Below are 72,089 nucleotides of genomic sequence, written 5' to 3'. Positions count from 1 at the left end.
TACATGAGGCAGGAACTGATACAGCCAACTATATTTATATACCCACTTATCTCTAGACTGTGTAAATGTATCCACTTATTTTTAGACTTCATTTTTTAGGACTTAAAAAATGAAGAATCTTACATTAGTATTGAGTAATAAAACAACTGTCATCCCTTTAAGTTTCTGCTAAACATCATGCAAAATACTTCTTTTTGAAGACTTCACTTCTATTTGAATGAATGTTGAATCTCAGTGAACACATTTATGATGAGTCCATCCAATTCTATCTGGCTTCCACTATCACTATAACTTCTTTTAAGGTGTTTATGAAAAAAAGCACTTTTTTGATGATAAAGTATTTTTACTGGAGTAATTTTTCATTTTAGAAAATGTTACTTTGAATTTTTCAGGGTTCCCTCCCAAGTTGAGAATGTTTTCTGTTGAAGAGATGGAATCCCAGTTGGCCCTCGTTTCTTCACCATAATGGCCTACTGTATCGCTGCCCAGCTGCAGGCTCCCTCCAGATGAGCAGCTCCCTTCTTTCTGGAAATAGCCTGCAGCTGTATCACTCCTAGGGTTGAGAGTCTGCTTCTGGGAACCACACGTCTTTCTGGCCCTTTTGGGTCAGATCTCTTTGGAACTGATGCTACCAAATTGCATTTGAGATTCCAATTTCTCCTGAACCTTTGACTCAAATGGCTCCTCGTTCTTCCCCCCTGCCCTCCACAGAGCCCCCTCTCCTCCTCAGCCCATCCTCTTGCTGTCTCCAACTCAGTCTCCAGCTCACAGTTCCTGCGTTAGAGGAGTTTCAGCATTCTCTTCAGCTGGGGCTGTGCAAAATGCTAGAAGTACTGGCAATCTTCCAGAGTTAGAAAATGCTGTTTCCCATAAAATAAAAAATAAGATTCTGAGCGTCTGTGTTTGACTTTCAAGGCAGAGAGAAAGCTAAGGAAGGTTAGTTTACAGTGTGCTCTAAAATTTCCAAAGTGTATTCCATGATAAATCTCATCTTGAGAAATCCGTAGGTGAAAAACGAGCTTGGTTAAAGTTCAGGTGAAATTGGTTGAAAACATTTATAGAAATCTGGATACTGACTGACCTTGTTCATAGAAATTCACAATTCACAGCAGCATGTTAACACCCTGAGAAGTCCTGTATTAAGGTAACCTGCTTGACTTCGATTCATACAGCATTTTGCAAACTTTTTGACCTCTGCAACTTTTTTTTTTGGATAATACATATTATCATCCAGAAGCAGCTAGAATGCTGGGGACCACATGTTGAAATACACTAGAACCACCTGCATCTAACGACATTGACTCAGGCCTGGTTTCCTTTGCAGCTACTGTTGTCTTTGCCAGAGAAGCTCATTTTTCCTTCTGGACCTTTCTTCTTTCTTGGTCTCTGTTCCTTATTCAAGTGCTCCTCCTACCTCCTCATGGTGTCTTAAACCCGGGTGTTCTCCGAGGCCCAGGCTTCAGCTCAGTTCTTTCTTTTTCCCTTATGGGTCACATTCTCTATATTGGCTTCACTCATCATCACTCATATACATGGACTTAAAGAATGAATCCCTAACATCCCTCCAAGCTCTAGTGCTGCAACTCAAAATGTCCCAGAATGTTTTCTTGTATATTTTGCTGGCACTTCAAATTCAGCAGATTCGTATCTCACTTTCCACGAGATGTAGGCTTTTTTGACATCCCCCAAGGACCGGTCACTTTGGCTATGATTTTTGTGGACAATATATCTTTAGAAATATTAAATAAGGGCTTCATTTTAATAGAACCCTGCCATTTGGCATTATTTTTGCTAACACAGACATTGTGGGGAAAAGCTTCTCAAAATCTAGCACTTTCAGGCCTGCATTATGTACTATAGATACTAGATTGAGAGAAACTATGGTGGTAAGAAATCATACCGCTCTTAAAGTCCTTTTTTCAAAATCACAAAGGATAACCTCTATTTAGTCACCAAAGTCAACTATTTAACATTTTAAATGTAAGGCAAAATGTCAAAATGAATAGCCTTCATATATACAACCAATAACCAGTTACAGTACATAAAGTTAGAGAAAAATCCCATTTTAATAGCAATAAAGAAGATTAAAAACTCAGGAATAAACATAATACAAAATATGCAAAACCGAGATATGAACAATTTAAAACACTTCAGAAAGCCAGAAAAGTAGACTTGTGCAAATGGAAAGGCAATCTTTATTCTTGGGTAAGATGAGTCAACAATATAAACCTGTCAGTTATCCTTAAATCAATTTATAGATTTAATGCAATTCCAATAAAAATACCAAGCAGCTTTTTTATGGAGCTATATAAGTTGACACAAAGTTCATTTGGAAAAACAAACACACAGCGATAGTCAGGACAACCCTGAAAAGCAAAAACTACAAAAAAAAAAAAAATCAAAGAAGATAAAGTACTTCATGTTAAAAGAAGGGGATTTTAAGAAAATAAACATTTATCTGCTCACAGATAAATGCAGGAGGGATAAACCAGAATCAATGAGATTGGTTACCTACAGGGAGTGGACAGGCATGGGGTGGAAAGAATGTGTAGGAGGAATGAGGGAAAGTGCCACTTCTCTGTACAAATCTTTTGTTTCTGCTTTGTTTTGTTTTTGAAACAGAGTCTGGTTCTGTCACCCAGGCTGGAATGCAGTGGCATGATGATGGCTCACTGCAGCCTCGAACCCGGAGTCTCAAGTGATCTTCTCACTTCAGCCTTCTGGGTAGCTGGGACTACGTATGCACCACCACACCTGGCTATTTTTTTTTTTTTTTCTGAGATTCACTCTGTTGCCCAGGCTAGAGTGCAGTGGTACCATTTCGGCTCACTGCAACCTCTGCCTCCCAGGTTTAAGCAATTCTCTGATTCAGCCTCCTACGTAGCTGGGATTATAGGTGTGCACCACCATGCCCACTAATTTTTTTGTATTTTTAGCAGAGACGGGGTTTCACCATCTTGGCCAGGATGTTTTTGAACTCCTGACCTCAGGATCCACCTGCCTCAAACCACCATACCTGGCCTGTACATCTTTCTATATAGCTCTGATCTCTCAAAATTTGGGAATTATAAGCGTGAGCCACTGTGCCCAGCTGCATGGATAATTGGCTATTTTTTTTTTTTCCATTTCTTTTGTTTTTTTAGACACATGCAATCTTGCTCTTTCACCAGGCTGGAGTGCAATGGCAAGATCTTGGCTCACTGAAACCTCAGCTTCCCGGGTTCAAGCGAACCTCCTGCCTCAGCCTCCCGAGTAGCTGGGACTACAGGCATGTGCCACCATGCCTGGCTAATTTTTATATTTTTAGTAGAGATGGGGTTTCACAATCTTGGCCAGGGCTGTCTTCATCTCTTAACCTTGTGATCCGCCCGCCTTGGCCTCCCAAAGTACTGGGATTACTGGTGTGAGCCACCACACCTAGCCCGCCAGGCTAATTTACAAATTTTTTTGTAGTGGTGGGGGTCTTACTATGTTGTTCAGGCTAGTCTTGAATTCATGGGTTCAAGTGATCCTCCTGCCTAGGCCTCCCAAAGTGCTGGGATTACAGGTCCGAGCCACTATACCTGGCCTGTACATCTTTCTGTATAGCTCTGACTGCCATAAACATGGTAATGGCCCACATATCTACCTCCCCAAATAAATAATTAAAATCAGCCAGCATATGGGGGAACCCCATATGGAATATGAAGAGTGGTAGACGAAACTAAGTGTATTAAATGAATAGCAGAATCACACTGAAGTAAGTGGGGAAGGAAAGAACTAACTTGAGTAACCTTGGAAAATAGTATTTTGCATATAAACTGTAAGATGAAAGACTAAAAACCTGCACAGAAATGTACTCTAATTAGTAAATTTGTTTCTTGGGGAGATGAGTTTGCAATTCTTAAAGTACTTCATGTGTACACATTACTATGATTGAACAAATAAGAAAATACATTATGGATAAGGAGAGCCAGCTTTCTCACTGTCAGAGAAAAAAGTTACACATAAGGAAAGAGGGGAAGGCTAGAATGAACTTTGTGTTGGATTAACATGGAAGGTATCAGTATAAACTCATGCTTTTACATACACATACACATAGATATTTTTAGAAATAAATGCAGACATGTGAGAGTGAGTTAATACACATACATATTTCCTGTCTTTGTGGGCTGAGAGGACCTGGGAGCCATGACAACCCAGGAACACTGGGCATACCTAACAGACAGATTTTGGTTTCTTTGCCTTGCTTTGCTTTTTTTCTTTTCTTTTCTGAGACAGTCTCACTCTGTGGCTCAGGCTGGAGTACAGTAGCATGATCTTGGCTCACTGGTTCAAGTGATTCTCTTGCCTCAGCCTCTGGAGTAGCTCATATTACAGGTGCGCACCACCAAACCTAGCTATTTTTTTTTTTTTTTTTGTATTTTTAGTAGAGACAGGGTTTCACCATGTGGGCCAAAATGGTCTGGAACTCCTGACCTCATGTGATCTGCCCACCTTGGCCTCCCAAAGTGCTGGGATTACAGGTATGAGCTACCACGCCCAGTCCAGGACTTGGTTTCTAAATATCATTCTCTACTAAAAGAAACCAAGGTTCCTTGGAAAATGATTGCTTCTGTGTCTGTGGCAGGGAAAGTGGAAAATTAGTCTAGAATATCTTCTAGCATGAGAAAATAAGGAAATAAAGAATTGCTCAAAAGATAATACAGGTATTTTTGGAAGGACACAGAAATCAACTTGAAAGATCACCAATAGAGAAATCTGAGAAAAACTGAGCAAAAAAAAAATTAGTTTTTTATTATAATGAATAGAATAAAATGAATATCCATACATTTATACTGATATAAATAAAGGTGAAGAAGGCAGAGGTCTTCTTTATAAGTAGAATTTAAATTAATAAATGTAGAAGAAATGTTGAAAATATTATAGAAAGTCACCATTAGGCAAACACCAAAGCAATCATTGTTGCAGGCAAGAATCATCCACCAACACTAAAGTTACTGGACAAAAGTATGATTAGAAACAGGATTTTTCATAGTCTCAAAGTAGCTCCCACAATGTGCTTATTAATTACAAAGAAAAAAGTCACTTTATAATGGAGAAACTGGCAGATACTACCCTAACTAAATGATCACATTTAATATTACCAATAATAAGATATATTGATGTGTACACCGTAACATGACATATTGGCAAAGACACGATGTCACTTCAATGGTATGCTTGCCAAAAACACATAACCTCAATTTATCATGAGAAATATCAGGCAAACCCAAATTAAGAGACACTGTACAAAAGAACTGACCAGTATTTATCGAAAGTGTCAATGTCACGAAACACAAAGATAAAAGAAAAACTGAGGCACTGTCACTGATTGGAAACTAGAGACATGACAACTAAATGCAGTGTAGGATCCTGGACCAGAAGAAAGAAGTTAGTGGGAAAACTGGACAAATTAGAATAAACTTTGTAGATTGGTCAATAGTATTATAATTTCCTGGTTTCAATAATTTTGCTATGTTATATTTTATACTTAACAAATATATGTATATTTTACAAATAAAAATATACCACATTTGCAAATACTACTTTGTATTTACATAAAATAAAAAATTCTATTTAGATATTAATAGTAGAGAAAACTGAGTGAAGGGCATATGATAATTCTCTGTAAAATGTTTACCACTTTTCTATAAGTCTAAAATTATTCACAATAAAAGTTAAAGACAATTAGATAAATTAGGACATAAGTTTCAGCTATTAGGAATAAGTACTTTAATACTCAGGAACTGAAATTAAAAGAAACCTACTGAAAGGTTTTATTTAATTTAATTTTGGGCCTCTTATAGTATATTCTAATCCAATTTTCATTTTCTTTAAAGTATTTTCTATGTAGCAGAGTAGCACAGTGAAAGCATGCTGGACTCATAAAGTATTTTCTTATGACAACATAATCTGGCAGTGCTAGTAAGCTTAACATGTTTTCTGGTAAGCCAATTTTTTTTCTAAAATCCTGTGTCTTGCTGTTAACATACAGTTCAACATGATAATAGCATTAAGAAAAAGTTGAGAGATATAAGAAAAATGTATAGGTTACTTATAAGACCTTTAAATTGTTGTTAGAGACCAAAGTAAATTTATTATTTTTAAAAAGTTATTAAGTATTATCTTCATTTACCCTGACTTCATTTCATTTTAAGACACTGAAATTGTTTTCCATATTTACGTTTTTGTATGTGCACAACTATACTCCTAGATATATAAGCTAGTTTTTTTTTTTCTCAGCTATGTAGGGATCTAGTTACAAATCCCCTGGAGAAAACTGGATGAGGGAGTTGTGTGGAGAAATTGAATTCTCTGATCCTTTCCTAAGCTAGTGAAAGGCCTTCTTATCTGATATTTTAATACTTCAGCCTTAGATTGCAGTTTAGATGCAACTAATGTGCTTGGAGTGCTCCATACACAATATTCTTTTTTTCTGAACTTGAGGAGTAGCCTGACAGCACTACTGGCATTCTAAGTACAACTTTAAACAAAGCAGAGGCAGATTTTTAATACTTGGAATTAGGTTCTTTACTTGCAGTAAAATGCAGACAAAGCTAAAGAGAAGATCTAGAAAAAGTTCATGTGGATTCATGTGAATAACTGGGTTCAACATGGAAGAGAGGAATATTCAGTCAATTAAAAAAAATCCAGAGAAAAAATGGAAACGATTTCTGTGATTGGCAGGAGGAACTACTATCTGATATTAGTTGTTTTTATTCTGTTTGAGTTCCTGTGCTTTATTTCTGGGATACTGTTAAGAAAAAAAAAAGGAAGTTGGCAAGATACCAAATATTTCACATTAACCAACAGCTTAAAATGGCTACTTTCAATAATTTTGAAGAGTTATATGATGTGATGTTTTCATTTTATGTAGGAAGGAAGGAACTGCCATGAACAAAGCACATTGTGCCTCTGAGGAATTGCCAGCTTGAAGTATGTGCCAAAACAAGGTTGGTCATTATCCTTGTGAATGCCAAGATATTTGATGAGGTTTCAGATTACTGAAGTTGTATTACCTACTAGCCCAGTTAGTTATTTTTCAGATAGCCAAATTTCAGAAAGTCATATCCTGGCAAGGGCATATCACTTACACTGAAGAGTGTGGTAGCTGTGCAGCATGGCAACGTAAAACATTGATAACATTGTTTATGACTTTGAATGCATTTGGATACTCTTTCAGTAGCATGTATTACACACTGTGTTGAAATGGCCTTTTTGGTTGAACATCTCAATTGGATAGTAAACCTCTGGAGAGCACACTGACTTTTGTTCACCATGTATCTCTACACATTGAGGACTCAACACTCCAAAATGAGATTCAATAATTACCTGAAGAATGAATGAGTGAATGAATCTCATTCTCTACTATAGATTCTGATTTGAACAGACGGCAAAGGAAAATGGTGATGACCATGCTGTTTTGCATTACCTTCTAGATGCCAGCTTTACATTAGAGGGACCTATTTCTCCATCATGGAAGCCGTTTCCTCAAAGTAGTTCTAAGCATTCAGCAGTCCTTTCAAATTTCTGCTTCTTTAGAGTAAACTCTTACCAGTTATTTGCCAATGCTCTTGCTTCAGGGCTCCTTAAACATCATCACCATCCTTTCAACGTTGTTAAGGGGCTATAGGTAAAATGTAACAACTCAAATACAGTTTAAAATCAATGTCAAATTATCAAAAGTATCAGTAACTGGTCCCCAAAATTTGGCAATTTCTCCCTGCTTAACACATTATTTAGTATTCAACAATAGAAATCACACAGCCAGATGTGTCTTGCCCATCTGTATACAGTCTTAAATAAGAATAATCAAACAATAATGTATTTGGTTATTGTTCTATCTGCACGTTCTCTCATTACTACTATAAGAGTGAATCTCTGCCATGGAACATGGAGCTAGTTTGAAACAGCCTGTCAGCAGTATAATTAATAGGCTGTTGACTGTGCAAGACCTAGAGGCAAACAGGTTAGAACACTTGCTATATTAGTCACTTTCAAAGAAGTTCTACCCAGTGTGATAAAAAACAGCCTCAACTTGCCAGGCTCAAGCAGATCCTCCTACCACTACACCTGGTTAATTTTGGTAATTTTGGTAAAGATGGGGTTTCACTATGTTATCTGGAAGCTGCCTCAACCTTCCAAAGTGCAGGGATTATAGGCATGAGCCACTGTACCTGACCTCAAGCATATTTTCTCCCATTTCCCTTCTTGTCACAGGCCCCATTTCCCCCTGGCCTGGTAAATCATTCAGCCCATTCACTTGGACAAAGTACGTAATCCAGGGTAAGACCATGCAAACGAGGACAATTATACTTCTTCCTTGAAATGAATACAGTACAAGGAAGTTGGAATAGAGTAACTCTCTTTACTCTTGGGTTGCCAAGCCTGGAAGATGTTAAGTTGGTACTGCTGGCTGCTATTTTTTCCTGCCATCTGAGAGAATGTGTGTCTTCAGTTAAAAAGCATAAAGCTGAACAGAAATAAGAGATAGGCAAAGAGCTGAAGGACTAAACTATTGGTTCCTAGAACCGTCCATTCCATTCTGTGAATCATTTCTGTATCTTTTCTTCCACTATGAGGCAATAAAACTAAACTTGCTTAAGCTGACTTTAATCGCATGTACGTGTTTTTTTTTTTTTTAATAAAAGTTGCAACCAGGGAAGTCCTAACCATACAGTTCCTGTAACTGTAGATAAGACATTACTACCACCAGCAAAGAGCAGTCAATAGATACAGTAAAAAGATTCAGTTCCCTATAATAAGGTAAAGCTATAAAAGTGAGGCAACAAATAGGCTCAAGGTAGAAGAATAGTTTGGAAATTTAGCATTTTAATTTCTTTTGAAAAGCAGTTAATATTTGAAGAATGTAGGTCCACTACAATCGATATTGAAGATATTTTCCAAAGCATGGTCAAATATGCCATAGTTTATGTGACAGCGTGCTAGCCTAAAATACAGGGTAAGAACACAAAGTGAGAAAAAGGTAAGAATGTAACAGCACTGAGTTGATTATAATTTCTTAGGAATTACAAAGGGAAGAAAGGAGTTGAGAGATACAAGGATGAATGACTGTCACATTTATCTACCCTTTCAAAAAATCTTTGTAAACCTTATATATTAGATTGCTTATAGTTGTCTACAGTTTGTTTCTAAGGCAGTAAAGACTATTAACAGATGAAATTAAGGCCCTGAAGCATAACATTGTCACTGATATGGTTTGGATTTGTATCCCCACTCAAATCTCATGTCCAGTTGGAGGAGGGGCCTAGTGGGAGGTGATTGGATCATGGGGGCAGATTTCCCCCTTGCTGTTCTTGTGATAGTGAGTGAGTTTTCACGAGATCTGATACTTTAAAAGTGTGTGGCACTTCTCCCTTCTCTCTCTCTTCCTCCTGCTCCACCATGGTAAGACATGCTTGCTTCCCCTTTGCCTTCCACCATGATTGCAAGTTTCCTAAGGCCTCCCAGCCATGCTTCCTGTTCAGCCTGCAGAACCGTGAATGAATTAAACCTCTTTTCTTTATAATAATTACCCAGTCTCAGGTAGTTCTTTATAGCAGTGTGAGAATGAACTAATACAGTTACTTTAGTGTTTTTAACTGTATTAACACGCTTTTTGGGTTGGTTGATTTAACGATAGTTAATTCTTTTGATGGGGGATAAGGGACTAATTTGATAAAAAGATCTGAATTTATATATTGTTCTCAAGTAAATAGTAATTTTAAAGGAATCCTAGAAAAAAATGTTATCTTGCAGACACCTTTTCAAAAATAAAATATTTATTTAAAAATATTAACATTCTGTCAGAGAAAATTAAAATGTAGATAAAACATCTTAATATTTTAATCTTAATAAGCATATATTCATCATAATAACTGTTTGTTGTCTTACATTTAATACAGTAACATAAAAATCTAGATTAGGGACATTAAAATATTCTATAATAGTTTTGCAAGAAAGTGATTTTATTAGGACAAACAATAAGACTGATAATGTCATGCCTTGATATTTTTATTTTAAAAATTGTGTGATTATCCTTTCAGTAACATATAGATTCCTCAGCACTTTTGTTTTATAACCTCATTCTTAAAAATTCTGGTGGCTTGTTTTCTTGTATTTTCCTTAATTGTGGTGATCTTAAACAAATCTTCAGTTTTAAATCTGCCAGTCGTTTTAATACAGATGTGTACATATATTTTCTCCAGTTGGCTATTTATTACAAAGACAGTTTATCTGTGGGTACCATCAAGACATCTGCATTTTATTGGACTTAATTTTTGTTAGTAAAGACCTCCCACATTACAGATTCTTTCCAGCCTAAATGTGCCTGTGTGGGAAGCAAAAGAATCATCAGTCACGAGAAAAAGTGAATCCATATGGTGCTGATGATTCTGCTTCCCTGGCTAAAATGAAGAGAGTTGAATATAGACAATGCCCCCAACACTTCTCTGTTTTTTTCGAAAAAGCGTGCTGCTATGGTTTGAATATTTGCGTCCCTCAGCAACTCAAATGTTGAAACTTAATTGCCAATGTGATAGCATTAAGAAGAGGTGGGGAATTTAGGAGGTAATTAGGTCAAGAGGGCTCTGCCCTTGCCTATGGGATTAGTGCCTTTATAAAAGAGGCCCAAGGGAGTTTATTTGCTCCTTTTGCCTTTCTGCCATGTGAAGACATGTACAAAGTGCTATCTATGAAAATTGGGACCTCGCAAGACACTCAATCTGCTGGTGCCTTGATCATGGACTTTCCAGCCTCTGAAAGTGAGGGCAATACATTTCTGTTGTTTATAAATTATCCAGTTTAAGATATTTTGTTATAGCAGCCCTAATGAACGAAGGCACTTGCCATAATAAAGATTGGTGTCAGACCCAATCCAGTACCTTTGAGCCAGCTCAGTTTATGCATGTACCATGCATCAAGCCATGGGTGCTTAACTGAAATTGTAAGGGCACATTCTACTTTGCCTCTCATCTTGCTCTGTTTCTCTTACATCTGTGTCCATTCTCTGGCTCTTGCCAATCTCTTCCACTTTAGGGCTCACTTCTACCCTTTGGATATGCTTGATTTTGATTTCTCCAGTTGAATCGTCATTATTACTCTTTATGGACTTTGGCTCAAGTTCCCACACAGGCCCTATGATATGGAGGAATTTTAAACTTCAAATCTATCAAAAAGTAGTTAAAACACTGTGTCTTTAGCTTTATAAAGATGACAAACCAAAATTGATAATAGAACTTAAAGTGATGACATGTTTTCTTCATTATTACAGTTATACATAATTCTCCACCATGAGGAGAACAGATAGAGTCTGAAAGCTTTTCTTTTGATTGATAACAAAGTACCTGAAACAGCTCATTTCTCTTGGTCAATATCACCTATGGGATGTGGAGGAAATGGACCTCATGTACTCTTTACTATCAGTGCTACCTCTCTCTGCACAAATCAGAAAAACCTATTATCTTCCCTGTATTTCTGCTATTCACAGCTGCTTGTTAAGTCTGAATTTCAGCAACAGAGAAGACACTACTTCCTAAGACACTGCTGTGTTTACGTCAATGTAAATTATTGGGTAAATTTAAATGTAGTTTAACAAGCTTCCTTTTGCTGAGGGAGATGAAAATATGACTTACCCTTAAAAAACATTATGGGGCCAGGCACAGTGGCTCACACCTGTAGTTCCAGCCCTTTGGGAAGCCCGGCGGTGGGTGGGGGGGCAGATCACGAGGTCAGGAGTCAGAGACCAGCCTGGCCAACATGGTGAAACCCCATCTCTACTAAAAATACAAAAATTAGCTGGGTGTGGTGGCATGCACTTATAATCCCAGCTATTTGGGAGGCCAAGGTAGGAGAATCGCTTGAACCCGGGAGGCGGAGGTTGCAGCGGCCCAAGATTACGCCACTATACTCCAGGCTAGGTGATGCATCAATACTTCATCTCAAAAAAAAAAAAAGAAATCAAGTTAAGATGTGTCCTACTGGATTAGGGTGGGCCCTAACACAATGACTGGTGTTATTTCTCAAGAAGAGAGAAATTTGGACACATCGACATGCAGGGGGAATGCCATGTGATGATGGTGGCAGAGATTGGAGTGACATATCTACAAGCCAAGGTACATGGAGGATTGGTGGCAACCCCCTTCTCTGGAGCCTTGCAAGACAGGATGGCCCTGCTGACACCTTGATTTCAGACTTCTAGCCTCCAGAATTGTGAGAATAAATTTCTGTTGTTTAGCCACCCAGTTTGTGGTAATTTGGCAGCTCTAGGAAACCAACACACTAGTTAAGGAGGCAGAATGAACGGTAATAGAGATCTATGAATACAAAGAATGGAAATATAGCTTTCTAAATGTCATGGACAGTAATTCTTAGAACACAGCTTTCCTCTGCAAAAACTTAGTAAGCTGTCTGACTTTTTGATTTACTGTGTGATTTAAAGTGAGTCACCTCTCCTCTCTGAACCTGTTTCTCATCAGTGAAGGGGACTTTGACTTAACAGCTCTGAAGACTGTCCCACTTGTAATAATGGCAATCTGTAATGTATATGATTTTTCTTTAATTGTGTAATTTAAGAAACTATTAGCTTAAGAGAAAGTCACTCAGGAAATTTAGTGTCTTCTCTTCCTGCCCCTTTCACTCCCGAAGGTGAGACATGTGTGAAACTAAAGTATCTTATTTTCTAAGCTGAGCATCATTTCGGGTGTATGTAGTTGAAGGACAAATTATCTTCCGGCTTAGGCACTGCTCAAGCCTCCTTCTGCCAAGCATGTTTGAATTAAGAAAAAAAAAAAAAACACACTAATGTCTATCCACAGACTAATCAACCCAGCAATATAGTAGAATAGAGGGAATTCACACAGCCTTGAATCTGGGCCTCAGAGGAGTGCCTGGGCAGGCAGTTTAAATTCCTAAAGCCTATATTCTTATCCGTAAAATGGCGATAATATTATTACTTTAATGGGTTGTTGAGAGGATGACCAAAGTCAAATACTATATATATATATATATATATATATATATATATATGTATGTATATACATACGTATGTACATATATATATATACATATACATATATATGTGTGTGTGTGTGTGTGTGTGTGTCTGATATCCAATGGGCGACGTTTACAAATGTTACTTGCTTACAAAATTCTAGCTTACAGAAAGGACACTAAAAATCTTCCAGATCCCCCTGCAGGTCCCCTAGGTGGGAGGCGAGTTGGGTACCTGACTTCCACCTGCAGGGCCCCAACACTGAGCCTGGAATTGGCGGGACCCAGCTCGCTGCGGTGGCGCCTGGTAGGAGGGCGCTGGGGCGGGGCCGACGGAAGCACTCGAGCGCCGTTGTCAGCTGCGCCGGAAGTTCCTAGCCGGGCCTGGCGGTAACCTTGGGAGCCTCACTGGTTCCTCCGCGGCTGCTGGAGTGGGCTTTGCGAGTCTGAACCTCAGCTGCTCTAGGCTCGTTAGCTGCCGAGAGCCTCCGGGTTTGCGGTGGAGGACGCTGAGGCTCGCGGGGCGGGGCAGGCACCCGGGCTCAGGGCCGCCCAGCCGACATGTCTCTAGTGGCGGAAGCCTTCGTCTCCCAGATTGCAGGTATCGCGCGTGGCCGCAGACCCAGGAGGTGGCGGCGCGGTCTCCGGGAGCTGCGTGGGGTACAGGGCTGGGGTCTTCCTCTAGCCTTGCGGCATTATGCGCTGAACCCAGGCCGGAGGGTGGAGGCGGGCACGGACTACCAACCTTATCTCAAGGATGGAAAAACTGAGGAGGAGACGCTTGGCCAAGGTCACCCCGCAGGAGCAGGCGTTCCGTCTCCTTCCGTTGGGCGGTCCATTGTCCATCTCCCCATTCCGTTGGGAGGTGCTGGAGTATGAGGAGGAGACCTTGAATTGGGATTGAGGTGGGGGGCGTTACCACAGGGACAAGCATCTGAACACTTCCGTCTAAGAGTGGGGCAGCTTCTGGGTCTTGGTACCCAAAGTTTAAGGTGACTGTCATTACTCAATTGTTACTTGTTGTCATCGAAGGACCACCAGACTTCTTGCTCCCTCTCCAAGCGACGTAGTAGTGCCATTTATTAAGAGTCTTAAGACTCTAGGATTCATGGAAATTTTTTTTTTTTTTTTTTTTGAGATGGAGTTTCGCTCTTGTAGCTCAGGCTGGAGTGCAATGGCACGATCTCGGCTCACTGCAACCTCCATCTCCTGGGTTCAAGCGATTCTCCTGCCTCAGTCTCCCGAGTAGCTGGGATTACAGGCGCCCACCACCACGCCTGGCCGGATTCATTGAAATATTTTTAAATCTGCAGGTACTTTAAAGAAATATCTTTGAGTCGTTGGACTGAACATGACTAATGTATATAGATTTCTAATTTCTCTCTTATTGAGGTTCTTATTGTAATGAAAGAAACTAAATATTGTTGAGAAACTGAGGAGACTAAACATAGGTACTTTTAGATATAGGCTAATAGAATTAGTCATAACTCCCTAGCAGTGTTTTCAACATGAGTATTTGGTAATGCAGACAGTCACTACATAAATAGGTACATTTGAAGAAGTAAGATGGTATTTTGGAAATGGGAAATACAGAATGTGTCGTAAAATTTGCGGGAATGTTTTTCACTGCATTGCGTTTGTGTGAACATACATTTCTTTTTTTTCCTTTTTCACTTAAAATACGTTATTTTCTAGAAGAGAGAAGAAGCTCCTACTAGATTGCAAGCTTCCTGAAAGTAGGGATCAAATTTATTTTGTTCCTTGTTGTATCCATAGTCAGTTGGTACTCAATAAATATTTGTGACTCAAATCAATGATTAATCTTGAGATTTCAAGCAATGATTATTTATGTTTTTACCATTTATGTTGAAAACAAGATCAGACTTACATAGTTAGATCAGCGATTTAATTTAGGTTGCTACTATGTTAAAAAAACAAAGCAAAACACTTCACAGTGTTTGTTGAGAGTGGTACACTGTGTGCATGTGTCCTAATGTGTGATTTTTTTAAATGAGAAAATGTTGAATGTCTTTTAATAATCTTTTGATATTGATTTAAGTAATGACGTTTAAGAATTTCTAGTGACGTTAAGAATTTTGTTTGTCTGCTGTGTTGTAGTGATCTGCTACTCTAGGAGGAATCATTTAAAGATGGATAATTCAACAAATAGTGTTGGAATAACTCCTAAGTCATTACACCACATGAATAAATTACAGATGGATTAAAGATCTAAATGTAAAACCAAAAAATTATAATAAAATAATTAGGAGAAAACATAGGAGATTATTTTAATAATTCTTGATTAGCAGAAGGGGCCTAAGCAAAATTTAGGAATTTGTAATCCGTAAGATGAAAACTTGGCAGATTCGATTGCAGAAAAAATTTAAGAACTTTGATAAAAGACATCTTAAGTAAGTTAGTACAAATAAGAAGACAAACCAACAGAATCAAAGACAAAAGATTGGAACAGGCAGTTCACAAAAGGATGAAATATAGACAGACAGTGAACAGAAAGATGTTCTCTGTCACTAATAATGTATAGCATCCCCCTGCCCTCCCCATCAGGTGGACAAAAATGAATATAATTTATAGTACCAATAGGGCATGGGGAAAACAGTACTCTCAAATTATTGGTGGGTCTGTAAGTTAGTATTACTTTTTGGGAACTTAATGTAGCAATATTTATTTATTTATTTATTTAGAGACAGAGTCTCACCCTATCACCCAGGCTGGAGTGCAGTGGTGCAATCTTGGCTCACTGCAACCTCCGCCTCCAAGGTTCAAGCAATTCTCCTGCCCCAGCCTCCTGAGTAGCTGGGACTACAGGCACACACCAACATGCCCGATTAATTTTTGTATTTTTAGTAGACACGGGTTTCACCATATTGGCCAGGCTGGTCTCGAACTCCTGACCTTGTGATCCACCCTCCTCAGCCTCCCAAAGTGCTGGGATTACAGGCGTGAGCCACCTCGCTCTTTAATGTAGCAATATTTATTAAAATGACATTCTCTGGCCTGAAAATTCTACTTATGAGGGTTTATCCAATAGAAATGTAAGGACCAGTACTTAAAGAAATATGTAATGATATTAATAGCAGCATAATAGTGAAAAACTAGAAATGTTTTAAATATATATCAAATTATTATATACCAATCCAGCAATTCCACTTTTGGGCGTGTATCCAAAGGAATTGAAATTGTCTAAGAGGTGTGTACACTTCCATGTTCATTGCAGTAGTATTCACAATAGACAAGATATGGAAGCAACCCAGGTGTTTATCAGTGGATGAATGGATAAAGAAAATGTGATATATAACGTACAGTGGAATACTATTCAGCCTTAAAAATAAGAAGAAAAAAACCCTATCATTTGTGATAAAATGGATAGACCTAGAGGACATTATCCTAAGTGAAATAAGCTAGATATAGACAAATAGTGATCTAAAATCTAATCTTTTTAGTGAAATCTAAGAGAGTTGATCTCATAGAAACAGAATAGATAGTGGTTACTAGAGGCTGAGGGGACAAAGGTGAGGGATTGGAGAAGAGGAATGGAGAAGAGGAAGTGCTGATCAAAGGGAACCAAGTTTGTTAGACTGGAAGAAAAAGTTTTAGTGAACTATTGCACTGCATAGTGACCACAGTTAATAATGTATTATATATTTCAAAACTGCCAAAGGCATAGATTTATAACATTCTCACCACAAAAATTTAAGTTGGTGTGGTGATGGATATATTAATTAGCTTGAGTTATTCTTTCTACAGTTTACACGTAGATCAAAATATCACATTGTACCTCCTAAATATACATAGTTACTATTTGTCAAAAACATTTATACAAAAATTATGATATGCTCACATTTTTTACAGATCCAAAATGAAGAGATGCACCTGTTAAATACGTTGTCTTGAAAGTAAAAAGTTATAGAATAATACATATCTTTTATGAACTCACAAAATCTATATAAACATACATATGTGTATATGTGTTAAGAGAAAGTTACAGAAGAATGTTCAACTAATTTTAACTAGTGATTAAGATAATATAGGAATGTTGGTGGAAGGTGAAGGAACTATATTTTTGAACTGAATTACTATAGTGAGCGTATTTTACTTTTGCAATTTAAATGATTATAATTTTTAAAATTTGTAAGATTATATTTTGTCAAGAAGTGAAAACAGGAGGCTGTCTTAATCCGTTTTGTGTTGCTGAAACAGAATACCACAGACTAGGTAATTTATAAAGAAAAAAAATTAAGTCTCACATTTTTGGAGGCAAGGAACTTCAGTTTCAAGGTATCAGTATCTGATGAGAGCCTTTGTAGCTGCATTATCCTACGGCAGAATGTGGAAAAGTCAGGGAGGGCAAGAGCCAGGGACTGAGAGGGCTGAACTTGCTTTTGTAACAACCGACTCTTGGGATAAGGAGATTAACCCATTCATAAGGGTGGAGCCCTCATGACCTAATCACTTCTTAACAGTCCCACCTCTTTATACTGTCAGAATGGCAATTACATTTCAGCATGAGCTGTGGAGGGGATATTCAGACTATAGCAGTGGTTAAAGTAGTAATTTATCTGAAACCCTGAGTTTGACTTTTAAATGACTTATAAGTGTGACTCCAATCCAACAACTGTTCACAATATTCTGTTTCTGGTAGTAACATGGTTTTCTTATAAGAGGTCCACCTAGACAGGTTAGAGATATGTATCTACATAGACCTATTATAATTTAGTAAGTAATTATGAATGTGTTTTTCTAATTGAGAGCTCTAATTTTTAGTGTATTTAACACTTTGCTTATTATCCTTCCTTCCTGTGGACATGAGCTAACGCTGATTATTTCTTTTGGAAACATTTAAAGATATCTGGCATCTCTCTGTGGTATTCTTGAAGTGAGTTCTTTGAGATCCTTATTCATATGGATATCTTTTTAGAAATCTATGAACTCCCCAGTTTAAGTGAACTGCTTCTGTCTCCTTGCTGCCAGTATTTCCCTCATCAACTTTTCTCAGTTCTTATTACTTAATAGGACTTATTCTGTACATTTCTACTGTTGTTACCTTAGTTCAAAGCTTTGTCATTTCTTGCTTAGATTACCATAGTAGTCTCTGAATTGATTTCTCTGCTTCCAGTTCGACTTCCTTCCAGTAGAGTCTGTACACTGCAAGCCTCAGTGGGTTTTTTGTTTGTTTTGTTTTATTTTAATTTTCCTTAAAAAAAAAAAACAAACCCTCCTCTTGTTTTAACATTTTGTTGGTTTCCTGTTGTCGGTAGAACAGACTTATGTCTTGTCACTTCCTTCCTTGCCCCTTGCCTGAAATGTCCACTTTGCTTAAATAACTCCTGTTCATCCTTTAAGACTCTGGGCACCATTTTAACCATTTAATGTAAGTCTACGTGACATTTTTTTTCCTGTCAAGTGAGAAAGGTTTGTTGCGGGTTTGTTTTTCCTGATAATAATGATATGTTGCCATTATGGAAAAATGAAAGCAATTCAGAAATAAAGCAAAAATTACCTGAAATCATATCACCCAGATTAAGACTTTAAAATTCCATCCCCGTCACTAAAACTTTGATGAACAAAGCTATTTCATTCTTTCCTTGAATTAAGAAAATTGACATAATATAAATATGCATAATTTTTTGTAACCTGTTTTGTCATATATTGGGATCTTTTTTCATGTCTATGAATGGAATTACACATCATCATTTAAAAATAGTTATATAGTATTTCATTGTAATGAAGAAGCTAAAACTTACTTATGTAGTATTACTCTGATGGATATTTAAGGAGTCGTCAGTTCAACCAGAGAAGCAGAAGCCCCAGGATATCTGTCTGTCTCTCTAGCCATGCACACATATGCAGGTATGTGCATACACAAACACATGCAAACAACTGGCTCTTATTGTGGGGGCTTGCAAAGCAAGTGCACAGCGTGTGAGGCAGTCATTCAGGAGGGGGAGATCCAGGACTAAGAGAGCGATCAGGTACTGCTTGGAATGTCTGATCCCAGGGAGGACTGAGGCCTTTTTTTTAAAGGGCTTTCAGCTGATTAAATTAGGCCACTTAGGATAATTCTCCCTTTTGGTTAATGTAAAGCTAACTAAGTAGGACTTTAATTATGTCAGCGGAATCCCTTTATGGCAGCACCTAGATTAGGGTTAGAAAAGCTAGGAGAAAGTGTGTGTCTGCTACAAAATGGCTCTTGCCGCTCTTACGTTCTCAACATTTGCCAGAGAATATCCCTTGTAGCCCACTTTAACTAGAGACATAGTAGAAAGGGAATTTTGGCAAGTATAGTTCCGTGTAGGTAAGTTGATGTGTCCCAAAGCCATCACAGGTGTGTGTGATTTTTGTCTGTTGTACACAGTGCATACATATACATATTTGTGCATCTGTCCAGTAGTTTTTTTTGAATATATATTTTAAAGTGGAAGATAATTTTGAATTGTTCTTTTGGCTTAATATGGAAAAAAATGGTAAGTTATGCTTTTGAATTAATATTTGTTTCTCTAGATGATGATATGCTGGATTTAGACTTTTTTTTTTTTTTTTTTTTTTGAGATGGCATTTCAGTCTTGTCACTCAGGCTGGAGGGCAATGGTGCAATTTTGACTCACTGCAACCTCTGCCTCCCGGGTTCAAGTGGTTCTCTTGCCTTAGCCTCCGGAGTAGCTGGGATTACAGGTGTCTGCCACCACGCCTGGCTAATTTTTGTATTTTTAGTAGAGATGGGTTTTACCATGTTGGCCAGGCTGGTGTCAAAACTACTGGCCTCAAGTGATCCACCTGCCTCAGCCTCCCAAAGTGCTGGGATCACAGGTGTGAGCCACCATACCAGGCCTAGAATTTTAAAAGGAGAATAAAAATAAACCTGAATATTATTAGTAAATAATTTTTAAAATATTTTATAACAACCTGTATATTTAAGTTTTCGCTTGTTTTATGGCTAGATTTTTCAATATGTTGCTCACATTTTTAAAAAAATTTTATTTTTACAGTCAGTTGGGTATGAATATATTGTAGGGGAAGATTGTATAATCCCATTTGGGCTACATGACCACATTTGGAGCAACCAGAAGGGTAGAGTACTGTGGTGGACAGGCCTAACTCACTTGCCCATCCCTGTGCCAGGAGTAGCTCCAGGTATTAGAGCTCCACAGTGCTACCAGATACACAAAAGAAGGGAGAGAGGTGTTGAGCGCTAAACGGCAGAAATCTGCTGCAGTGTTGATTGCTTCCTTCACCTTGCTTTTCCACTTTAGAGGATTTTGAAGTGAAAAGTCTAACCTGGGTTCTTATTTAGCCACTTCCTAGCTGTGTGAACTTAGACAAGGTAACTGACTTTTTAAGCCTGAGATTTCTCATTTGTAAAATGGTGAAAATAATAATATATGTTACTTTAAAGATACAATTTTGGTAAAGCTTTAAAAGGTTATTTATAAATAACAGAATTTAATTCAATATGAAACATCTATATACAGTTATTACAGTTATTAAGATTACTTGTTAATGTATCCTAGAGTAATTTGTTATTCCAGGATATTTATTTCAAGATATATATTTGATATCATCTTCATTTTATAATCTTCATTATAAAATTGAATCTTGGTATAGGTCATATTGGGGTTTTGTTGATTAGACATTGCCATAGCTGGTTACTGATAATAAGAGTTAGCTTTTGTTTTGAGCTACTTTGTTAAATGATTTATATATGTAATTGCTAATAATAACAATTTTATCTTGCCAGGTAGGTATTTTGTGGATAAGAATACTGAAACTCAGTATGAAGGTTAGGAACAAAGTCATTGGCATAAGAGCTGAGTTCTAAGCTCAACCCTGCTTCTTGTTCTGTGATCTCAGACAGGCCTTTCTAGTCCTCAGTTTCCTCATTTGTAAAAGAGGGATAATATATTTTACAATGTATACTAAGTATCTAGTATAGAGTGATAGATAATAAATATTCAGTACATGTTACTTTCTTTTGTTACTTTTATTGCCCAAGAGCCTTTCACCTTATATTAAGAAGTCCTTTGAGGATATTAATTCTGAACATCTACTATTCCATTACCATTTTAGACATCAGAAAATGCCCAAAGTATTCTTGTTTTTCTTTACTCATATACCATCTTTTCTGATTTATTACTCTACTGGTGCCTTGCCATATTTTAAGCACATCAGTTAATTTTATCATGCTGTAATTTATTAATCTTTTGAAATAAGGATAATATCTGTTCTGTTCTTTATTTAGAAACTCAGTAAACTATATAAAGGATGAAAAAAGAATGGTTGGAATATTCCATTTATCTCATTGTGGGCATTTGGGTGCTTAATTATTTAAATTTATTAATAACTTCATTTTAACAGTAGATTAATTTATAGTATGAGCTAGGAAAGTAGTTTTGCAGGGTTCCATGGAACCTATATGTAAGCATCTTGAAAGTAAGTGTGATCGAAATGGGCATGTTTTAAAAAATTTGTTTTTATATTGGTAATAAAGTGTTTTCATTCCATCTCTTCTCACATGAGTACCAGGGAGTCTGGACTTTAAAAGTATTCAGAAGGGTTCCAGAGGCTAAAGGAAATAGAAAATATAGGTTTAAAGGCTTTTGTAATATAGAAGTGATACTCTTGCTCATAATGAAGGAAATGATGGTATAGGTTTGTATGTTTGTGTATCAGAATATTTAATGATGACAATTGCAACAGAAAATTGAAGAAATACAATGCATTAAATTCTTTTGCTATTGAAAATAAAGATATTTTGTTATTTTTACCTAGTATTCTAAGGATTTTCCAGCATTGAGGAAGGCACTGAGGAATTATTCAAGTTATTGAGCTGACCATCACATTTCAGAGAATTAAAAAAGATCATATTAGTCATATGAATAATCTTACACAGTTGTGCTTATGACGTTGGAGATGTGAAGCTGATGTTGAATGGGGCATATGGTAAAGCAAAACAGTGACAGAATAGGTGAGTCAAGGTATAGTTTATTGACAGCAATGGATCCTATATTTTACCATACTGTATTCCTGAATAGGTTGAAAGAATTTGGTTTTGTTGCCCAGGCCCTGTTGCCCAGGCTGGAGTGCAGTGGGGTGATCTCAACTCACTGCACTTCTGTCTCCCAAGTTCAAGTGATTCTCCTGCCTAAGCCTCCCAAGTAGCTGGGATAACAGGTGCCCACCACCATGCCTGGCCAACTTTTTTATTTGTAGTAGAGATGGGATTTCGCCATGTTGGCCAGGCTGGTCTTGAACTGTTGACCTTATGTGATCCACCTGCATCAGCCTCCCAAAGTGCTGGGATTACAGGCGTGAGCTGCTGTACCCGGCCAAAACTACATTTTTAAGGTCAATGTTATGTTCACTTTTGAAAACTTTGGTAATAAGATACTTTCAAAGACTTGTTTTCTGTTAATGAAATAGTTCATAGGCTGTAACGTGAGTTTTAATTTTCTTACATGGTTTATTAACATTTTATACTCTGAAATTACATGATTTTTAGTTTTTAACTTAAAAGATTTGGTGATGGGTACCTCATAAAATTTGTCAGTCTTATTTCTTTGAAGACTTTTGAGTTATTAACGTTAGCTCAGGCTTTCCATATTTTCGTGAAAATTGAAAGAAAATTCCACGAAACTTCTTAACCTTTTTTAAACTTTTAAAATTTCTTGATAAGCAGTTATCAGATATACTGAAGATATCAAATAAAGATGAGATATTGAAAATTAAGCCTTCTCATTTTTTGTTCAAAGACAGAAGTTATAATATTCAGAATATCCAGCTATAGACATTTATATGTGGAAGAGAAGTATTTGCCTTGCCAGTAAGAGAAATGCATACTTTAATTTTTTATTGCTTTGTAAATGATCCTATCCTCTATTCTTGAACACTTTTCTTATTTTTGTATGGTCTATAAATGAATCATGGTTTTTGAACTTTTTTACATAAGTAATAAAAATGAAATTTGATTGGAGTGGAATAAAAAAGATTTTTTTCATAAAAACAGTCATTTTGCCATGACAATTCTCATTAACTGTAACTGTGTTGGCAAAATAGAAACCATAAAATGCATTTCACTGTTCTTATACACTTAGCTATATTTTTTTGCTGATTATATATTTTGTCTCTGAGTACTTGTATAAGCCAAAGAATTTCTTCATAATTTAATCTGTCTTTAGTTGAAAAAAACAGACTTTTGGCGAGTATATTTATTCCAGTGGATACAGTATCTTTGAGTATTACAATGATATTTTCCCCCATGTGTCATATTTCATTACCTGGTCAATTTAGAGCACTAATTCAAACTTTATATGAATAAATTGTGTCATTTGTATAACATGAAGAGGCCTTCATTATTTCACTATTTACTTATTAGCAGCTGACTCTTTAATGATCTAGCCTTCTCTTGACCTCCGTATCTTTTAATTGTTAGCTTTAATGTTACAGAAAAATGTTTTGGCATCATGAATTATAAGTAATGTTTCTAACTTTCTCATTTTATAAATTTTAAAAAGATTGTATGTCAGTATTAGAAATAACATAAAAGTAAAAGTTGCTATCTATTTTTTTATTAGATGTTATTGTTATTTTTACTATTACTGTTCATTAATTTAAGATTGTGAGTTGGCTAGTACAGGAGAACTAGTTACATAATGTTAACAATTTAGGTGGTAATTGACATTTGTTCTTCAGTTGAAATTGTGAGTTGATGTATTTTCTATTCCGTTTTCTTGAGGTATAATTTACATACCCTTTTAAATTTATAATTCAGTGATTTTTAGTATATTTACATAATTTTGTGACTATTACCACAATCTTTTTTTTTTTTTTTTTAAATTTTCTACTCACCTCTCCAATTAACATGATCTAATAGTAGATTTCCATCACCTCCAAAAGAAACTCCTTACCCTTTTACAGTCACTCCTCATTCCCACCACCAGCCTGAGTCAACCACTGCTCTACTCTGTTTCTGTAGATTTGCCTCTTCCGGACATGTCATATAAATGGAATCATGTGTTTTCCTTTGTGTCTGGCTTTTTTTTTTCATTGGGCATAATGATTTTGAGGGTCATCCATGTATTAATGTTGTAGCATGTATCAGTAACTTGGTTCTTTCTTATTGCCAAATAGTATTCCATTGTATGGATATACTGCATTTTGTCTATATATTCACCAGTTAATGAACATTTGGTTGCTTTCCTTTTTGACTATTGTGAATAATGCTGCTATGAACGTTTGTATTTAAGTCTTTATGTGGATATTTATTTTTATTTTCCCTGGGTGAATACATAGGAGTATAATTGTTGGGTTATATGGTAAAATTCTGTGTTTAACATTTTGATAAATTGCCAAACTTTTCATAGTCCCACCAGCAATGTGTGAGAATTTTTAATTTCTCCACATTGGCTAAATGTTTGTTATTGTCTGTCTTGTTGATTATGGCCTTATTGAGTGTGAAGTTGTATCTCATGGTGATTTTGATTTGCATTTCCCTAATGACTAATAATGTTGAGTATCTTTTCATGTGCTTTTTGGCCATTTGTGTATCTCCTTTGGAAAAATGACTATTCACATTCCTTGCTCAATTAAAAAAATTGGATTATATTGTCTTTTTATTACTGGGTTGTAAGAGTTTCTTATATATTTTGGATGTAAGCTGTATGAGCTTTGCGGAATCTTAATTGCTATTGTTATCATAATCATCATCTGCCTAAATAGAAGTCTAGATGATATTTGACTGGGAGTTAGATTCTAGTTATGCTCTAGTTTTATTTGGGCTCTAACTTTGGTTGTGAGAGGGAAGTTCTGCCTTCTACTGGTTTTCCTGAATTTTTAATCTGTGTTGCTTTCTGTCTTGTGCTTCTAGAATGCAGGGTATTAAGACCCATCTTCCTTAGATAGTCTACTGTACTTATTTATTCATTATTAATCTGTGTAGGTTTTTTTTTTTTTTTTTTTTTTTTTTTGAGACAGAGTTTTGTTGTGGTTGCCCAGGCTGGAGTACAGTGGCACAATCTTGGGTCATTGCAACCTCTGTCTCCCGAGTTCAAATGATTCTCCTGCCTCAGCCTCCCAAGTAGCTGGGATTACAGGCGTGTGCCACCGTGCCTGGCTAATTTTGTATTTTGTACTTTTAGTAGAGATGAGGTCTCACCATGTTGGCCAGGCTGGTCTAGAACTCCGTACCTCAGGTGATCTACCCACCTCAACCTCCCCAAGTGCTGGGATTACAGGTATGAACCACCATGCCCAGCCCACTCTGGGTCATTTTAATCTTCTGCTTACTACCTTGTTCCTCCAAATGAATGGATTGCTGGAGATATTGAGTTATTTATGGAATATTATTTGAGTTATTTGCCATAGTTCAATAAATTGGAATTCATTTGGTATTTTTGGAAATTGTACACTGTTGTGTATACTTTTTAATTAGTTTTTATGTAATGTGTAGCACAAACAAAATTAAACCTTGTTATGTGTATACCAAATAATATTGTCATAATGAGGTAGACTCTAGTATTTTTTAGTGTTTTTAAATTAAAGCATTGTAAAAGTACATATAAGGAGAATAGGCCACATAGTACCTCTAAAATAGAACTGCCTTATGGGCAGTTACTTGATTTTCTTAGTAATTGTGCCTTTAGCTCTTAGAATGGCGCCTGACACTTTATATGCATTCAGTATTTTTATTGAATGAATGATAAAACTGATTTGTAGCTTTGGCTAAATTTACTTTCTGAAATAAGATGTATGTATGATTTACTATACATATTTATATGGGTTGAGTATCCCCAATTTGGAAGTCTGAAATCTGAAAATGCTCCAAAATCCAAAATTTTTTGAGTGCCAATGTGATGCTCAAAGGAAATGCTCATTGAAGTGGGTTTTGGATTTTTGGATTAGGGTTGCTTAACTGGTAAGTATATAATGCAAATATTCCCAAATATGATAAAAATCCAAAAATTAAAACACTTCTAGTGTCAGGAATTTTGGATAAGGGATACTCAACCTGTATGCAACAAGCTATCCATAGATATACAGTAGATTCTTAAGTCAGTCAACAGGTTTCTTTTTCCTGAAAACTTATGATGATATGTAGCCAAAGGAATAGTTCTGGTCTGTGTCTTCTTCCAGAAGAATCTTCTAGAATCTAGGACTACTTTTGTATTTGTGTTTAATACTTCTCTAGTTTGTCCTAGAATGTTTGCTTTCTGCTTCAGGATTTCTATTTTAATTGAAGGTAGTCTATATCTTTGTATCTATACTTGCTTGTAAGTATGTTCTTTAGCCTTAACCACTATGCTACACAATACTGCCTTCCTTTTTTTTTTTTTTTTTTTTTTTTTTTACATTTATGGAAATGACAGTGTGATGTTGCACTTCTTTATCCTCCATCACAAGCCACTTTCTGATGTGAACACTGATCTCTGACAGTTAAGGTGATGGGAAAATGGTTTTAAACACCTTTTGTGGGAAGAGTCACTTCTGATTACACATTCTGTATCATATCATTAAACATCCCCTATGAAACATTAGCTCAGGGGCATTACTATCTAATCATTTCATGATCATCATTGTCTGAGATACAGTGTTGTTTTGGACTTGCACTATAGTTTGCAGGTTGAATTGCTGTTGAATCTAATATATATAGCTCTTAAAATTCCAGTTTTGATAAAGTCCCATATCATCATATTTTAAGTCTAAACATCTTAAAAATCTATTTTAAATGAAACCTTTATATATTGCCTAAAACTTGATGGGTTTTGAACGTGGTGTCTATGTTGATATCACTGATATCATTAGTATAATATTTATGTCAAACTAACAAATTTCCTTCTTTTCTTTCTATATCTTGCAGTAACTTGCCCATATTTAAGAGCTGCTGAATGCTCTTTGAACGTTTTGTTATATTAGCAGTATTTGCATTTACAACTTTGGCAGGAAGCTATCCAAATTTGGAGATAGGCTACACATGTTTCTTGCTCCTTTTATATAACACTGTCTAAATAGTCTTGCTGTGCTGAAGAGATGACATCTATGAGCTTTTGGAATCTAGTTGCCTAAGGATAAACTGAGTTTGACTTCATTAGTGCACAATTGATAGGTTTGTGCAGAGTTATTATAGCATTAATCAATTTGATGGATTGGAAATATGACAGAACTGAAGCAGCATGTAATATTAGTGCCTATTATTCTACAAATTATGTCTTCACGTACATTCATATGCCAGAGGAGTCATGTTGTACACCAAGGATGCAGAACTTAAAAAAAAGAGACAAACAACAGAGGGCATCTCTTTTCATGGCTCTTCTCTTATACTCTTATATTAGATCATTGAGAGATGGACTTCAGAATTACACTATTTTTTTAGGTCATAGCACTTTCATACTTTGAAATACCTTCATTTGAATGGAATACATAGACATATCATCTTTTACCAGAATGAATTACCACCTAACCTAATACTTAAGAGAATACCACAAGAAATATGTAAAGTCTTGAAGAGACTTACGGGTATACGTATGTGAATTTATTGGTTAGTAGTCATTTCATTAAAAATTATAATGGATTAGTAAAGAATATTGATATTTTTGTTGTATTTATTGAAAAGCTTACAAATAAGTAACTTAATGATAATTAAAATGAATGAGAAGCAAATACTTATTTTTGGGGGGTTATGGGTATTGCTTTATCATGTGTGCATTTCTAACATTTATTTATGCGTTATTTTATGGCTTTCAAAAGTCTAAGAACATGTGTCACTTCTTTTTGATTTTACTTTGTTCTCCAGCATAAATATGAGTTTTTTAAAGAATATTCCTTTGCATTAAAAGAACTCTCCCACTAAAGCCTGAAACCTTAAGCAGCCTCTCTTTTGCTCCTGGTAAAGAAGACACTAAATGTAGAATAATCAGGGCCTGAGCAAAATTGGAAAGTAGGTAGAGAACTAACTGGACTTTAATAACTAATTGGATATGCACTTAGTTATGAGGTGCTCTGATATTTGCTTTATTTCTTGGTATTCTTTATATCTGCAATATAGGGATATATTTCTTCTTTATAAAAGTGATAAAAATTTAATGCATCTTTTGTTAGAGAATACTGTTAGAATAGTAATTTTAATTTTAGAAAGTGAATTAATGTAGGTCACTAGAGTACCTTAGAGTAAGTTACTGATTTGGAATGAAAGTGCTATAGTAATTTCTTTATCATGAAATAATTAATTCCTAAAAGGTGGGTAGTTTAATTTGGAACGCTTATAATAAAGATATTAGGTTACCCTATAATCCCAGCACTTTGGGAGGTTGAGGCAGGCGGATCACCTGAGGTCAGGAGCTTGAGACCAGCCTGACCAACATGTTGAAACCCTGTTTCTACTAAAAATGCAAAGATTAGCCAGGCATGGTGGTGTGTGCCTGTAATCCCAGCTACTCAAGAGGCTGAGGCAGGAGAATCGCTTGAACTCGGGAGGTGGAGGTTACAGTGAGCCGAGATCATACCCTGTACTCCAGCCTGGGCAACAGAGCAAGACTCTGACTCAAAAAAAAAAAAAAAAAAAAAAAAAGAAGATACCTATATAAAATTTAATCTTGGTTAATTCAAATTTCATATTTTGTCATGTATTATTGTAAATGTCATTTTCAGTTTGGAGCAGTTGAAAAGCCAAGATTTTAATAAATAATCTCAGGACCACAATAATTTTTCACATTCTAGGAATTTACCTCCTAGAAAGAGAGATAAGATATTGACGTAATAATATGATAGAGTAGAAAATGGTACATAAGAAAAATACAGACTGCTATGGACAGTATAGATAAAGGAGAAATTAGATTTGCTTAGTCCTAAAAGCCTTTTTGATGGATGTCACATTTAAACTTGGTTGAAAAAGGTATAGGTTTTGGGTATACGGCAGTGAAGGAGTATTCAGAACTTGGGAACAGTTTGAGTAAAGTCACAAAGATGAGAACATTTGAAGTTTCTGGGGGAAATTTGAAGTGCTCTGGTTGATACAAGGGTCTTGTTAGGTAGGTAGGGAGGTAGTAGGCAGGGATCCCCATTCTCCTTACTAATTCATGTGTGTTCCCTCCACAAGCTTTCTCCTTGATCAAAAAGGGTGATTTTACCACAAGAGAGAAAGACTCTTCCTTGCTCCAGAGTACATGAATGACTGGGTTTCCTACAAAAACTTCAAATAAGTAGTTATGTAATTAGAACGGTGTTCTCCAATGTAGAGTAGGATGTAGGCAGGAGCAAGGGGTGATTACTGACTTTGTCTGCCTTGGGAAAGAGAAGAGAAGAAGGTGTCCTTTTGAATTTTGTCTTTTACATGATAAGTATTCCCAAACCAAGAAATCAGCTTTTTATAAGATGTGGATAATAATATTCGTAATTCATAGATTTACATATGAAGACAGTTACAGAGCTCATTTCCTAGAATGATACCTACATGGTTGATTTGTAGATTCATCAACCAGTTTAGGATTTTCACCTTTGGCATTCCTAGGGTATAACTAGAGATTTTTTTTTTTTCCTCTCTCATGTCATGCTTTACATGTAATATGTGTGCAAGACAATCCTTCGAAATATAGAAAGAAAAAATATATAGATTAACTATATATTTCTTACCTTTGCACTAACCCTAAAACTGGACATCTCTTTCTATATAATGTTTTATATTAAATATGTAGTGTACCTCAGATGTTATTGCTGTACCTGATAAGCCATTTCACTGTTCCCCCTTTCCGTGTCCTGTGACTCTAACCCAAGAATCATCATTTATAAAAACCTCATGTCCTTATCAATAAAAATTTGAACATGTGGGCCTGAATTTAGAAATCAGAAGGTTGTTAATTGCTGAGCTAATGTATCATGCACATTATGAAACATACACTAAAAAAGAAAGTAGAAAGAGTTAAAAAAGATAAAATTCAAATTCCAAGTATTTTTAGGCAGCTATTTAATTTTTTTTTTGAGTTGTGTTGTTAGTTGTAGTGTTGAAGTTGCTTGGGTAAAGTTTATTTTATTTTTTGTGTTTTGCCATGAAATTTTCTTATCTTCCCTGCTACATTCTTAGCCTGAATAGTACAGAGTAATAACAACAATGATGATAGTGCTAATAATAAAAACAAATGTTTATTCAGCCAACATTTACTGATTACCTGCTATGTGCTAGGTTCTAGGGAAGATAGTAAGCAAAAATCAGACATGAATGCTGGATTCATGGTGCTTATTTTCTTGAGGAGGAGATTAAACAATCAAATAGTTACTTAAATGTAAAAATACAGATGGGGAAGTGCATGCTATAAGAGCTTGTAAAAGGAGTGGTTGAAGTATTCAAGGAGGTCAGTGAAGACTTCCCTGAAGATAAGACTAGCTACATAATTTGTGGGGCACAGTGCAAAATGAAAATATTAAAAAATTATTGGCTTTAAAGACTGAGACAGCAGAACATTAAACCAAGCATGGGACCCTTCCAAGTGCAGGTCCTATGCAGCTGCACAGGTTACACGCTCATGAACCTGGCTGTACCTGAGGAAGTGATTTTTGAGCTGAGATGTGACAATACCATAGGAGGGTAAAATTGGTAAAATTGTTCTATGCAGAAGAAACAGCACGTGCATTCAGAAACTGGATGAAGGCCAGTGTGGCTGGAGTGCAGAGACGCAAGGTAGGGGATGTGTGTGATGAGGTAGGCTGGCAGAGAGGGTAACTTGAAAGGCCAAGTAGAGTCCTGTAGGCCATGTTGAAGATTCTGGTCTTTATTCCAAGAACCACACATAACTATTGATGTGTCTTAAGCATAAGTTTACTTTTGGTGTGCTGAGAATACCAATAACTTGCACTCTGTCAGCATTGGACAACTTTCTTCCTCAGCTTCCATTTCTTACCAACCCCTTTTTTAGAAACTTTCAGTCTCACCTTGTATGTATATTCTAAAGCTGGCCCTTCCTTTAGGTATGTTTAAATGGCACTTCACATCAGGGAGTGTGTTTGGTAATAGAAACTGAAAGTAGAGTAGGCGAGTCATGATATTTTATTTACTATTGCAGTAGTTTGTGGTCTAAAACATTTCAGGTCAACTGAAGAAAAAGTGGTAAAAGATAAAAATGTTTTATTATTGTTTTAAAATGATTTTCCTCTTTAAATGCTACAGATTTTTAGGATGTGTATTGTCAGCGCCATTATTTTAAATCCTTAATCTTCTCTTTTATACATGCTCAGGAGCAAGGGGGGTGATTACTGACTTCAACCTTGGGAAAGAGAAGCATAGGGAAGAAGTTGCCTTTTTGGACTTTGCGTTTTACATGATAGGTATTCCCAAACCAATAAATAGCTTTCTTTCAGTTAGGTGTGAATAATAATTTTCATGATTCATAGATTTACATATGAAGACAGTTACAGAGCTCATTTCCTAGAATGATACCTGCATGGTTTATTTGTAGATCTATTGCCCAGTTTAGGTTTTTCACTTTTGGCACTCCTATCGAATAACAAACAGGAGATTTTTTTTCTTTCATCATGCTTTATATGTAATTATATGAGCTCTATCACTAATATAGTTTGGATGTTTGTCCCCTGCAAATCTGCTGTTGAAATTTAATCCCCATTGTCAGAGGTGGGTCTTGGTGGAGGTGTTTGGGTTATGGGGGTGGATCCGTCATGAATGTCTCAGTGCTATGCTTGATAGTGAGTTCTCTCTCTGAGTTCACATGAGATCTTGTTGTTTTTTAAAAGAGAGTGGCACTTCCTCTCTTTTGCTCCTGCTCCCGCTCTTGCTGTGTGTGTGACACCTGCTCCCCCTTTGCCTTCTGCCATGATTATAAGCTTCCTGAAGCTCTCACCAGAAGCAGATGCTGGCACTGTATTCTTGTACAGTCTGCAGGCCCATGAGCCAAAATAAATATTTTCTTTATAAATTACCCGACCTCAGGTAATTCTTTACAACTCCAACATCCTAGCAGAATCATGTAGATGATGCACTTAAGTCAGTGATATTTAGATTCTTTGAGCTACTCATGGGAGACATAGGCAGCTGGTCGTTCTTTGTATACTCTACCGTTTCCTGACTACTGCATTATAAACTGCAATTCCTAGCTGCGAGGATAACATGGTTATATAGGTTTGTATCAGCCTAATTTCCTTCCCTTTTACATCGTGAGTTCTATTTGTGATGGAAACACTGGATGTTTTGGTAGAGTTACTTTCTGAGAATTTATTTTCAATAATGATTTCTGGGTTGAAACAGAGTTTATGTCTTGGATTGAGTAAAATATTCAGCCTTTTCATCTATTTCCAGCTTTAGATTCTTAATAACAGAGCTTTTAGTATTTGTAGGCAGCTTTTTTAGTCTTATTTGCAGTCAAGTCATATGTTGCAAACTTTTATTACTTTCATATTTGTCTTTTGGATGAGATCTAGAGAATCCATGGTGGTGATGATGAATTAACTTTTTTTTTTTTTTGTGATGGAGTCTTGCTCTGTTACCCAGGCTGGAGTGCAGTGGTGTGATCTCGGCCCACTGCAACCTCCACCTCCTGGGTTCAAGTGATTCTGTGCCTCAGCCTCCCAGGTAGCTGGGATTACAGGCACCTGCCACCACACCCAGCTAATTTTTGTATTTTTAGTGGAGATGAGGTTTCACCATCTTGGCGAGGCTGGTCTTGAACTCCTGACCTTGTGATCTACCCTCTTCGGCCTCCCAAAGTGCTGGGATTACAGGTGTGAGCCACTGCACCCAGCTGATGATTAACTTTTAACTGAAATTATTGACCGCATAAATTTCTGTTCATATAAGAACTCTGTTATGTTACAGGGTAGTGAAGTAGCTTCTGATTTATCAGGTAACACTTAAATTATGTTCAGCATATGATTAATGCTAGTGTATATAAAGGTTGGCGCAAAAATAATTGCGGTTTTGGTATGTTATTTGTTGGATTCTTTGTAAAAGCCGTAGAACATCAGAGTCATCAATTTTAATATAGTAATACAGGTGTAACACAGTTTTTGGGCAAAAACTGCAATTAGTTTTGCGCCAACCTAATTCTTCATTGTTTTAAAAATTTATAATGCATGTCTCGTATGTGCACAAAATAGCTAACCAAGAGTTAAAATTACCACAATTTTAAATTAGAATGTCCTATTACCGTAACATAGATGATAATATTAAGTTGAGTAAAACTTTAGCCAGCATGTTTAGGGAATTAGATGGTAGGTTTAATCAAATATCTTCTTTCTACAGACAGTTAACACCAACTGTATGCAAAGCATAGTACAGGATGGGATACACAGATGCACATGACACATCTGTGCTTCCAAGGAACTTATTTTCAATATTCTTAGAAATTTTTGTATATTTTATTCTGATGCTTTATTGCTAGTTAATGTAATGCATATAATTGAATCTTTGATCAATTAGAATTTTATAACAGACAAGTTTCATTGTATTGTTTTTAGTATAGATGTAAGCAATATAAATGTGCTGACCATAAAATTTATCCTAAAAGGTTATTTTTTGAGTAATTTGCTGATGTCAGCTTGTTTTTGTTTCTTTGTCTTTTATTTTAAAAACTGTTATACAAGTTAATTGGGTTCTTACTGAAATTTACTTTGTTAAAAAGTTGACAGCAAAATACTTTGTTTTATTGCTGTTTTGGTATACATGTTGAAATTCAGTAGCCCTTACAAATATTGTGGGTAACAGCATACAAAACTATGTATAGCTCATTATTTACTTGATGTTTTCATGGCATTATCTCTAAATATTAGTTTAATTTTTGTAGCCAAAACCAAACTAAACCTTAAAGTTAACATTTGTTATTTATAGTACTACTACTGTTTTTCTTTTTATTCTAAAGCATACGTAAAAACAAGGAGTTGATTTTTCCCATTCCAGGGACTGCTTTAGGACATTTTAAATGATCATTCTTAGCTTCTGGGCTGGGGTACTTTCAGGCTGCTTGGTGCCAGGGGGCTGCCTATGATCATTCTTAAGAAAAAAATTCTTCACATATATAAATTTATTTTAAAAAATCAGCCAGAATTATATATTAAAGTTATTTGTTGCTATGTCACAGATACTAAATTTGCATAAAGACAATTAGAAAAATGTCAATTATTATCAAATCTCATATATTTAATTGCTGAGAGCAAATGTAGTTACTGTATTAAAATGGGTGATTCTGATGTTTTATGGCTTTTACAAAGAAGAATCCAACAAGTTGATATCGTGATATCCTGTGTATTCTGTTAGTGGAGCCATTGCTTCTTAATTGCAGTTGATGAGATAAAATTCAAATCTAGTGCTTTTCCCAAACACTGGTAGGTTGGTAATATTCTCTTTGTAGCTGCAGTCTTCTCTGGATGAGAGATTAAGGGTCAAGGTCAAGTTTCATTTCAGGCCTAAAATTAGCTTTACTGGCTTTATTACACTTTGTAGATACTTAATGCTTCATCATGCAACTTGGTTCTAATTGTTTTTGTGGGGCAGTGTTGGTAGGGTCAAGGCAATGAAATCTTCTGGAATACAACAGGATTCCTCTGTATTTTTAAATACTGCCAGATTGTGGGGAAAGACGGAAGCTTGTTACAGATATATTTGATTCTTTCATTCAATGTATGCTTGAAATTTTACTTTGCTAAAAAGTTTACTATAAAATATTTAAAATATTATTTCACTATTTTTGTAATGAATTAAACATGAGTATTATATGTATAAGTAATATTTAGGATATGTCTTTGTTTGAAAGAAGCTAAAGGAATTGTAGCACATGGGCTATTTTATTTTTTTAATTCTCATTTTTGATTGGCACGCTATCTTCCCCTCCTCCCTATAAAAAAAATCACCAAACAATAAACCAAACATGCTTTGAAAACAAGGTATCTAACCTGCTTATACAGGTTACTGTAGAATCTAAGATAGTGTGATTAGTTGTCATGTATAAGGCAACCTTAGCAATTGACTTTAAATGCTCTAGGTAAATGTACATGCTTATTAATTTGATTTGTTATTGATAGGTTTTTGCTCTGTGTGCCTAATTATCACCGCCTTGTTTCCACAGCTGCAGAACCCTGGCCTGAAAATGCTACATTGTATCAGCAATTGAAAGGTAAGTTTTTGTTTACAATTAAAAATGACTTTGTATCAAAGTATATTTATTACGAAAAAATCCTCAGTAATATAATTTACTGCAAGGAGAATATAAAATGTAAAGAAGGGATTTCCTTGTATAATTTGTCTAGGAGGTTTTACCTAAACTTGTATCTGCCAGTGTAAACCACCTATTCATGGTCTATAAGGTCCTTAGTTTATTATTGACTCATTATATTGGCTGCTGTAGGCGGTGTAAAATGATGTGGTTGCAGGAGCAGTTGGCAGATTTACTGCACCAATAGCTGAGACAGCAGATTTTTGAAGTCTTGTGGTAAAGTGGGCTCTCAGTAAAAAGGAACTGTTAAAATGTATAGGCTAGGATGGTTCAGGCTGCCTTTAGCAGCTCTTCATATATCATCAGATCACATTATGGACCCCATTTGGGGCTTAGCAGCCTGCTACAGTTGTCAGAAGACTGCAAAGTAATGAAGACTAATAGGCAGTAGCCCTGGTCTTCTAAGCATGGAATTTTTATTGCAGCAAACTTGTCATCTTTCTTTTGTGTGGCAGACCTAGACACACTGTGCAATATTAACTGCAAGCTGGTTTTATATTATTGTGAATGCTTTTACTTTTAACTGGAAAGTGTTCAGCAGATTTTACTTAATTTTAATGAAAAGAAGAGGAACATTTCTTGAAAACTTGAAAAATGAATTTGACTTTAAGTGAACAATTTTAATTACATTGCTGATAAAATGAGATGAATGATCAAATAGTTTTAGAGGAAACTGTCATAGTTTATTATTTGTCATAATTTAATCAAAATTATAACTGATATAAAACTTTAGAATTGCTTTAGTGGTAGGCAATACCTTTGAAAAAATAGAAATACTTTTTAAAAATAAAAATATTATATTCTAATTGGTTAACAGTTATGCTTCATTGTATTTCCACAGGGGAGCAAATTTTACTTTCTGACAATGCAGCTTCTCTTGCTGTGCAGGTAAATATGTAAATTATGTAATATCTTTTTCACCCCCAGGTGATTTACATCATTTTGAGTTGCAATTATATTTTTCCCCTTCTAGAAAGTCTGATACTATATGTTTAGATTTTTTTTATGATTTACCATTATATATGATTACATAATTTTATTATGTAATATTATTCAGTTAATTGTCAGTATATAACAAACATAAAAAAAATATATTTTTTTTAGAAATCACTTTTTTATGCTAGGCACATTCTGTGTCTTAGCAGTTGTTTTGCTTTTGGCTGGATATTATGGTATTGATTATTTGGGGTGATATGTTCATTTGTGGACTCAAAATTATTTTCTGATTGATTTGTAAAGGTTTATTTATCACATATTTTTAAGCATCATTTTGCTCATTGCACTCATTCTAGCTTTAATCTGTTTGGTAATCTTGTAGCAGTGTTCTGGTTCTCTAGCCACTCCTCATATATTTATTGATTCCATAAGTGTTTATTATCCCCAAAACCATTTATGAAATGTAATAGCTCTTCAAGTTGTATATAACATTTGTATAATCCAAAAAAAGCTTAGTGGCCCTGTAAACTTTAAGCTGCATTATAGGAAGAATAGGATACCTGGGAATAGTTTGTTTAAAAAACGTTTATGTAGGTTATGGAATTATAATATAGTTATCCAAACATTTTACATATTTAGCTGCTTTTTACTTAGCTTATGTAGTTTAACACAGGACTGAACATGTACTCTTTGTTATATGAATGGTTTATAAGTGTGGTGAAAGCAATCATGCCTTGATAACCAATGTGAAAATAAAGGATTTGCTGTGTATAAAATAATATTTTCAATCTTTATATTCTTGGAAAGACAGCTTCAAGGCACTGTGAATATTTTAGTTGAAGCACTGATTCTTAACCCTTTTAAAATTGCTGTTTTGGGGACAACCCTTTCAGGATCTGGCAAAAGCTATTGAAGATTTTTTTCCAGAAAATATAACCAGGCTATTCTGCATGTAGTTTCAGTAGGTTTACTGATTTTTCTGCTGAAGCTATCTGGATCCCCTAGGAAAATCACCTAAAACTACATAATAGTAGGTTAGGAAGTGCTGAAGTAATTTTCATCAAAGAAAGATATTTTGGGTAGGGAATAGACAGCGGTTTTCTACTGGGCAGCTCTTTAGTACTCCCCCAACTGCCATTCTATGACATTGGACAATGTTTAAGTGTTTTTGCTTGTCAAAACGGTTGAAGGGTAGAGTGCTATTGTCATCTATTGGGTAATGCCAGAGATGCTGCTAAAAATCCCGCAATGTACAGAATAGTCCTTGCACAACTAAGAATTATCTAGCCCCAAATGCAAACAGATTGGTCAAGGTTGACAAACCCTAGAATAGATGGATTAGCCAGTTTCCAATATAAACCAAAATACCAGTATATTACCATTTTAAAAAAATTAACTTTTTATAATCAGAAGAAGGGGGAAAATAAATCTTAGTATGTATTTTATTTAATTCTATTTTTATGATTTCTATTAATTTGCTTTCTCATGGTTTCTCAAATCATAGTTGCAATTAAAAATAAAACCAGAAAAAAGGACGTTTTACAGGGTAGAATTTCCGTAACCATTTCAATGTTTTTAATCCTACAGTATGTCACTTTGATGATAAATTAAACAGCATATATTAAAATTTCTTGGTTTTCTTCAATAATCTTTGGCTTGACAGCTGATAGTAGCCATGGCTATAAATGTGACTTTTCCAGATATCTGATGTAAACTTTATGGAGTAATTTTCTTCTATGTAGTGGACTAGCATTTGTTTAGAAGAATCAGTTAAAGGCCTACCTTTGATGTACAAAATTGCTTAAAACAATGTGACAGGTATCCACAAACTGGGTTATTTTCTAGAAGATACCAGATATCAAACATCAGGTATTTTAATAGTCCGCCACTTAGGCCATTAGGAAATTTAAATTTTACTTAACACATAAACTTGGTATTTATTATACTCCTGAAACTAAGTGGTTAGATCTTTTTGGACTCCAGGAACTTTTATGATTTCAGTTTAAAATTTTTTTTTTTTTCCTGTAGCTATTTCCCCTAAGATTTGCTTTTCTTCATTCTCGTATGTTGAGTATAGTGAAGTATTAGTATAGCGTGTTTCTCTGGTCCCTTGAGCTGAATGTGCGTATATGCAGTATTATACACACATACACACACAAGAGGGACAGAGAGAGAAAGATATCTTCCATTCTGTACTTGTCTTTGAAGGACTTAACGCTTATACTGATTGGAAAAAAGAACTTTGATGATAATTCTCTGTTACTATTCTTTCTTACCCCTGAGTTTCCAGCCGTCTAATAAATACACAAGTATTGACCACATTTGTTATTTGAAATTTTCTAGAAGCCTCATTTTAAAAAAGTAAAAAGAAATAGGTAAAATGTACTTTAATAACATACATTATTTTATCCAGTATATCCAAATATTATTTTAATACATAATCAATACAGAATTTATTAGTAGGACTTTTTTCATATGAAGTTCAAAATATGATGTGTATTTTACACTTACAGTACATCTCAATTTTTGCTAGCCACATTTCAAATGCCCGGTAGTCTTGTGTAGCTAGTGGCTTTTGCATTGGACACTGTAGTTTTAGAACACAATATGAGCAAATATGTATATACTCCCCAAAGTTTTGGCAAAAATTGTTTTATTTAGTAAGTTTATGTCTATTGATTGAGTATATGCTGTCTTTTATAGAAGATTCCAATTGGTATCTGTTTCAAATACAGCAAATTCTAAATAGAACTCTTTCAAGTTTGCTCAAATGTAAAATAGAGATGTAATAGAAGCTATCGTAGGATAGGATTGAATATGTTAACATATTGAATATGAGGATTGAATATGTCAACATATGTAAAGCACTTGGAAGAGTACCTGGCATATTGTAAATATGCAATGAATGCTGGCTATTACTTCTTTCTCTCCTAATTCTTTGAAAGAAATGTACATATTCAATGTCAGTAAGAGGAATGGAAGTTTGCAGGCTTGATAATACGTAATTAAAAATAAATGTTGTGTGTAGGAATCTTTTCTGGACATATTTATATTTGTGTGTACATTGATAATTTTTGTAATTATTACCCAAAAAATTAATATCGAATGCTTTCATGCAAACAAAATTTTATTAATAATGATATGTTTTAAAAAATATTTATTGAACATTTTTACTGTATAAGGCACTGTACTGAGAGCTTTTATGTGGAGCATTGCATTCAATCCTTCCCATGACCCTAGTGCACAGTACTATTATAATCCTGATTTTAAAGATGTGGAAACTGAAGCTTAAGGATGCTTCACCCACATTCATAGAACCCACAGATTGTGGCGATAAACTGAAAACAACAGCAAGATTGGTTGAGTGCCACCTGTGCTTGTCACTGTGCTGAGCTCTTAATTCATATTAACACATTTAATCCTTATAACAACAGTATGAGGTAAGTGCTGTATAATGTAGGTGTCATAAATAATCCTTTCACACAGCTACCCTATGAGTTAGATACTGTTGTTATTCCTATTTTCCTACAGATTAGGAAGGTAAGGCAGAGAGGTTAAACAGTGGACCCAAAGTTACATAAATAGTACTTGGCAGAGCTGGAATGCAGATCCAGAAAGTCTGGATTGGCAGTCTACACTCATAATACTTTGCTGCATATTGGTCTAGTACAGTGATACAGATCTTTGAAGTTTTACCCAACAATAAGTGAACATTTAGTCACAAATTATTTCTGACATTTCTTAGTAAATTATATCTTATGACTACTCATTTACATTAAGGAGTAAAAGAACATGTCTTAGCTTTTGTATCTTTGAAAAGGGATAAATATAGTGTTATCTCTATAATACTGTGAAGCTCAAGTTAGGTAATAAATGGGAAATTCTTTTGAAAAAGTAAAAGGAAGAGGAATGCAAGATGTCAAATGCAGAATTAGTGCCTATTTCGACTTCAAAGATTTATGTACATATTTTGTGAATATCTTTTTGAGAAGTCCAGTGCACTATCCATTACGCGACAGACTTTCTAGTAAGTTTTAGAAAGAATTTTGCTTAATATATGTGAAGGCAATTAAAAAAACTGGTATTTCTTTTTTGTATGGCTCAATCTAGATATTATAAAAATTTGAATTTGTTTTTTAGAGTGTTTCAAACTGATGATCATTATTAGAATACTTCATGAACAGGTAATCTTACTTTGTCCTACTTTTTACTTCAAGTAAGAGTAGCGTTTAAGCTCAGGTGAAGGAGAATGTCCTTGTTCCATTTAATGTTTTTATTTTTCTTTACTCTTTGTTAATAAATACTTTATCTCTCAAAATAAAGGGGAAGATGACAGAAAAAAAATCTATTTTCTTTCTGTTGAATATAGTATATAATTTAAAAGTCAGCATTTTGCGTTATTTTGTTTCTTTGTTTTTTGAGATGGAGCCTAGCTCTGTCACCCGCAGGCTGGAGTGCAGTGGTGTGATCTTGGCTCAGTGCTGGCATGATCTCTGCTCACTGCAACTTCTACTTCCCAGGTTCAAGTGATTCTCCCACCTTAGCCTCCTGAGTAGCTGGGATTACAGGCGTGTACCACCACACCCAGCTGAATTTTTTGTATTTTCAGTAGAGACGGAGTTTCACCATGTTGGCCAGGCTGGGCTTGAAGTCCTGACCTCAAATGATCCACCTGCCTTAGCCTCCCAAAAGTGCTGGGATTACAGGTGTTAGCCACCACGCCCAACCAAAAGTGAGCATTTTTCTAGACTCCATTAATGCTGGACCGTGAACACTACCATTTCAGATCTGCTGATACTTAGCTGACCCTTGCATTTTCCTTTTAGCAGATGATACTTTCTAGATAGATGTATTACTTAGTGATTAAATAATAATATTCAAATGTAGTGTTTGGGAAAAGGCAAGAGAGAGGAATATCTGTCTGTCTTTTGAGGCTGCATGTTGATTATTGCCTTGGAGAAAAAATTTTGAGTGTGAAAATATAGCTGCTATAAATTTGTCATGTCATTCAAATGGCCATAGTAGACAGCTACCTGCAGAATTTTAGAGGAAAGGATTTTGAATTTTCAGTTTGGCTGGATACATTTTGTTTTAAACAAATTGTTCAGGGTTTTATGCTGTTTTAAAGCATCAGTTTAAACCTGATGCAAATAGAAGTAGATGATATGAGTGGATATATTTTAACAGATACTTAATAGAATATTTTTTGAAAAAACATTTAAAAAATTGACAAAACTTTATTAAAGTCTCATAAAGTATAAAATTTTAGGTTTTAAAGATTTGTACATTCCTCTCAATTTGATTGTCCTCTGTAAGATGAGGCTTCTGAAGTCACTTTCAGGGTTAGGTGAAGGAAAGAAAACCTAAGGGATAAATAGAATTTAGTGATCATTTATGAGATATGGAGACTTGTAAAATCCTTTTCAGTATTCCAAACAAGCAAAATGGAGGCTGCAGATGTTTCTTTGATATCACTGAGTTTAAATTCTTCAGATTGATTGTCTTATATTACATTATTATAGTTTGTATGCCAGAAATGTTAAAGCATTTTAGTGATTTATGCTTATAAGACCTGGGATTATTTCAGTGTATAAAATATCATCTTTATCACAATAATTGTGAACTTAAATTGCAAATAGAATTTAGCAGGTTAAAAAACAAATCTCAGTATTAGTTTCTCAACACTTAAATGGTATGGTGTTATAAAACATTAAAATTAGTCAATGTAGAATTCGTAGAAATGAATTATATTCAAAATAGAATTAGGTGGCTATTAGAGTTGTTATTTTTAGTAATTAGTGAAATACTGTAAAATGGTTGTAAAGGGTAATGGTTTACTAATATAAATATTCATATAAATATTTAACTTAGCAAAAATTCACACTCTTGCATTTCTCAGAGATTGCAACTAGAATATCAACTGTGTACTTTTTTGTTTAAAAAGTAAATAGTAAGCAGGATTTTAAAATTTGTTGCTGTTAAACAGAACAATAAAGGTATAGTAATAAGACAGAAAAACAACAGCCTATTTTTTTAAGCAAAAAAGCTAGAATTCTTCATTATTAGATATACAATATCAACATAATTGATCTAGCAGCATTTTATTTGAGCTGAAAATACACTTAAATTTGAGGCCGTACACTACCGTGTGTGAGTGAAACATCTTTCATATAGTTCTAAGATGAAATTACCCTTGAATGAATAGCATCTTCATTTATCTTCAGACCCCTTCTGTGCTTTTAGTGAATCTATTCTTTCAACATTCTACAACAAGAATTACATTATACCATTATATCAGAGTATTTCTGTGGTGTGAAATAGATTGGTTTGGAAAATGAACCTGGCTTTGCTATAAATTACATTCACAGGTGTAAAGGAATTTGTTGTTTTGTTTAAAATAGTCACAAATATAATTAAGGTCTTAATTTATGTTAAACTACAAATATGGCTATTATGGTAACTGGATTAGGAACTTAATCTGTCACTTCAAGAATGATACCTAACACTTTTCATTTGTAACCTTATGTACATTATTTCAATTACAGGGTCTGCAGCTGTTTGATATAAAAATGAATTATTTTGTAGATAGATTTGTTCTTGGTTTTTAATTTTAAAACATGCCTCTTCAGTAAGGTAGAAAATAATTCTCCAGTTGTCACAAATTTTCCTTCGTGTCTGGTTGAAAAAGGATATTAATTAAAATTCACAATCATTTTTATTTTGTGTCCTCAAAATGGCATTGCATGCTTGAGAATAGTCCTTAGTGAATTCTTACATAAAATAATTCAAATTTAATTATGAAATGAATAGAAGCTTTATCCTAAAGAAGAAAAACCTGAGGTCTGCTGTCTAAGGATAGCTTTACCTGGTTGGACTGGAAATGGATTGCTACCTAGCTAGAATCTGAATATCTTAGTTAATATGGCTTACATACATTTAGAAGCTGGGTTTATAACCCCTTGAATTCCATGGTATTAATCTGTGTAAAGCATCCACTTCTTTAAAAACTTATTAAAGGCAATTCTTTAAAAATTTGAATTACTTTTATATTTTTATTGGCAAGCAATGCTGATTTTATTGCTTAGTTGCAGCTAAAGAGAGTGTGCTATATATTTAACTTGGAAGACAAATGTTCATTTTGTTTTGGAATAAAGAAGAGGAAAGAAGACAGTTGGTGTTGCTCATTGGCAAGTGTTTCAATATTGAGTTACTATTAGTTAATTAAAAAGAAATTAATATATTTTATGTTCCTGCCATCTGCTAATTCATCCTAAGAATTTTAATTTTTTTATTATTTTTCTCAGTTGGGAATTTTTTTTGTCTGTGAGTTACAAAATTTTAAAGCATTCATTATAGGAGCTCAGTAAAAGAGTAATTTTTTTTCCTTTTCTCCCCAGTTGTTCATTGAGTGCTAACTACGTAACTGGTGTTGTGTTAGGTTCTTGGGTTATAAGAATTGTTCTTTCTGTATCTTTGACTATTTTATAACTCTTGCTTAATTTTGACCCTGCAACTTTTTATGAAAGTAATAAAACAAGATAGATATGGTCTATATATATTAACAGAGCTTATATTCGTGGGAGGAGGGACTTCTTATCAGTTCATTTATCAGTTTTATCAGCGTGTTATTTATATGTAATTCTCACAGGGAAAGCTTATATCTTTTTATATTCTAGTTGTCTTTTTTGTTGCTTTCAGAAAGAACCTGATTTTTTTCTATAGCTGTCAGATGTTGATGTATCTAAAATTGACTCAGATATTCCAGGAGTAGTTTCTAGGTGAGCGTTTTATTAAGGAATATCACAGTCTATGAAGTGATGTCTTCATATATGCTGTCAAATATTTCATATTTTTAGATAACAAATTCACTCTCTTTAAAGCTTTTTATGCTTATTGAATTGTGGTTTCTGATTTCTGCATAGGTCATTATTGTTTTTAAGTTGAATTCCTGTTACTGTTTTCTAAAGCAATATCAACTTATTGATATTTGTAGCTATTGATTTTTTAAAATATTTCTGAACTTAACAGGAGTTATATCTAACTTTTTAAAACAGTGAGCTCTGAACCCATAAAATAACCAAATGCTAATTTTTGCTATAGTTTACTAGCTTTCCGTGAATTTAAATATGTTTACATTCATTTTTAGGAATATCTGTGGCTTGTTCATTAAGCATATGTTTATTGAGACTTTATTGTATGCTGAGAACTAAAGTAGTAAACAAGATAGACATCGTCTATGTGTACTAATGAACCTTATATGCTTTGGGGAGGGGGTCCTTCTACCAGTTCATTTATCAGTTTTATCAGTGTGTTTGACTCTAAAAATTAGTCATAAAGTCAGCATATCAACATTAAGATATCTTTACTTGTTTTTGTTTTTTTAGAAAAGACTATATGATATAATTATATGTATTGAAAACATAAATCATATATTCACTATTCCTTTGAAAAGTGCTTTTGGGCCAGGCACAGTGACTCACTCATACCTGTAATCCCAGCACTTTGGAATGCTGAGACGGGTGGATCACCTGGGGTCAGGCGTTTGAGACCAGCCTGGCCAACATGGCGAAACCCTATCTTTACTAAATACAAAAAATAAGGTGATGCAAGTCTGTAATCCCAGCTCCTCAAGAGGGTGAGGGAAGAGAATTGCTTGAGCCTGGGAGGCAGAGGTTATGGTGAGCTGAGGTCGTGCCACTGTACTCCAGCCTAGGCGACAGAGTGAGACTCTGTCTAAAAAAAAAAAAAAAAAAAAAGAAAGAAAGAAAGAAAAGAAACCAATATATTTACTTTTTTCTATAAAAGAATTGGGTTACTTTTTGGCTTTACATTTAGTTTCACTGATTTCCTCCAACATTTCTTTCTGGAATATTACTAGTTTATTTGGGATTGAAGACTTGAAATTATATATGTATAATATTTGAGATGTTTTGTTTTATTGATTTTCTTATTTATGTTATTCTGTTTACTTGCTTTTATTAATTATAAGATCTACATGCTTGCTTTTAATGTCCCGAAGATTGGGCCATAGTTGCTGAGATTTTAAAAGATTCAAGCTAACAGTGGTTCCTTCATGTGTTACTTCTCAGTAAATTTTCAGGAGACTATACTGCTATTATGGGACAGCTTCTTATCTTCTTAATGTTTCTTATTTAACCAAAAAGTTAAATTGACTTCTCAATTTTTAAACTTGGTGGTGGGCTATAGATGCAGGAAGCCGAAAAGACCAAAGATGAAGACGGTCCTTGATTATTTTTTTATTCTGCATAACATCTGTAGTTCTTTTCATTTCATAACACCTTGATAAGTATCTTACCTGCAGGAAGTGCTAACAGTAGTATGTTGATTTGTAGACACACCTGTTTATGTGGTTTTCAAAGCACATGGCTGTACTCTTAGCAATTTTAGGCTTTTGAAAAAAAGGGTAGAGTTGTCTGCTATTCATTTCTTGTCAGAAGCCTGTCCAAAAAGTAATAGAGATGACCATCTAAAGACTTCTAAGTCCCCTTCCTTCCACCAAAACCTGCTCATCCCACAGTTTTTCCTAGCTTGGTAAATACCAGTTCCATCTTTCTAGTTGTTTATGCTAGACATTTTGAGTCATTTTTGGAATTCTTTTTCCTATGTCCACATTGAGTTATCAGCAGAGCTTCTTCAGCCTCCCTTAAAAATAGAGTCAGAATCTGACCTATCACTTTTATCACTCCCACCCTGGTCCAGGCCACCATCATATCTTGCCTGGATCATTACAAAAGCCTCCTAACTAGTTTTCCTGCTTCAATGGTTCTGCTCTCAACAGTCTAATTTCTGTATAGTTGTTTGTGTCCTTTGAAATGTTTGGTAATATTCCAGCAATCCCCAGCTGAACACCTTCTAATGATTTCTTGTCTCACTCAGTAGAAGCCAAAGACCTCACAATTACCTTCAAGGTCCTAATTGATATTTTTGGTTGCCTCTCTGATCCCATCTCTTAGTACTCACTTCTTACTGCCACATAGTCATATTGGTCTTGTTACTGTTGCTGAAACATAGTTAAAGCACAAACCTGCTTCAGGCCTTTAAACGTGGGCTGTTCTTCCCTTAGGTATCTGCATGGCTTGCTCCCTAACTTTATTAGGTTTATGGTCAAATGTTACCTTATTAGTGAGCCCTTATCTGACTACCCTATATATAATGGCCATACCTTTACACTACTTTGTATTTCTAAGTTGCAGTAATTACCGTGCATATTTTATGGTTTATTTGCTTGTTACCTGTCTTCATTGTGATATAAACTCTACGAGGAGTGAGACTTTATGTTGCCTGCTTTTCTCAGTAGCTAGGGCAGTTCTCGATACATAGTGGGTGCTCAGTATATATGTGTTGAATTTATTTTTGTAGGTACCGAAGTTATTTCTTTCTGGCAAGTTAGCTCACCAGGAAGTTTCATAGTGGACCAAATAGCCTTTGTAGGCCTTTTTGAACTATATTTTAATGTTCTGCTCTAGGTCATTAGAAGAAACAGCCTCCCGAAAAGCAATTTTGCATTTGGTGTATGTCATCTTATGTAATTCAGTAACCCTTATTGAAGATTCCAGATGACAAATGTCTTTTGGAATTTAGTATAAGAAATCCAGTTGAGGAACAACCTTACTCTTTACTTTTTGTTTTTGTTTGACTTTTGTTTTGACAGGGTCTTAATGCCCATCACCCAGGCTGGAGTGCAGTGGTGTGATTATGGCTTACTACAGCCTCAACCTCTTATGCTCTGGTGATTCTCCCACCTGAGCCTCCCAAGTAAGCAGGGACTACAGGCGCACACCATCATGCTTGTCCAATATTTTGTATTTTTAGTTGAGATGGGCTTTTGCCGTTTTGTCCAAGCTGGTCTTGAACTCCTGGGCTCAAGTGATCCACCTGCTTTGGCTCTTTGATATTACTGGTGTGAGCCACCTTGCCCAGCCAACCTTATTCTTTTCTGAAGGCTACAAATATTCCATTGATGGATGCATCACAATTTGTTTTAAGTGGTCTTTTATTGATGGGTGTCAAGCTATTGTTATAATTATTATTTTGCTGTTATAAATAGGGCTTAAGTGTGATAGCCTTACACATAACTGGTATAATTTTATACATATATTTTCATATTATATATTTATAGCAATACCATTTCTAGTCAAAGGGTATGTACATGTAGAATTTTGATAGGCCTTACCAAAGTGCCCTCAAAAGGTCACATTGATTATATATTACAACCAGTGGTTGAATATAAATTGTGTTTTAGATTTTGACTAAGTAGACTTTTTTTTTAAAAGCTTTTATTTTCAGAAGTTTCTGTTGCTTTGTTTACAAAAATTCACATAACTAAAATTAGATGTTATTGTTTACGTATTCATATGTCTTCATTTATTTATTCATCTGGTAATCGTTATCTGCCTGTTACGTACCAGGCATATAACTTCTTTCCTTCCTTTTTCTCTACCTTCCTCCCTCTACACCTTGATCTCTGTTCTTTTTTCTCATCTTAAGATAGTGATACTTGTACATACCTTATAGGGTAAATTACTTGTGCAAGTACTTGGCATGTAGTAAGTGCTCAGTAAATATTCACCATTATAATTTTTCTGTGAAGTTGTCTTGCTCTCTGCATTTTTATTTCCCAGTTCCTTTTTCTGTGGTTTGTTTTGGCTCTGTGTTTTGTTTGTGGCTTTCCTCAAGTATCTGTTGATCTCTGCTAACAATTTATAGTTAAGAGTGAGGCACTAAAGAGATGAGACTTTTTGACACGTGGATGTCACTGTAGATTGATTGCATATTGAGTGATCATTTTTGTTAGTCACTATTCCTAGCCCATCCCACCCCCAATAAAATCATCAATATGTAGATTTTCTTTTTTTTTCTCCAGAGAGACATCCTGGAGTGATATCCTGTGTTTGGGAGCTGAGAGGGAGAGGGATCCTGTGCGGAACTCAGTACATGTGTATACGTACCCTTACCCTTTGCCTCTTTGAAAGTGACGCCTTACCCAGTGCCCTCTGCTGTTTGGGTCCCTCTAGTTCTGTTTCTCCAAAGAATAAACCTTTGCCTCCTGCTAGACTGGGGGAAGGGTAATTTTCTGATGCTTATATAGATTTTCATCCAATCCTTTATTTGCTGTCCTATATCTTACCTCTGCCTCTGTGCTGCTTGGTGCTTCCAATTTTGGAATCTTCCTAGTTTCTGTGATGCAAATGTATTGATATTCTCCAGTGCAAACTCTTAGGTTTCAGCTTCCTCTGCTCTCTGCCCTGCTAAGTCTGCTTTCTGTCTTAAAAAAATGGTTTGAGGATGTGGAGAAATAGGAACACTTTTACACTGTTGGTAGGAGGGTAAATTAGTTCAACCATTTTGGAAGACAGTGTGGTGATTCCTCAAGGACCAGAAATAGAAATTCCATTTGACCTAGCAATCCCATTACTGGGTATATATCCAAAGGATTATAAATCGTTCTATTGTAAGGACACATGCACGCAAATGTTCATTGCAGGACTGTTAACAATAGCAAAGACTTGGAACCAACCCAAATGCCCATCGATGATAGACTGGACAGGGAAAAGTGGCACATATACACCGTGGAATACTATGCAGCCATAAAAAAAGATGAGTTAGTGTCCTTTGTAGGGACATGGATGAACCTGGAAACCATCATTCTCAGCAAACTGACACGAGAACAGAAAATTAAATACCACATGCTCTCACTCATAGATAGGTGTTGAACAGTGAGAACACATGGACACAGGGAGGGGAGCATCACACACTGGGGTCTGTGGGGGGGAACTAGAGGAGGGACAGCAGGGGTTGGGGAGTTGGGGAGAGATAGCATGGGGAGAAATGCCAGTTATAGGTGATGGGGAGGAAGGCAGCAAACCACACTGCCATGTGTGTACCTATGCAACAATCTTACATGTTCTTCACATGTACCCCAGAACCTAAAATGCAATGAAATATATATTTAAAAAAATGGGTTGACATCTCTGGTCTGCTTTTGTCTCCTCTGCTATACTTTATGTCTTTCTGGGCATATACTGTTTCTATTTCTTCATTGTTATTTTAATAGATTTCTTTTAAAGGTTGTAGAGATAAATGTGTAAATTTAGCCCTTCATGTTTAACCAGTTATTGATGATCCGGTAATACTTTTTTTTCTTTGAATTTTTTTAAAGTAATAAATCCTACCCCTGACACCCTACCCCTTCAAGTGATTTTTTTTTGACATTATGAATTCAATTAATGTATTCAATGTGTTGAAACTACATCAAGCATATTAAATTTCAGGGTTTTAGGAATCAGGTACTGGCAATTATGTTCTTTGTGCATGTACATGCGTGTGCATTTAAAAAATTTCCTACCAGGTACTCACTAAATTTATGTATAAAGAATGGGTGTAATTTTAATTCATTCTTTAAAGAGTTCTTGGTTTTCACCTGTTAATACATTTGCCTCATCGTTTTAGCAATTGGAGTTGCTCAGCAAATGAGTAATCTCTAATCTCCCAGAAGCTGGAAATAGGGTATTTGATGCATCACCATCATTAAAGGTTGATTGTATCACTTGCAGGGTTTTTGGACCCTGTGCTATTATGCAGGTTTTATAAAACAATGTTTATAACTTTCAGATGATGTTAGCCTCTCTTGCTAAGGTCTCCTTTATGTACTGGTTACTGTTGTTATCTATCCATGCTATCTGATAGACATCCAGTAAACATCATCACATCACACTGTGGTGATGGAAATGTTCTGAATCTGTACTGTCCAATAAATATAGTAGCCACTAGCCACATGTGCCTGTTGAGCACTTGATATGTGGCCAGTGTGACTAGGGAACTGAATTTAAAATTTTTTTCAAACAAGGAGCCACGTGTGACTAGTGGCTACCATGTTGGACAGCATAGTTATAAAATGTTAGTCTGATAGGATGTGCTAAGTGTTTTATTCAAATTATTTTATGTTGTTATTCGTTTGAATTAGTTTGGAATAAAGTATTCAACCGAGGAACAAGAGATAGCTGAGTTGTTCCAAGTTCATTATTCATTATTATATTTTGAAATATATTTTTCTTTGACTTCCATAAGAATAAAAATATGCAGATTGCTATTTCAGAATTGAAAAGAAAATATGTTTTAGGTGACTCTGCCATACCACGTATTTTGAGTATTTTTATGTGCTGATAAGATATTGAAAATCGAAGTGGAAGGTGACATTGAGCCTCTCCAGTGTTTTCTTCCATCTTACAAGAGAAAGGGGAAGTACTGTTTAAATCAAACCTTGCTATTGTTTTAGAGTTTTTTTGTTATTGAAAATAGTCATGGTAATGTTTTGGTTTTGCTTTTTTTTTTTCTCATGATCATAGCTCACTGTAACCTTGAATTATTGGGCTCAAGCTATCCTCCTGCCTGAGTAGCTCGGACTATAGGTGACTGCTACCATGAGCTGCTATTTTTTTTTTTTTTTTTTTTTTGAGATGGAGTCTTGCTCTGTTGCCCCAGGCTGTAGTGCAGTGGTGCGATCTCAGCTCACTGCAACCTTTGCCTCCCAGGTTTGAGCGATTCTCCTGTCTCAGTCTCCTGAGTAGCTGGGACTATAGGTGTGTGCCACCACGCCTGGCTAATTTTTGTATTGTTAGTAGAGTCAGAGTTTCACCATGTTGCCAGGCTGGTCTCAAACTCGTGACCTCATGATCCACCCGCCTTGGCCTCCCAAAGTGTTGGGATTACAGGTGTGAGCCACTGAGCCCGGCTCTCAAACTAATTATTGGCTAACTAGACTAATGCTATCAGTTGAGGTCTGTGGTAAGTTGAGTGTCATTTAAAAAAATTTTTTTGTAGAAATAAACTCTCACTATGTTTCCCAGGCTGTTCTTTAACTCTTGGCCTCAAGTAATCCTCCCTCCTCAGCCTCTGGAAGCACTGGGACTGGCCTGTTTTTGCATTTTTGAAGTTTGGATGAAAATGATTTGTGACACCAAACTTCTTTGTGAACTACAGATTAATTCAGAAATTTTCTTTTGAATCAGGGATAAAGAGTAATTGTGGTAAATGTTCTCAAATTAATCTTTGGCTAACTAGAATAATCTATCAATTGAGGTCTGTGGTAAGTTGAGTGTCATTTAACTGGTAAAAATTGTCAGTTATTTTTTTACAAATGTAAGAAGCATGGGTTTTGGGAGTTGAAGGTTGCAGTGAGCCGAGATTGCACTACTACACTCCAGCCTGGGTGACAGAGTAAAACTCCGTCTCAAACAAAGAGAAGCATGAGTTTGATTGTAGAACATTACAATTCTGTTTTTTTAAGTAAAATATAGCATTTTGGAATATTAATTAGTATAGTTACCACTATGCATGTAGTTTAGCAAAATATACCATATTTACTGTTTTATACAGTATTATTGTTAACTAACAGTTGAATATTATTCAGGCCTTTGAGAAGATATATTAGTTATTTCATACTCTTTTTTGTTCTACTGAAGGCTTCAATCCCTTCTTAGTTTCTCATTCTCAACAAATGATTTATTCTTACATTTCATAAAATATGAACACTGACGTTCTTGTTCTTTTTTCTTATCAACTTAAAATCATCATCACTGATTCCCCACCACCTCTTGCGTTACAGTGGAAAAAGTGTCTGTTCCTGACACAAACAGATCTATCCATTTCTCCAGTTAAGTTCTTATTTATTCTCTTTTTACCTTTTTCTTCTTTTTTTGTGTGGCAGGGTATTGTTGTATTGCCCAGACTGGAGTGCAGTGGTGTGATCATGGCTCACTGCAACGTCGACCTCCCAGGTCCGAGCAATCCTGCCACCTCAGCCTCATAAGTAGCTGGGACTACAGGTGTGTGCCACCATGCTCAGCTAATTTTTAAATTTTTTTGTAGGAATGGGATCTCCCTATGTTTCCTAAGCTGGTCTTGAACTCCTGGCCTCAATTGATCCTTTTGCCTTGGCCTCCCCAAAAGTGCTGAGATTACAGGTGTGAGCCACTGCCCGGCCACATGGATCTTGTATAGCAGTTATTTCACCTGTTTCATGTAATTTCAGCCTATCTCCATTTTTTTTTTCCTTTCTCTTTTTGTTTTAATAAGCTCCACTCTTCTCCGGATGTAATAGAAGGGAAGCAAGCCTTCTCCTCCCTTCTTCCTTTTTTTCTAATCCAGGCTTTTTGAAAGAACTGTTTGTATTCATTTTCTCTAATTCTTTCCTTGCAAGCCGTGCTTTGACGTGATTTTGATCCGTGTTGAAGTTTGAGAATCACCACCCCATCCTATCTTTGTGGGTCAGTCAGGAAGTTCACTATTGTTGCTGTGAATTGTAATCACCAGTTATAGGTTTTGGAGGACTGTTAGTTTCTACTTAAACAGACACGGAGGAATCAAATTCTGGTGGGGCAGGATGGTGTTTAAACTTAGAAATCATAACTGTAGGTGAATTAATTAAGCTTAGGTTTGGCAGTGAGTGACAGAAACTCAACATAGTGGTAGCTTAAAAAGATAGTTCACTTCTCATATAAACATGGGTAATCCAGGTCTGGTCAATACATGATTATCAAGAACCTAGGCCTCTTTACTCTTGTTGCTCTACCATTTGCAACACTCAGCTGCTACTTCATGGTTCTGTTTGGCTGCTATAGCTATATCCATCGTTTTTACATTCTAGTCAACAAGAAGGAAAAAGGAGATAACTTTCTCCTTTTAAAGAAACTTCCCAGCAGTTGTCCAGACCTCTTAGTCCAGTTGGCCATACCCAGTTGTAAGGGAGCCAGGAAAATAAAAGTTTTTATTTTAGGCAGCCTTGTGTGCAGATATAGGTTCTACCACTGTAGGGAAAGGGGAGAGCATATATGGCAGGGATAACAGCCTCTGCCACAATAAACTCTTGGGAGCTTTGATTGGCTCAATCAGTAACCAATATTGCTTAGTAGCGCGCCATGAGAGGTTAATTGTGGGAAAACGAGGGAGATTGGGGGAAGGACAACAGAATTAGAAACATTAAAAATCTCCCCCTTGGCACTCTAAGAGGTTCCATCTACTTGGGTAGATTAGACATGCATACATAAGTTACAGAGCAATGTAAGAATCAGAGGGTATAACTGGGGGGGAAATCAGACTCATGTGGGATTTAGTTTTAGTGGCAAGCATCCCTAAAGGACTGGAGTTTTGAGAAAACAGATTAGAAGAAGAGAATTGACATACTTTTGGGTAAATGGAGTTCTTTGTACATGATATTAATCACTGTTCAGTACTCTTACCACTTAAGAGTCTTAAGACATTTCTAATCTAGAACTGAGGAAGGAATTATAATAAACCTATGAGAAATCTGTTGAGTAAAATTATAATATCCTTGTTAATTTTTAAATTTATCTCATCTTACCTTTGACTGCTAGTTATAGTACTTTCATAGATAAAAGATTTGTTTTCCAATTTATATGTGCTAATTAGAACCATTGTAATTTATGACCTCCCAATTGAATAATTGAATGATTTTATAGAAATAACACAGTAAATACTGTGAGTAGAGAAAAAGCCAAGAAGTAGAAGAGAGAACAGGGGAGTGAGTTTTGAGTATTGTGAAAAACAGTGGGTTTGGCAGAGTTCACTGGTGTTTAAAAATGAACTAATGTGATATAGTAATACAGTTTTGCATTTTTTTACTTAATATTATAATGTGTACATTTTTTCTTGTTGTGAAAATTTTTCAAAAACGTGAGTTTTAAAATCAATTGTATAGCATTCCATAGTTTGGATTTACTATAATGATTTACCCTGTACCCTTATTGTTAGACATTTAAATTGCTTATAATTTTTTTGTAACTATGAACAAGTAAAGATAAACAATTTAAGTCTTTAAAAAGTGAATTACTGTAGTGAGCACAGAAGCTACATGTTAGAATATAGAGTATTACTGGAGAGAACGTTGAGGTAGCAGAGATAGTATTTTGAGTTTTCCTCTAAAATAAGGAAGATGATGATCCTATAGAAAGTAGTGGAATGAAGCAATTAATAGCTTATAAAATTTGGACATTGGTTGTGTACTTAAGAAAATTAAAGCAGTATATAGTATTGCTGGTTTACATAAACTAGTACAGTAACGTAAATGTGGATAATTTACATTTTCTTCCTTAGGTGTACATATGTACTTTACGTTTCATATATTTATTGATGTCTAAATCGTACTTTTTTTTTTTTTTTTTTTTTTGAGGCAGTCTCACTCCGTCACCAGGCGCCAGGCTGGAGTGCAGTGGCACAACCTCGGCTCACTGGCAACCTCCACCTCCCGGGTTCAAGCAATTCTCCTGCCTCAGCCTCCCGAGTATATGGGACTACAGGCGCGCGCCACCACGCCCAGCTAATTTTTTTGTATTTTTAATAGAGATAGGGTTTCACCATCTTGGCCAGGATGGTCTTGATCTCTTGACCTCGTGATCTGCCCGCCTCAGCCTCCCAAAGTGCTGGTGTGAGCCACCGCACCCGGCCCATACTGATTTTTTTTTTTTTTTTTTCCCAGATCTGTACAACTTTATTTTTTTTCTTTTCCTTTTTTTTTTTTTTTTAAATGCATTTACTGATTTTTAAGTAGTGAAATGACATTTTATTTTTGTTTGGAAAACAAATCCTTCACTTTAAATTGGTTCATTGTTTTCTAATAGAGTTTTGTAGTATGAAACTGTTCAGTTTAGAAAAGAAATGCATACAAATTTCTGTTTAAATATGCATATGCTTTTACTGTGCTTATTGTATGTCTCTTGATTTACAGGCCTTTTTGCAAATGTGTAATTTGCCTATCAAAGTAGTTTGTAGGGCAAATGCAGAATATATGTCTCCCTCTGGTAAGTGTGTGTTTTTTTCTTCTCTGTTAATATTATGGATTGATAAAATTATAGTGATAGTCCAGTTTGTATCTACATGTTAAAATGTCTGATTTTTTGTTTACCCTTTGAAGAATCTTTCCATGGTTTTAGAAAGTAGCAGTTGCAAATTTGACAATCTTGGGGTCAGCATATCTATGCGTTTCAACTCTGGTCAGAGATGGTTACTGACATTTGTGGAAATAATTTTAATAGTAAGGGAATTGTTTTAAATAGTAAATGTTAAGGAAATACATGATCTCAGATTTCCCTAGTCTTAATGTATATAAGACTTTCCTTTTGAGAAAACAAATTTTAGTAATAATGAATCCATTTATTATTCAACACATTTCTCTAAATTATATTCTCTCATAATATAGGTGGAAAAAGCGAGATTGTAGAAAAATTAATTTGTCATTAGATCTTGAAGTCATCACTGAATTTGTTTTCTAATTATTTTTTCTAATGCTTTATTTTAACAGGTTTTGAGATGCGTTAGCCTTTCTATTTTTTATAATCAGTATTATCTTTCTGTCAGTAGATTACTGTTTTAAATAAATAATTCAAATAATTTTTAATATAAAAATGTGTTACAAAGCTGATAAATAAATGTTATATATAATTGCCATGGATGTTTATTGTAATTATGATTTTGTTGGAGCAATGATAGCAAATAGAATTATTCCTTTTTGAATAAATCATTAAATATAACTGATTGGTATAAGTGTGTAACATTGCTTTTTAGAGAGACATTTATCTTTTCATTTTGATATGATAATTTAAGAGTGCTTTGTGTTAAACTTTTTTTTTTTTGCCTTGAGTTCTTAAGTGTGGTAGTAATTGTTAAAAGATATGAAGACACCCCCTTTGTATATACTGAATATTCTTTTATATAAATTTATGTGGTTTTAGGGATTTATGAATATGCATTTAGAAAACATTTCCATAAAATAATTTCTAGGCTTATAAACATAAACATATTTTAGATCTTGGAGGCCATTCATTGACTCATTTTTGTGTTGATTTTAAACATAGATTTTTATGAACTACAGAATTCTGGAGAAATAAGTTATATTGTGTTCTGTCCATCCTTTTCCTCTCTCTAGTCATACAAAAAGAGTTTATATATTTATGTACAAAAGTTAGTAATCTAATACTAAAGTTCAAATATTTGGCAAATGAGAAATCAATATAGTTCGTCTATCTGTTTCCTAAAAATACTTAGTGTCACTTAGGTAGATATCTATTTTCTTTTTATAGATTGTGCAAAGGACAAAGATAAATATTTTAGAGACATACAAAATATATACATTCTTTCAGAGGAGGAGTCTCCTGTAGGTAGATGAGAACGGCATTTTCTAATAAGATATTTAAATTTCATCATATCTCAGATTAGTATTCTTTTCATTTAACGATTTGAGATGATCAGGGAAATGTTTTTTTATTGTATTTGCTTCTTTGATCTTGTGGTAGATTTTTAAAGCAGAGAGCATGGAATAGTCAGAAGACCACTTGGTTTAAACTCTTATTTCCTGAAGAGTTGGAAATCTTTAAACCTTCTGTGACTTTGTCACATATTAACTATTTCCTTGAGAAATTTCAGTTCTCTGAGACTCAGCGATTTTATCTATAATATAAGGGAGTTGGGTTGGATGACATCCAAGTTCCTATTTTTTGTATTCTTTGAATCTGCCAACTTGCTTGACAACATATTCTTGCTTTCTTTAGAAATAAAAATTTTAAAAGTGATTATTCTGTCTAAGATGGTAACAAAGCCCTCAGTTTTCTTATATGACCTTTGATTGGTACCAGAAAATAACTGTCTTACTGTGTTTTTGCCTGATACCTGCAATTATAAGGATATAACATTGGCTCCATTGTCATTAAGCAGGCTAGTAACAGAAAACATTATTCACTTCTAATTTGTTATCTTTATTTTTATATATCTCTTAATATTTAGATATATATAAGATGAATACTCAGTTGACTATCCACACTTCTTTCTTGCTTCAGACTTGACAATGCTCAATGTATTTTTAAGAAAAGAAATAAAATACCCTTTTTTCCCAAGAACCTGACACTGGTGATTAAAAATGAGAAATATGCTTTGCTTTAAAAATATTGTACTCCGAATACTCTTTGGTCTAGGTACCAAATAGTTTTCATTCTCAGATCATTTTATCTCAGGGGACCTGTAATAATTCTGGTAGTATGGTAGTTACAAAGATTTTATCCCAGGTTAAAAAAACAATATGGCCTAATGCTTAACCAGATAAATTTTTTTTTTTTTTTTTTTGCAAGATTTATAAACCAATAGAAGGAAGGAATGCAGAACTGGCAACAGGGAAATATCTTCTCAATACATCTATTGACTTGTTGTGTTCCAAAAAGCCTGCCTTCCCTTTGTAATGTATGTTGTCCTATGGATGCAGATGAAGCTTTTGTTAGGGCTGTGCATTTCATCAGCTACTCCTAGGCTGACTGGGCCAGAGAGGAGTGAATCTATTTAAAAGGAGCAGGAAGAAACCTGCTGTTAGTGTGAACTCTATTTGAACTAGGTCTGACAGCAGTCTTCATTCTTTAGCATTTAGAGTAGACCCTTGCTATTTGGAGATTATTTTGTTCTCTCATCTCTAATAATTCCATCAAGTATTAGTATTTGTTAAAGTTAAACATTCCCTTTTTAATGGGGCATTGTCTATAGAAGCTATCTTTTATAAATATACTATTATTTTTTCCCACATGTTGGGAACATACTCTATTATAACTCACCAATTAGCATGCCTTCAAAATTGTTAATTCTTTTAATTCTTTCTATTTTGAGTCAAAGACATTTATTAATACACAATTACTTGCTTAAAATGTTGATCTAAATGGATATCAAAGACTTAAAAGATGTAAAAGGATTTCTTAAATGTAGTTTGCAATATAGATTGATCACCGTACTCAGAAAAGAAAGCCCAGTTAAGTTTCTTTGAAATTTATCAGTGGTCATGTACCAGTGCCCTGGCTTGGTTCATGTAATTTGGATAATTAATATTTGCTGCTATATGGTGATATGTTCTTGTTGGCTCTGAAAAGAGAATGTTGTGTGATCTGTTATATCTAAATGAGAACTCTAGAAATGAATTTACTTGTTCTCCTTTTCTAAAATTGGTTAGTAATCAGTGTTTAAAATTTATCAAATTTAATGTACATATCTAACAAAAATTTTCAAAAGTTATACTTTTATGAAATCACTATTAATAAACATCATATCTGAGTTCTGTGGGTTTTTTTATTATCACAAACTTTAACTTACTCAAAGTATTTTTATACTTTTTTTTTTCTTTCAACAGGTAAAGTACCTTTTATTCATGTGGGAAATCAAGTAGTATCAGAACTTGGTCCAATAGTCCAATTTGTTAAAGCCAAGGTAATAAAAAAGATATTAAATGCATTTGATCATAGTTACTAAGTCATTCATCATTCTTTAATGTATATTAGCATTTACATTGATTTCAACCTAGTTTTATAAAATGCCAATGCAAACTACTGGAAAATATTTCTGAAGTGTAAGTTAGTATTTTTTCATAATATAATGGCAAAAGAGGTAGCTTTTTTTCTTTGTTCATGTCAAATTTATTAAAGGTATGTAATTTTAAAATGTAGTCTAAAGAGATGGTTTAATCTTTACAAAATGGTAGACAATTTTGTAACTTATGCTTATGAGAACTGTGGTCATAAATGAAAACTATTAGGTTTTGAAGTCTGGCTGACCTTTGAAAAGGGAGATAAAGGATATGTTTGGCCGGGCGCGGTGGCTCACGCCTGTAATCCCAGCACTTTGAGCGGCTGAGGTGGGTGGATCACGAGGTCAAGAGATCGAGACCATCCTGGTCAACACGGTGAAACCCCGTCTCTACTAAAAAACTACAAAAAAAAAATTAGCTGGGCATGGTGGCGCGTGCCTGTAATCCCAGCTACTCAGGAGGCTGAGGCAGGGGAATTGCCTGAACCCAGGAGGTGGAGGTTGCGGTGAGCCGAGATCGCACCATTGCACTCCAGCTTGGGTAACAAGAGTGAAACTCAGTCTCAAAAAAAAAAAAAAAAAAAGGATATGTTTGAAGTTGAATGTATTTATCCATTCTAATGATTCTGCTTTTCATTTATTCAGTTTAGATTTTAATCGTTTTCCAAAACCATTAACAGTTTTGGAAACATCCTTTCAGACTTTTCTTTTTGCATATATGGAAAAACCTAGATCATACTAGTATGTGTTATTTTGCAACATACCTTTTAAAAGCATAAATAGTTTGGAAATTCTTCTACATTAATAGCTGTAGATATATATCATCCTTTCACATTGTTGTATAGTATTCTACTGTATTGGATATTTTATTATTATTTTTTCTTCAACACACTCCCCCTGTATTAGATATATTATAATTTTATTTACTTAAATGTATTGAAGGGCATTTAGGTCATGACCAATTTTTTGCTATTCTAGAATACTAAGATAAATTGTCTTGTATGTATACCTTTGTACACTGTCTCTCTCCTTAGAATAAATTCCTAAGAGTAGTATTGGGATGTCATAGTTTATGTACTTTTTTTTTTTTTTTTTTAAGATGGAGTCTTGCTCTGTTGCCCAGGCTGGAGTTCAGTTGTGCAATTTCAGCTCACTGCAACCTCTGCCTCCTGGGTTCAAGCGATTCTTCTGCCTCAGCCTCCCAGGTAGCTGGGACTACAGGCATGCACCACTAATTTTTGTATTTTTAGTAGAGACGGGGTTTCACCATATTGGCCAGGCTGGTCTCAAACTCCTGACCTGGTGATCAGCCCACCTCCACCTCCCAAAGTGCTGGGATTGCAGGCATGAGTCATCATTCCTGGCCAGGTTATGTGCTTTTTAAATCTTGCAATAGACTGCCAGATTGAACTAAATGTTATACCATTTTATGTATCTCCTAGTTACTATAGTGTATTAGAATTTTTAAATAAGCGGGGGTTTCCCCCTTATTTTTACTAACAGTATTTTTTTCATCTTTGACCACACATCAGTCTTTTTGGCATTTCCTTTATTTCTAATAAGGTTAATCTCTTAAACAAGGTTTGTTAATCATTCTGTGTTTTTCTTTGTGAAGTAATTGATAATGTAATTTTCTCTATTGAAAGATACAATAATGAAAAATAAGTACATACTAATATTTTATAGTGATAACAGAGTATTAAATAGGCTTTTATATAAAATAATTTTTAGGGGGCATTTTGGAAATTTAATTCATTGTATAGTTGCATGTTATATTATTGGTTAGTAAGATAACTGAAAGTTTTTGTACATTTAATATGACCTTCTTTTAAATTTTTTAAAATTCCCTGTAGGGTCATTCTCTTAGTGATGGGCTGGATGAAGTCCAAAAAGCAGAAATGAAAGCTTACATGGAATTAGTCAACAATATGCTGTTGACTGCAGAGGTAAAATACTAGATGATATGACTTGAAAATAAGCCTTTTCTCCCATCCTCCTAAAATAGAATCTTTCTTAGGGGTTAAAGTTATTGAGAAACGGGAAAAACAGTCAAGTAATTCTAGAGCTGGGATGGCTACCTAAATTATTTGGTAACATTATCTTTGAACAAAATACTTGACATTTTCAGTTCTAGTTTTTCTGTTTATAAAAAGGGGTGATTCTTGCCTACTCATTATTTTACTTTGGCCTTTGGAATTTACTTAAATAATAACTGTAAAACACTTTAATGGTATTCAGACATGTATTGTGTGGGTAAAAAATATTTTTATAAAGTATTGTTATTACATTTGATAATTCTATATAGCAGCTAAGGAAAACAAACCCCAATGCATGTGACTTATGAAATTAGCTTATAAAAAATTGCCTTGGCAAGTAATAACTTTCTTTATCCTTTTTCTCTTTGGTATTCTAAAGTTTAGTGACTGTTTTTTTGTTCCTAGTTGTATCTTCAGTGGTGTGATGAAGCTACAGTAGGGGAGGTGAGTGGTTCTGTAGCATTTATCTTAATTAAAATTTAATGAGAAAACACTTTTGCTCAGAATCGTAAGTCCCTGCTCATAAATGAAACATTGTGGTTTATACCATTAGTGATAATAGTTTTTCACTTACTTTAATTTTGCTTGCACATACATTTTAGGGAAGCTATATGTCATTGTTTGATATAACGGGTTGCAAAGTACATAAAAATTTATATATTTTTAAAGGGCATGGCTTAAAATTTTAATTTTTTAGATTGCAAGCTGTGTATTTTTTTCAGATTGCTCTATTTATGTTCTTTGAAAATATATTTCTTTTAGAATTCTATTTGTAAAAACAGGCATTGTTTTTAGGAAGGATCATCTTTTTAACAAAATCTTTTTGCTTTAGATCACTCATGCTAGGTATGGATCTCCTTACCCTTGGCCTCTGAATCATATTTTGGCTTATCAGAAACAGTGGGAGGTCAAACGTAAGATGAAAGCTATTGGATGGGGAAAGAAGACTCTGGACCAGGTCAGTTCAGGTTGAAGTTGACAAAACCCTCAACTTTTATACATTAAAAGAATCATTATTTGTATCGATACTCCTTTTAAAGAAAAGCTTTTAATAATATAATATTTGCAAGAAAACCATTTGCTATTATTTTCACTAACATAATTTTATTTTTTAAAAAATCATACATGCTTGTTGTAAAGCAGATGATATACTGCAGATAAGTGTAAAAAAGCAATAAAACTTGTCTGAAATCTCATCACCTAGAAATTACCACCCTTAACTATTTGGAGAGCCCTCTTCTAGATGTTTCTTAGTAACATTTTCTCAAGTGGAATAATATTATGCCTGCTACTGTATAACCTGAGGATTTTTTTTTTTTTTAATTGAACAATGCATTGTGGGCACCTTTTATGTCACTAAATATAGATCTGCAGCATCAGGGCTTTAAAAAAAAAGCCCTGTGAATACAGTGCTTCATATATCCTTTTTTTTTTTCTTTTTCTTTTTGCTGTTAAAGTAGCAAAACTTAAAAATACATATCTTGTCCACAAGCATCATTAAGTTAATTAATGTTTGTCTTTTCCAAGGCTACCCTTAATACTAGCCAGTCATCTCACTGATGTGTACCATTGGCCACAAGGGGGTTTCACTAAATGAATAGGGATAGAATAAATAAAAATCTCTCTCCACTAGTGGGAAAACAACTGAAATGCTTTTACTCATGGTGGGTCAGTGGTGTTACCTTTATTAAGCAGATTTTTTGGTATATGCAAAGCCATTTGAATATATGGATTCAAGAAAACACTTTTGTTCTTGACAAAATCCTTATAAGTAACTTAAATCTACTTGTATTTTAAAGGAAATTCACTCAAAATTTCTATTTCATATATAGAAAGTATTTCATATATATGTGGTCTATAGTCTTATTAAAATATAAAAGGTTAACCTGAATTTATATTTTTTTATTATAAACTGTGATACAAGTTATGTTTTAGATACTTTTTATTGTTTTACTAATTTAAATATTTTTCTTTGGGGCTCATTGCCTGTGTTAGGTCTTAGAGGATGTAGACCAGTGCTGTCAAGCTCTCTCTCAAAGACTGGGAACACAACTGTATTTCTTCAATAAGCAGTAAGAAAGTTTACTTTTTCAAAGTTAATTTTCTGTACTGTTAGGTTGCAAATTTCTTTATTTCATAAAAGAATTGCTTTTTCAAGAAAAGATTGTTGTTTGTATAATTTTTGTACTCAAATATTTTTGTAGCACTTCTTTACTGTCAGGCACAGTGCTAGGCTCTAGGAGACTTAAGTTTTCTAAAATGTGGTCTTGTTAAGAATTGCTCGTAAAGGCAGTCATGTAAATTAGTCATTTATGATAAGTTTTTTTTTTTTTTTTTCTTTTGAGATGGAGTCTTGCTTTGTTGCCAGGCTGGAGTACAATGGCATGATCTCAGCTCACTGCAACCTCCACCTCCTGGGTTCAAGCATTTCTCCTGCCTCAGTCTCTCGAGTATCTGGCACTACTGTGTGCGTCACCCTGCCCAGCTAATTTTTGTATTTTTAGTAGAGACAGGGTTTCACCATGTTTGCCAGGATGGTCTTGATCTCGTGACCTCAAGTGATCTTGCCTTGACCTCCCAAAATGCTGGGATTATAAGTGTGAGCCATTGCATCCAGCCTCATATGATAAGGTTTTAATGAGGTAGTTCAAGGTGCTATAAATGGAACTACAAAATCTTAACAAAATTCTAAACTTGTAAAGTACTATACAACATGAAGAATAGTAAGTTACTGTTAATGCAACTATAGTTTTCTATGTAGGAAGATACCTGGAGGACTAGAAGAGTCAATAAAACTAAATAGTAAAAAATGTTGTTTGATAGACAAGCACTGTTATGAACTTATCTTTTAAATGTTAATGAAAATATTTGTAAAACACAGAAATTAATATAAAGGATATAGGTTAAATATATGTGTATATATGTAAATTGAATAATGTTTCATTGACAGATTTACTTTTGCAATTTTGAAAAGAATCTAATGAAGGCAAAGAATGAATTTTCCTTTGTTAAAAAATTATAATTTTAATACATCCGAATCAGCTATCCTATGATCCAGTGTAAGATGGGCTTAAAGCATTTTAATCTCAAGACTTTGCCTAGAAAGTAACCTTTTCTTGGCATTTTAATAAAAATTACATGCTTTTTAGATTAATAATTTTAAAAAGGCTTTGCTATTATGTGTTATATCTTCATAAACATTCCTGTTCTATAACCATAGCAAATATATTTGGGTAAAGATAATATTTGTAGTAAAAAAATGACTATAATGATAGTTTGGAAATATTTAAGTTATGTGTACCGTATATAATTGATATTAAAATCTGGGGTCTGTTGATCTTTGAAGCAGAAAGGTCACAGAATTCAAACCGTGAAATTCTGAGAGGTAAAGTTTCTACAATTTTGTTCCTATTTCTAGTGATGTTTGCTATGCAGATTCTATTTTTCAGTCCCTAACACAAGAGAAATGTATCCAGATGTTAGTATTATGTGGTTTCTTTTCTTTCTGATATAGGAATTCTTAGGAATTGAAAAGCTCAGAAGGGGTGTGTTTTATTGAAATGCATTATTCCATTTTACAAGTTAGTTTTGTTATGCACATTGTCTTTGGAGGAGGCCAGGAGAATAGATCTAACTTACTTTCCTTCTCAGTTAAACTCACTGTCATTATGTTAGTAACCAGAGTTTGGCATGTGACTCAGTGGAAATATCAGTTATATTTAAACTTGTAATGAAAACTTCTAACTTAGAGCAGTTGAAACACCAAAGACTTGCTTTTGAGAAACTATTTAACAGATACTATGATGTAGATAGAGTTTTGACATAATTTTCCTTTACATAATACTTAAACATTTTCCCTAAAAATAAGATTAAAGATAAAAGAGATTTAATTTTTAATTTTACTCGATCATTTAATTAATACTGAAATGCAAATAAAGTACATTTAGAAAAAAGTAACTGGTATTTCACTTTGTTGTGCCAACATTTTTCTCATTCCTTTATCTGTAGCAGGAGTCATTACTTTGTGAGATACTGTGCTGAATAGAGCTCTCTTCTAAGACAAGATGCATAGAAGTATACTGCAAGTCAGAGGGTCTGAATTCTATTCTTGGCTCTGACATGTCTCTAAGTTACTCTAATTTCTCTGTGTATGCACCAGTCCCTTACCCCCTAAAATTAGAATTAACTTTCCTTCTAGCTCACCTACTGGGGATGTTGGGAGGATTCATGAAAGAAACCAAATGCTTTTACTTGATGAGAGACAGGAAAAGGGTAGTTAAGGGAGATCTTACAGAAAGAATAATAATTGGGAAAAGAGGCCAAAAATCAAGGGGCTTGATTTACAAAACTTGAGTGATAGTCCTAAAGATAACTTATTAGTGTATAAAGAAAAGATATGTGGATTATTTCTAGTAGTATGAAGAGATAAAAAGTTAATCATATATTGGGAAAGAACAATTAGGAAATACACCCAGACAATATTAATGCTTTTGCAACTAGATGATACTATGAAGGTATCAGAGAGAAGGAAATGTGAAATAATGAATAGGCAAAGCAAAAAAGATGAGTGCCAGAAGAATCTTAAATGGAAAATGATAGAAAAATGTTGAATTTTGCTGTTTTTATTTTGATATTCAAATGAAAAAGACAGTAGATAACCAACGAAACGTGGAAAGAATAATGATGTAAGAAGGCATCAAATTTCCTAAGACTTTAAAAATATATTTGTGGGCTGGGCGCGGTGGCTCAAGCCTGTAATCCCAGCACTTTGGGAGGCCGAGGCGGGTGGATCACGAGGTCAAGAGATCGAGACCATCCTGGCCAACATGGTGAAACCCCATCTCTACTAAAAATACAAAAAAATTAGCTGGGCATGGTGGCGCGTGCCTGTAATCCCAGCTACTCACGAGGCTGAGGCAGGAGAATTGCCTGAACCCAGGAGGTGGAGGTTGCGGTGAGCTGAGATCGCGCCATTGCACTCCAGCCTGGGTAACATGAGTGAAACTCCGTCTCAAAAAAAAAAAAAAAACAAATAAATATATATATATATATATATATATATATATATATTTGTTACCCTGGAATTTTTCAAAATAAAAAGCCTATGAAAATAAATGCAATAATGTATGAAACATCTTAGAGCTCTTAGGAGGGGAATTGCTGTCTATATTTGAATTATAATCACAGACTATTTGGTAAGCAGAGGGGTAGAAAGTTATGTTTTCTCTTCACATAGTATAGCAAGATAATTAAAATTGGAGGTACATGAAGATCTTGACTCGATTAAACAATTCAGTAGAAATACTGGATAAAGTATATATTTTTTGTTCTTGTCTTTTATGTGAATTGGAAATATTTTTCTGAATTTGTTGCTTTTTGTTGTCACGTTTATTGATGTGTAATTTATATTTAGTAAAATTGGTACTTTCATGTGTCCAATTCTATGAATTTTAACAAAGGCATACAATTGTATAATCGTCACCTGTCAACTAAAATATTATTTGTACTTTTTAAAAAGAAAGACTTGTTGGAATCAGTAATTTATATATGTCAGAGTCAGTATAAGGAGTTGCTCAAATTTGGAAAAAATACAAAAAATATGCTTTAAAAGTTAGATGTGTGTGGATTTATACAGTCATGCCCTGTGTGACAACCTTTCAGTCCATGATGGACCAAATATATGATGATGGTCCCTTAAGGTTGTAATATCATATATTTACTGTACCTTGTATATGTTTAGATATGTTTAAATACACTAGTAGTTACCATTGTGTTACAGTTGCCTATACTACTCACTAGTGCAATGTGTTATACAGGTTTGTAGCCTAGGAACAGTAGGCTCTACCATATAGTCTAGGTGCGTAGTAGGCTGTACCATCTAGGTTTGTGTAAGTAGATTCTATGATGTTCACACAGCGAGAAAATTGCCAGACAATGCATTTCTGATTAAATTTCTCAATGCATTGTGAGAATGCATTTCTGATTAAATTTCTCAATGCATTTCTCAATGCATTGTGCATTAAATCAAAGCACAATTGTATGTGCTTTGGTTTAATCTATTGAGTTCTACTTCTGTTGATGTTCTAAAGTAACTTGCCACAAAGTTGCTATCTTTATGTAAAATCAGATCAGTTTTTATATGCTCATGGCCATAGGTAATTCAATACCTCTGGAGTTATGTGGATATATATTTGCAGCAAATAACATTTTGACCACTTCAGGGGTACTTCTGGAGCACTCATTTGAGCATACATTGATACTTGAACTCTTTCAAAGCCTTTATTTATTGATAAAGGGTACCCATCTATACTACAGGAAGATCTATCAGGAAATATATTAACTTTTTCCGGCTCTAGTACAAGAAGCGTAGGGTAGCTGGCACTAAACAAGAATTAGAAAAATAAGCTCTAAGTTGGTAAGATAGGATGTACCTTTTAAGAAATATGTTCAGGGATGTGGAAGAGTTGGTGTTCGTATTATTCTCACCAAGCACCTCAGCTCCACAATCATCCATTCTATATCCTTGTTTTTCATTATTGATTCATCCCTGTGATGATAAGATTATGGTGCTGTTGAGTCCAAGGACCCTTGAGATATTTTTTTAAAAACTGTATTGTTGGCTACCTATTTAAACATGGCCATATATTGCACATTTGACTTTGATTAACACTTCATGAGTGTGTCAAAAGAGTGGAAGGCTTTCAAAAAATTAAATTACTGCTATTAAGAAAATAAAATATCCCACACAACTTAGTCAGGATGGTTTCTTTTTTATTTCATTTATTTATTCAGCAAGTGCTATTTCAGTTCCTTAGATACTGTGCTAAGAACTGGGAATTCAAAGATATATACAGTGTTGCCTTTAAAGAGCTTGGCATGTAATGAGGAAAACAGTTAAGTGAACACAGTTATAATGTGGTATGAGAAGTGTGTCACCTTTTTATTGGTTCATTCAATGCAAATTTATTGAGAACCTGCTTTGTAGCAGGAATTGTTCTAGGTATTGTGGATATAGCAGGAGCCAAGTAGGTGAAGTCCTTTCTCTATAGGACTTTCTGGTAGAGGAGATGCACAATAAGCAAAAAATAAAATTATATAGTATTAATTGCCACATGTAGTATTTAAAAAGGACCTCATGATAAGGAGTGACTATATGTCCACTTTAGTTTGGGTGGTTTGAGGAGACTTTTAAGATGTGCCGTTTAAACCTTCTTCTAAAAAATAAGGAGCCAGTGTGAAGTCCGAAGAAGAGTATAGGCAGCAGGAATAGTTGGAGTCAAGGTCCCCAAATTGGCTTGAGTTTGTTGTTCAAATGCAAGAAGCCAGTTTGGGTTGTGTGCTAAGAATGGTAAGATATGAAGCTAAAGAGGTAGGCAGAGGCCAGATCATCAAGGCTCTGTATGCTTGGTGTAAGGAGTTTGGTATTTTAGTATAAGTAGAACAGAAATCTATTCGAATATTTTGTGCTTAGAGTTGGTGTGATCTTCTGACATGAGCCATTCTGACTATGGTATGGAGAATGAGTAGAAGCAGGAAGACACTTTAGGAGGGTATCGCAGTGCTCTGGGTGAGAGGTGATGGTAGTTGCACTGTGAGATCATAACGAAGAATAGGTAAGTGGTGGCATTCAGGACATATTTTGGAGGCAGTGTCTCACCAGATTTGCTAATGGATATAGCAGGGTAAAAGAAAGGACTCAAGAGTAGCCCCTAGATTTTTGGCCTGAATGGCTGGGTGGATAGTGGTGCCTTTAATTTTGGAAAGTTTGATGGACAAAGAGGTTTGGGATACTGTAAGTTACTGCCATTGAGAACATAAAATATCCCACACATCTTAGGATGCACCACATCCTGCTCCACAGGTACTCTACACCGAAGTGGAGATGTTATGTAGGCATTTGAATGTATGAATCCAGAACTCAGGGGAGACATTAGGACCAGAGATAAATATTTAGGAGTCAGTGGCATCAAGATGGTCTTTAAAGCCGTGGATCTCTAGGAGATTATCAGTAGGATCAAGGCCACATAGCTCATAAGTGGGATTGGGATTCAAATTTGGATTTTTACCAACCCCCAAATTTATTCTGCCAAACCAGATTTCTACAGTATATTTTTACATTTTTGTAGGCTAGTACATTTTCTCAAAAGCTTTATCACTGTGGGACTCAGAGTATTAATTAGCTCATAATTATAATGGCATTTTCTTGTTTTAGTAATATTGCATTAGTAGTTATTTTAATATAATGTAGATTGGTGATGCCCTACTTGTAGATCATTAGTAGTGGGGCAAATTTCATTTTGTTGTTTGTAGTATATAATTAAAGAGAAACAAAAACCCTATAAATTATTATGTTGAAGCCATCCTTATGATTTTGTCTCCTTCAGAAATCGAAGTTACTTTAAATGTGGCAAAATTGAAGTTATGTTGTGTTGTTGATTTATGATTGGGTATCTTTTTTTGATCCTATCACCACAGTGAAATCTTTTGTGCTTTGACAGCACTTTGTTTATATATACTGGCTAATTTTTTATTTTTTTAGAAGAGGTGGGGTTTTTCCATGTTGGTCAGGCTGGTCTTGAACTCCTGACCTCAGGTGATCCGCCTGCCTCAGCCTCCAAAGTTCTGGAATTACAGGCGTGAGCCACCACACTTGGTCAATAAATTGTGTTTATTAAAACAACTTTATAATTTATGTTTCATATCCATGAGAGTATTTTTCTTGTTTTTGTGTCTAGCATCTGGTATAGTTTCTGGCACATTGGAGATCTGTTGTGTTTATTTAGTGACTAAAGTAATGAACTAAATGAATATGATCATTACATCTATATTATTTTAACACAAATATTGTTACTAAAGAAAGCAAGTCACACACTAGCAAATCATATATATATATATATTTTATATAACAGAAACTTTGTTTCTTATGTGGCTTTTTTCTTTTAAATTGATGAATAAAGTGATTTTTAAAACCATATCCACAGGGGTCTTTTAAATATCCACAGGACATTGTTTCTGGGACCCCCACAGATACTAAAATCTGCAGAGTTGAAGTCTCTTATATAAAATGGCATAATTGCTTATGTAAATTTAATGTTATGAGAAAAAAATAAAATTGTGCAGTGTTTGCATATAATCTATGTACATCCTCCTGTATATTTTAAGTCATCAGTAGATAACTTATAATACCCAATACACACAATCTAAATGCTATGCAGTAGTGCAATCTTAAGCCATCCACCCACCTCAGCCTCCCAAATAGCAGGGACTATAGGCATGCACCACCATGCCTGGCTAATTTTTGTAAATATGAGGTTTCACCACGTTGTTCAGGTTGATTGTGAACTCCTGAGCTTAAACAGTCAGCCCATCTGAGCCTCCCAAAGTGCTGGGATTACAGGCATGGACCATCACGTTTGGCCTGTATTGTTATTTCTAATCTTTTAAAATATTTTTGATCTGACGTTGGTTGAACCTGTGAGTATGGGACCTGTAGGTAAAGAGGGCCAACTGGATTTTCTACCATAAGAGTTAAATGCTACTTACTCATGTTACTCTCATTTCTACTTTTAGGCCTACTGAACTTGATGCACTGGTATTTGGCCATCTGTACACCATTCTTACCACACAATTAACAAATGATGAACTTTCTGAAAAGGTGAAAAACTATAGTAACCTCCTTGCTTTCTGTAGGAGAATTGAACAGCACTATTTTGAAGATCGTGGTAAAGGCAGACTGTCATAGAGTTATGTGTTAGTCTCATAAGTCTGATTTTTGACATATGTTTTACTTGAATGTTATATTAGATATTGGTATCAGAATTTTAAAAACCAAATTACTGTTTTTTGAAACCTCAAAACAAATTATACAATGTATCTTATATATGTGCTTTATATTGTTACTTGTGTACACATTAAAATAATTCTGAATTATTTCATTTGATATATTGTATTCTATATCTTGAAATTTTTGTTTCCTTGAAACGTGCACGCATATAAAAATAAAGCTTATACGACTGTATAGATGTTACATTTACTTTCTTTTGATTTTTCTGAAAGTCATTCACTGAATTTTACACATGTAAAATAAACAGTGTCTTTTCTAAGGCAAGTAATTTGTGTTACATACTCCAAGATTCCCTTGCTAGATGCATGGTGAAACTGATAATTGGGAAAAATGTTCTTAGCAAGTGTGCTCTTAGAAAATATGGATGGTTTTAAGGTAATTAAATCTTGGTACAGATTTGACATTTAAGAACATTCTTTATATAGAGACTTAATTGAATTAAAAAACATTTCATTAGAGAGGCTATGGTTTACATTTGATAAAGAAAACGGTTGAGGGACCATTTTGAGACAAGAACATTTTAATAATGTGCTTTTATTCCTTTGTGGGAAAGGGAAGATAGTTTTCACAAAAGTATTGATAGGAATTTTTATGTAAACTCTAAGGATTATATGTTGTGTTCTTTTCAAATTTTCTTGTAGTTTATATCGTATATAGTTTATAGAGCACAGGATGCTCTAAAGAGTCAGATGTAAAAAATTATTTCCTAAAAGTGTCTAGAATAAATAGTACTTTTATATTTTCTTTTTATGTACCAGGGAATTTTAACTCATTTAATCCTTATAAAATAGTATGGCTTTGCAGACACTGCTACCATCTGAAGGCACCTGTGTCAGCCATGGTCAGCCCCATGTTCTCCCACATAGCTGTCAAGGAGGAGCTCCACATCTCCTTTGGGTTGTTTGCAGGCAGAGTTCCAAAGACAGCAGAAAACTTTTGTGCCCTGAGCACTGGAGAGAAAGGATTTGGTTTAAGAGTTCCTGTTTTCACAGAATTATTCCAGGGTTTATATGCCAGGGTGGTTGACTTCATGCCATAAAGGCACTGGGGGCATGACTATCTATGGGGAAAAGTTTGATGACAAGAACTTCATCCTGAAGCATACAGGTCCTGGCATCTTGCCCATGGCAGATGCTGGACACAACACAAATGGTTTCCAATTTTTCATCTGTAGTGCCAAGACTGAAGGCTTTGATAGTAGGCATGTGGTCTTGGGAAAGGTGAGAGAGAGGGTATGACTATCATGGAAGCCATGGAGTGCTTTGGGTTCAAGAATAGCAAGACCAGCAAGAAGATCACCATTGCCAACTGTGAATAACGCTAATAAATTTGAATTTTCTATTATCTTAACTACCAGACCATTCCTTCTGTAGCTCAGGAGAGCAACCTTCCACTCCACTTGTTTGCGATATCCTATAATGTTTGTGCTCTCACAAAGTAGTACTTTGGGTTTCATATTTTTTTCTTATTCCCTTCTACATCTAGCTAGATTGAATGAATAAGTTTATGAGAATAAAAACTAAACAACAAAGACAAAACACTGTGAAGGTTATTATTCCCAGTTTACAGATGAGGAAATGGAGACACAAAAAAGATACTACCTTGTCTGAGGTCATAAAGTTGGTATGTGGTAGAGCTGGAATTCACACCCATGCAGTCTGGCATCAGTTTGACTTCTTTCTT

The 72,089-nt window shown here is 34.9% G+C and overlaps 1 protein-coding gene and 1 long non-coding RNA gene across 9 annotated transcripts in view; both read left to right on the top strand.

Moving 5' to 3' along the window:
- LOC116561112 overlaps positions 1 to 11,742 on the top strand; it is a 19,448-nt gene extending 7,706 nt beyond the window's left edge. The window contains exons 2-3 of the long non-coding RNA XR_004273293.1: positions 6,899 to 6,974; positions 11,510 to 11,742. This is a non-coding gene — a long non-coding RNA (uncharacterized LOC116561112). The remainder of the gene's footprint in view (positions 1 to 6,898; positions 6,975 to 11,509) is intronic.
- A 1,615-nt stretch (positions 11,743 to 13,357) lies between these two features.
- Positions 13,358 to 70,821, top strand: MTX2 (metaxin 2). 8 transcript variants are annotated; one of them, XM_032292868.1, is made up of 12 exons: positions 13,365 to 13,612; positions 21,796 to 21,991; positions 35,079 to 35,126; positions 36,067 to 36,113; positions 48,046 to 48,118; positions 54,925 to 54,997; positions 58,354 to 58,430; positions 60,380 to 60,472; positions 60,968 to 61,006; positions 61,395 to 61,520; positions 62,558 to 62,634; positions 70,133 to 70,821. In XM_032292868.1, exons 4-12 carry the CDS (start codon positions 36,091 to 36,093, stop codon positions 70,302 to 70,304), a joined length of 753 nt encoding a protein of 250 aa, XP_032148759.1. In that variant the 5' UTR covers positions 13,365 to 13,612; positions 21,796 to 21,991; positions 35,079 to 35,126; positions 36,067 to 36,090; the 3' UTR covers positions 70,305 to 70,821. The 8 variants fall into 8 exon arrangements, with proteins under 8 accessions (XP_032148754.1, XP_032148759.1, XP_032148761.1 ...); XM_032292870.1 differs by lacking the exon at positions 21,796 to 21,991 and having other exon boundaries at positions 48,046 to 48,112; XM_032292867.1 differs by lacking the exon at positions 21,796 to 21,991.
- The last annotated feature ends 1,268 nt before the right edge of the window (positions 70,822 to 72,089 follow it).

The sequence above is a fragment of the Sapajus apella genome, unplaced genomic scaffold, assembly GCF_009761245.1.
Source record: "Sapajus apella isolate SASKATOON/1434 unplaced genomic scaffold, GSC_monkey_1.0 scaffold28, whole genome shotgun sequence".
NCBI lineage: Eukaryota > Metazoa > Chordata > Mammalia > Primates > Cebidae > Sapajus > Sapajus apella.
The sequence above is the reverse complement of the archived record's forward strand: the minus strand, read 5'-3'. Positions and strand labels throughout refer to the sequence as shown.

What these genes read in the sequence shown, in the direction of transcription:
- MTX2 (XM_032292864.1), top strand. Translation starts at nt 26,221, where the DNA reads ATGTTTGCTTTCTGCTTCAGGATTTCTATTTTAATTGAAG. An exon ending in GATTTCTATTTTAATTGAAG is followed by an intron (nt 26,261 to 35,078) that starts GTAGTCTATATC and finishes TTGTTTCCACAG; the next exon opens with CTGCAGAACCCTGGCCTGAA. An exon ending in GAAAGAAGACTCTGGACCAG is followed by an intron (nt 61,521 to 62,557) that starts GTCAGTTCAGGT and finishes TGCCTGTGTTAG; the next exon opens with GTCTTAGAGGATGTAGACCA.